The following is a 72,089-nucleotide window of genomic DNA, read 5'->3' on the forward strand; positions in this document are numbered from 1 at the left end:
CAGGCTTCCCTGTACATCACCAACACCAAGAGCTTATTCAAACTCATGTCCATTGAGTTGGTGATGCCATCCAACCATTTTACCTTCTGTCATCCCCTTTGCCTCCTGCATTCAGTCTTTCCCAGCATCAGGATCTTTTCCAATGAGTCAACTCTTTACATCAGGTGCCCAAAGCGTTGGAGTTTCGGCTTTAGCATCAGTCCTTCAAATGAATATTCAGGACTGATTTCTTTAGGATGGACAGGCTAGATCTCATTGCTGTCCAAGGTACTCTCAAGAGTCTTCTCCAACACCACAGTTCAAAAGCATCAATTCTTTGGCACTTAGCTTTCTTTATAGTCCAACTCTGACATCCATACATGACTACTGGAAAAACCATAGCTTATCAGCAAAGTGATATCTCTGCTTTTTAATATGTTCTCTAGTTTGGTCATAGATTTTCTTCCAAGGAGCAAGTGTCTTTTAATTTCTTTCATTTCACCATCTGCAGTGGTTTTGGAGCCCACAAAAATAAAATATCTCACTGTTTCCATTGTCTCCCCATCTATTTGCCATGAAGTGATGGGACTGGATGCCATGATCTTTGTTTTCTAAATGTTGAGTTTTAAGCCAGCTTTTTCACTCTCTTCTTGCACTTTCATCAAGAGACTCTTCAGTTCTTCTTCACTTTCTGCCATAAGGGTGGGGTCGTCTGCATATCTGAGGTTATTAATAATTCTCCCGGCAATCTTGATTTCAGCTTGTGCTTCATCCAGCCTGGCATTTCCCATGATATACTCTGCATATAAGTTAAATAAGCAGGGTGACAATATACAGCCTTGATGTACTCCTTTTCCTATTTGGAACCAGTTTGTTGTTCCATTTCCAGTTCTTACTGTTGCTTCCTGACCTGCATATAGGTTTCTCAAGAAGCAGGTCAGGTAGTCTGGAATTCCCATCTCCTGAATAATTTTCCACAGTTTGTTGTGATCCACACAGTCAAAGGCTTTGGTGTAGTCAATAAAGCAGAGGTAGATGATTTTCTGGAACTCTCTTGCTTTTTCAGTGACCCAATGGATGTTGGCAATTTGATCTCTGGTTCCTCTGCCTTTTCTAAATCCAGCTTGTACATCTGGAAGTTCATGGTTCACATACTGTTGAAGCCTGGCTTGTAGAATTTTTGCATTACTTTGCTAGTGTGTGAGATGAATGCAATTGTGCAGTAGTTTGAATATTCTTTGGTATTGCCTTTCAGTTTGTTCCAATTCATGTCCATTGAGTTGGTGATGCTATTTAACCATCTCATCCTCAGTAACCCACTTCTCCCATTGCCCTCAATCTTTCCCAGCATCAGGGTCTTTTCCAATAAGTCTACTCTTTGCAATCCCAAAGAAAGGCAATGTCAAAGAATGTTTTTAACGATGTGTTCCTTTGTAATTTTCCTTATGTTATCTCCCCAGGCAGATTTCTCCACCTTTAATCTCATCACATCTTCCCTTTGTTATGCATTTGACCTCTTGATTAACCACCACTATTCCTTCAAATATTCAGCACAAATGTCGCCTTTTATTTATTTGTTAGCAAATCATTCCTTATTCCATAACACCTGGTGCTGGAGGTAGTGTTCATTTGCTAAGTTGTGTCCAGCTCTTTGTGATCCCATGGACTGCAACATACCAGCCTCCTCTGTCCTCCACTATCCCCCAGAATTTGCTCAAATTCATGTCCACCGAGTTGGTGATGCTATCTAACCATCTCCTCCTCGGTCACCTACTTCTGCCCTCAATCTTTCCCAGCATCTCAGGTCTTTTCCAATAAATCAATTCTTTGCATTAGGTGGCAAAAGTATTGGAGCTTCAGTTTCAGCAACAGTTCTCCCAGTGAATATCTAGGGTTGATTTCCTTTATGAGTTACTGGTATCTCCGTCAAATTTGGCACTGATTCTACTGAAATAGCCTGTTCACGTTCCCATTTACAGAGTGAGCTTCTTCCAACCAGACTTTATCTTTGTATTCTCACTTCTGTTATAGCATATAACATGGAGCATGGGCTCAATAAATGAATAATCTATAAGGAATATTTTCAGTAAACACCAATCTATATGGTCCTTCTTTGCTAATAAGTTACTTTTGAACCATTTTTAAAATTAGGATTAGCAATGCTGTACATGTTTGGACAGCTGAGAAGGAGAATGGTAGAGATACTGAACAAAATACAGACTGAATTAAGAGGACATAGGAGGAGAAACATGAAGAGAACTCATATAGCCTTTCAGATCTTGCTATAGGAAACTCTGTCCTATGACCTCTCTATTTACCTCTCCCTCTGATAATTTTTACTATCCCTTTAATTGTAGCACTCTGTCTTCAACCCTTTTAAGTCTGTCCTAAAGTTCTCTTGTGCTTCCTTACTTCATAGCATTCAGTAATGTTATGTCAAGGAGAAAAGTATGTTAGCCAGTTAGTTTCTTCTGTTATGTAAGAAGTTAGGCATGAACGACAATGAGGGGTGGCCTAGCCAATAAGCATGCAAGCTGATCTCTACACCCCATCCCAGAAAAGCACAGGAGAGCTCAAAGATATGCTATAAAAATAACCCCAGAGACTTTTCCAACTCCTGCACAGGCACCCCAGGCACATAGTGTATACAAACTAACCTCAGGAGATTCCTCAAGTAACCTTAGACAGTTAGGAGCCCATTAGGGTTCATAATTATTCTATACATACATGCATCTCGTTATAACAGACTGAATTATTGGAAGACATGTGAAACAGTCTGTTGTTATATAACTTGCAACTGTGAATCAGCCTTGAGTGTATGCCCATTTGCATTTTCTTTCCTGATTGGTGGTGGATACAAGTCCTATTTTGCAAAGGGCAGAACCAAGAGGAGTAGACAGTAAGTATAAAAAGTGAAGCCAAGAGGAATCCTGATGACTCCTTCAGGGTCATCTGCTCTCACATCTTGGGAGTGTACTATCCCCTGTCTGTTTCATAAAAGATCTGTCTTCTTGAGCTGTAACTGAGCTGTAATTGTCTGTTGTTTTAAGCCCTTTATTGGGAAGAGACAAGAACCAAGGGAGAGAAATAAACCAACCTGACATTTTGAAAGCTGTTAAGAATATCAGTAGATATTCTGGGCCCATCTCTTCCTTTTACAGGGTAAGCTTGATATAATCAGGAGTCTTGATATTTTTGTTTGATGGATTTACAGGGAAGGTTCTCTTCTGACTGTTAATTCTGATATCTTTCTAGAAAGATGACATTCAATAAATTACTCTAATGGCCAAATAAGGATAGAAGAATCAGCATAAGTAAAATAACTTTGAATTAGGGGGGGAATAAAAAAAGACAACTCTGCAGCTGGAATGGGAAAACGCCCAATACAAATTCAAATCTCCCACTTTCTTTTATGAAACAAGACAGCATTATACAAGTCCTCATAGTACAGCCACAGCTGGCACCTCCAGCAAAGCCTGGGAGGCTTTTGTTCTTCATATTTCAAAAAGCAGCCCATGAAAACCAAGCATCAGTCTCAAGCAATTGCAACCGGTAAGGGATGGGAAAATGTGAAATTTTATTGCTCATGAAATTGGTGTTTCAAATAAGGTGGCTCACTTCTCTTAGACTGCTTGTTTTGCAGCAGAGCTAGAGGGTTCCGAGAGAGTTGAATGGATGCAGGTGGATAGGGTCCTCTCCAGGTCAAAATGGTTACGTTGTCTCAAATGAGGACCTGACCCTCAGCTGCTCCCATGATATTTGCTGGGTATAATTTTATGTCAGGACCGATTTTAAACAGACTGTGCTATGGATGCTGAATTGTTGGACATTCTGCTCATTGTGGAATGTAAAACAGTGATTTAAAGGGATGTTTCCATGACTGCAAACTTTCTTCTTGAAAAATAGGTACAGTGTGCTGATTTTTTCTTTTTTCAACCTCAGGAAAAAACAGGAAACTGTAGAGAGAGACATGGAGAGAAAAGAAGCCCCATAAAGGTTTGTTTTCTTTAAAGAAACAAGAGATAAAATAGATCAAAGTTTCTAAGCAATCTCTAGACTTCAAAATGAACACAAGAACATTTAAGTCATTTGAAAGATCATCTTTTTGAAGGTCAGTGTGGTTTTGCCTGCATACATCTTTATATTGATAACACTATAAAATAATAAACTCAAATTATAAAGCAGAAGGAGCTTGAGAAATTTTATAATCTCAGGCTCCTAATTTTACATATGAGAAAATGGAGATACCAAGAGGTTGTATGTAACCTTTTCAAGAAATGGCAAGAACTGGGACACACATTTTAAAATGTTAATTACCATGCTTTCTCCATTATGACAGGTCCAGTTACAGGAAATTTACACCATTTTTTTTAAAACCAAGTAAGGCAGTTAGATATATGACTTTCAGGATAATAATGAATCACAGGTCTGGTCATAATTGAAAGAACTGTCACACATAACATACTTTTACCTGTAAAAAAAAATCCTACACATAAAAGTTTGCCTTTCAATGACCTGTGAGTAAAACATTTGACTACTATTTTTACTCTTTGTAATTTTTTTCAACATCACCACAAACAGATTAGGAAAACAAAGGACTGCCTATTATGCATAATCATCCAAGAAGAATATATACAATGGCCAACAGAGTATCAGACATTTTGAATTTTTATCTCCTTTGGAACACAGTCATCGATTATTGCTGAAGATCACTGAGAGTTTGCCTTAGCTCATTCTTCATTTCTCATCCCTGGCTTATTCATCACTGTTTCTGAGGAAATTTCAGTTTGGTTAAGGTACTGATATTATCTATTGGCTCTCAGCATCATTCCCACTGCCTTTTTACATAGTTCAGCAATTACAAGCTTGAAAATACCTTAACCCCAGCTCTCGTGCAGAGATTATATATGCATTTTGGTTTCTTTCAACAAGATGCACTCGTTCAAGATTTGGGAGACGGAAAGGAGGTAGAGCTCATTCTTGTCAAGTTCCAACAGGTGTCAGTGCTCAAGATGGCTAGACTCTTTGAGTCAGTGTCCAGGCACCAGCTACAGGAATGTGAGGTAGCAGCAACCGTGTGTATGGCAGCAAATGTTTGATTTGCAACCTGCTGAATCTTGAAATCAGTAGTTATGAGGACTCCTGACTTCCCTAAACCCTCATTTTGTAAGCAACTAAATTCTTCCATTAAATCTCTTTCTTCCTGAAAAGCATAGAATTGTTTTTCTTTCCTGCAATAACTCCTAATATAGTTACTATTTTAAGAGGAAATGTTTTAGGTCTAAGATCTTTTCTTTCCATGTCTTAAATTTTTCAGACTTTTCCAGGGTCCATGATCCTGCAACAATGTTTCTCTCTCCTTCTTTCCAGACTTCTGATTAATTTGTAGAAAATGTGGCGGCTGGAAGTAGGCATAGCAATGAATTTAGAGCCTGGAGTTGGGAGGCATTTTCTAGTTATTTATTACCAAGTGATGACAGGATAAAAAAAAAAAAATCAAATCCTTAGCATAGCTCATAAGATTGCTTTTTTACATCTGTGACTCTATTTCTGTTTTGTAAATAACTTCATTTGTACCAGTTTTTTAGATTCCACACATAAGCGATATTATATGATACTTGTCTTTCTCTGTCTTACTTCACTCTGTATGATAATCTCTAGGTCCATCCATGTTGCAGCAAATGGTAATATTTCATTTTTATTTTTGGCTGAGTGATATTTCATTTATATATATATATATATATATATATATATATACACACACACACATACATATATACATGCATACATACCTGCCACATCTTCTTTATTCATTCCTTTATAAATGGGCATTTGAGTTGCTTCAAAGTCCTGGCTATGGAAAGTAGTGCTGCAGTGAATATTAAAGTGCATTTATCTTTTCAAATTATGGTTTTATCTGGATATAGACCCAGGAGTGGGATTGCTGGATCATATGATAGCTCTATTTTCAGCTTTATTTTAAAAACAAACTTATTAAAAAAACAAATTTACAGTAACCAGGGAAGAAGGGGAGAAGGGAAGGATAACTTGTGAGACTGAGATGGGCACATACACACTACTCCATAAAAAAATAGATAACTAATAAGGACCTACTGTATAGCACAGGGAACTTACTCAATATTCTTCAATGACCTATATGGGAAAAGAACCAAAAATGAGTGAACAAGTGTATATGTATAACTGATTGATTTTAATGTACAGCAGAAACTAACACAACATTGTGACTCAACTATATTCTGATAAGGAAAAAAAAAAAAAAAACCTCAAGGGTGGAGCAAGAAAAAACATATGGGCCATGAGAAGGGCTATGATTCAGCCTCCTTTTGAGCCTTTTTCTTAGCTCTGTGTTCCATTGTCATATGGCTTTGTTTCAAGGCTGTGAGCCATCATGTGCCCTCTCACTTCAGGAAATTTGTAAAAGATCTGGCTTCTTCTTAATATATAAAAGATCTGTAATCCCAAAGAAAGGCAATATCAAACAATGTTCAAACTACTGCACAATTGCATTCATCTCACACGCTAGTAAAGTAATGCTCAAAATTCTACAACCCAGGCTTCAACAATATGTGAACCATGAACTTCGAGATGTACAAGCTGGATTTAGAAAAGGCAGAGGAACCAGAGGTCAAATTGCCCACATCAGTTGGATCATCAAAAAACCAAGAGAGTTGCAGAAAATAATTTACTTCTGCTTTATTGACTATGCCAAAGCCTTTGACTGTGTGGATCACAACAAACTGTGGAAAATTCTTCAAGAGATGGGAATATCAGACCACCTTACCTGCCTCCTGAGAAATCTGTATGCAGATCAAGAAGCAACAGTTAGAACTGGACATGGAACAACAGACTGGTTCCAAATCTGGACAGGAGTACATTAAGGCTGTATATTGTCATCCTGCTTATTTAGTTTATATGTAGAGTACATCATGCAAAATGGCAGGCTGGATGAAGCACAAGCTGGAATCAAGATTGCTGGGAGAAATATCAATAATCTCAGATATGCAGATGACCCCACTCTTATGGCAGAAAGGGAAGAACTAAAGAGCTTCTTGATGAAAGTGAAAGAGGAGAGTGTAAAAGTTGACTTAAAACTCAACATTCAAAATCATAGATCATGGTCTCCAGTCCCATAACCTCATGGCAAATAGATGGGAAAACAATGGAAACAGTGACAGACTTTATTTTTCTGGGCTCCAAAATCACTGCAGATGATGACTCCAAGCCATGAAATTAAAAGACGCTTGCTACTTGGAAGAAAATATATGACCAACCTAGACAGCATATTAAAAAGCAGAGACATTACTCTGCTGACAAAGATCTGCCTAGTCAAAGATGACCTTTGGTATTTTCAGTATTCATGTATGAATGTGAGAGTTGAACTATAAAGAAAGCTGAACTTCAAACAATTGATGCTTTTGAACTGTGGTGTTGGAGAAGACTCTTGAGCATCCCTTGGACTGCAAAAAGATCAAATCAGTCAATTCTAAATGAAATCAGTCCTGAATATTCATTGAAAGGACTGATGCTGAAGCTGAAATTCCATTACTTTGGCCACCTGATGTGAAGAACTGACTCATTGGAAGAGACCCTGATGCTGTGAAAGATTGAAGGCAGGAGGAGAAGGGGATGATAGAGAATGGGAGAGTTGGATGGCACCACTGACTTGATGGACATGAGTTTGAGCAAGCTCTGGGAACTGGTTTTGTACAGGGAAGCCTGGCATACTGCAGTCCCTGGGGACCCAAAGAGTCAGACATGATTGAGAGACTGAATTAAATGAGTCAATGCTGTGTTTTTTCCAGTAGTTATGAGTGGATGTGAGAGTTGTACCATAAAGAAGGCTGAGCATCAAGAACTGTTGCTTTCAAATTGTGATGCTGGAGAAAACTCCTGAGAGCCCCTTGGACAGCAAGGAATTCAAATCAGTCAATCCTAAAGAAAATCAACCTTGAATATTCATTGGAAGGAATGATGCTGAGGTTGAAATTCCAATACTCTGGCCACCTGATGCAAAAAGCTGACCTACTAGAAAAGATCCTGATGCTGGGAAAGATTGAGGATAGGAGAAGCAGGTGGCAGAGGATGAGATGGTTTGTTGGTATCCCCAACTCAATGGACAGGAGTTTGAGAAAATTCCAGGAGAGAGTGAAAGATAGGGAAGCTTGGCATGCTGCAGTCCATGAGGTCACAAAGATTCATAAGTAACTTAGAGACTGAACGACAACAATAGAAGCCCTAGCTGGCCAAACAAAGATCTTTGTGTACACAGAAAGAAGAAGAGTTAGAGAGAAGAGAAAGCAGCAGACAGATAAGCAGGAGGAAAGGGAAGAGAGAATAAAGATGAGAGAGAAAGAGAACAAGTTCTGGTTAACTCATCATTCCAGTCTCTAGCCATTAGATTCAACCAACCTGAGAACTCAGATATCATGAAACACAGACAAGTTGTTCCCATAATGTTTTGTTAGAATTCCCAACTCACAGAATTAGGAGATAAAATAGGAAGAAAAAGCTTTAAGCTAAGTTTTGGAATAGTTTGTTCATGGCAATAAATACCTGAAACAATTTCTCTCATAATTGTTTATTGAAAAATATGTTTGTTGAAAAGTATTTGTTGAATGAATGGCTAATTAAGCAAATACATATTAAAACAATGTGTCTCTTCTCTAGCCCCATCACATTAGTGATAATCAGCAAGATTGCCAATAACGTGTTAGAGACACAACGGTGAAACAAGATTCTCAGATACCATTGAGAAGGATACAAATTGGTATATTCTCCTTGAAGAACAAGATGCATGTGTGTGTGTTCAGTCACATCCAACTCTCTGAAACCCCATAGACTATAAACTGCCAGGCTCCTCTGTCCATGGGATTTCCTAGGCAAGGATACTGGAGTGGGTTTTTGTTTCCTCCTCCAGGAAATCTTCCTGATCTAGGGATTGAACATGCATCTCCTGTGCCTCCTGCATTATGAGGCAGAATCTTTACCACTAAGCCACCTGGGAAGCCCAAAGAACAGGTAGAAATCTCTATTAAAAGTTAAAACACATGTTCCCCTTAGTCATACTCCTGTACTTCTGGGGATGTATTCCATAGATATACTCATGTGTGCAGAAACACATGTACAGATATGTTCACTCACTGCAAAATAGTTTGTGAATATTAAAATCTGGAAATAATATAAATTTTCATTAATAGGAGGCCAGTCAAATAAATTACATCTTTTCAAGAGAATAACTTTCCCCTATTGACAAATATCAGGCAAAATCAATAGAAACAAACATCATACTATCTCTGAAGTGCTTTATCAAATGAGAAAGTCAAGGTGCAGAATACTGCATACTGCCCACTGTGCAATAATGTGTAAAAGGAAGAGATGCGTGATTCCTGTAGAACCACCCTACTTTTTGGAAGTTGATTAAGAAATTGGTAATAGTGGTTATCATTAGAAGGTGGACTAGTGATCTAGAATGGTGAAAATTTACTTTTCACTGAATTTATTTCTGTACTGTTAATTATTTTCCACCATACTTGTTTTACTTTGGATTCAAAACCACATAAATCTAGAACGCAATCACAGTTTTCAACTGACATGAAGAGTTAAAAGATGTTATCAGTAGCTAAGATATGGAAGCAATCTAAATGTCCATCTACAGAGGAATGGAAAAAAAAAGGTGTGGTACATATATACAATGGAATATTATTCAGCTATTAAAAAGAATGAATTCATGTCATTTGCAGCAACATGGGTGGACCTAGAGAGTATCATACTGAGTGAAGTAAGTCAGGCAGAGAAGGAGAATTATCCTGTGGTATCCGTTATACGTGGAATCTAAAATAAAATTTTACAAATGAATTTACTTACAAAACAGAAAGGTACAGATTTAGAAAATGAACTTATAGTTGCTGAGGGGAAGGGATAGTCAGGGAGTTTGGGATGATCATGTACACACTCTATTTTTAGAATGGATAACCAACAAAGACCTATTGCATAGCACATGGAACTCTGCTCAATGTTATGTGGCAGCCTGGATGGGAGTGGGGGTTGGGGAAGAATGGATACATGTGTATATCTATAGCTATATATATACATATATATAGACTCAGTCCCCTGGCTATTCACTTGAAACTATAGCAACATTGTTAAACGGCTATACCCCAAATACAAAATAAAAAGGTTCAAAAAAAAGTTATCACAAAAATATAATCCTAGTTTAAACTCAGAAGAGTTGTGTCTAACATAGAATAGGCAAACTAAGAAATGTTTCCACTGAGACGAAATTATATCTGGGATTCTGGAAAACTAGGTAAGCCTAAAGAGTTTAGTGACCTCATGTCAGAACTTCTAGCTCTTAGCCTTTGGGACTTTAGCTTCTTTTATGGAGTATAACTCAGAATAATGTTGATATCATTACACATGTTTATATCAATTTGCAGGCAAAAGTTTGAAAGGAATCAACTGTGGGCAAGAAAATGCATCCCCTGAACATTAAAAATGTCCTCCCTCCTTCAGCCCCTCAACTCGCATTATTAATACAGTGAATGGTCATACACATGTACATTTTGAGAACAATCACTAAGTAAGTATTTTGAATTTTGCTTGTTTTAGTAAAGAAAAGGAAAGAGACAAAGGAATTCATTATAATTCCTTATAAAAATAAGAAATTAATTATAAAGTCCTTTGACCTACCATGCATGTTAGTGTTAACAGGGCGTCTGTGGGCTAGAGCCAGCCCATAGGGAACATTTTCTCTGCCTTTGCCTGTTGTGAGCCAATATCAAGACACCAAAGAAACTCACATTTTTTCTACCTTATCCACTCTTATCATCTGGTAACACTTCATCTTTTCCACAGAAAAGCATATGAACTTCTGCCTGAACATTATAGGCAATGAATGATTTTTATATACCAAATTCCCATTGGAAACTACAAAATATTTAGGGTCTCATACAGGTAATATGGATTTTCCTATTGCTTTCCCAGTCTGATCAAAGTCACAAGATGGGCCTCTTTTTAAGAGTTTCTGTTAATCCACTGCAGATTTACTGTTACATTTTAAAAGCTAATACAGACTTGTTCACAATTTTTTAAAATTAAATTACCAGCAAAGCACTCCTTAACCATTACTTGTCATTCACTGTCTGTAAAAATAATTGGCTTTATAAATAATTCAATTCTGTCTATTATTTTCATGAATGAATGTAAGTTCTCCATGAAGCCTATTTGTATTATTTATTTTAAAAGCTGAGATGATTTTTTTTTAGGCTGAAATGATTGCTTAGATAAGGCATACAGGGAAGAAAAACTTCCCTGGTGGATTAATTTGATGCAAAGATTGAGAACTGAAAGGAATGATAAAAGATGTTTCCTGCTTGATTATTTCTGTTTTCAGGCTGCTTCATTCTCAGTAATTGAAAAACTAAAATATTTTAATCTGCTCTTTCTTTTTTTAATAGAGCATAACCTAAAGGTTTTTCCTTCCTTTTCCTTTTATTTCTTTCCTCCTTCCCATTCTTTCTCCTTTCAGTCATAATTCCAAGTCATTGTATGCAATCACATGCTATTTTAATAAGCCCTATTTTGAATTCACCCCTACAATTCTTAACTTCTACCTGAAGTCTAATGCATGTGCCAAAATTGACACTGAATGTATCTTGCTCTAAAGTTCTTTCTGGTAGGATGGTAAAATATGCCTTTTATCATTTCCTTGCATACGTTTAAAAATCATTTTCACCTAGAGAGGTAGCATGTTAGTTCTCTATTGCTGTCATAAAAGCAATATTGTTTAGTGGCTTAAACAATACAAATTTATTAACTTATATTTTCTGTAGACCAGAAGTCTGACATGGACTTCACCAAGATGTCATTAGCCCTGTGTTCTTTTCAGAAGGCTATAGAGAAGAATCTGTTTTCTTGTCTTTTCTAGTTTCTAGAAACTGCTTGAATTCTTTAGCTTGTGGCCTCTGTCCATCAGCAAAGGTGCAGTGGGTCTTTCTCATATTGCATTACTCTGACCTATTCTTCTGTCTCTCCCATCCGCTTTTAAGGACTTTGTGATTACTCCAGTCTGCCCAGATAATCCAGGATAGTTCCATTTGAAAAATTCATTCTCCTTTGTTATGGACTGTAACATATTTATAAGTTCTGGGAATTAGGACGTGGTGATTTGGTAGTTAGGGGATATATCATTGGCAGTTAGGGTAAAGGCATTACCTCATAGAAAATGTGTGGTCTTTAATGTTTTAAAACTTAAATGTCTTTAATGTTGACTGGATTTATACTTGCATCTCAGAGTAGCCTCTTACCAAGTGAATGAACCTGTCCATATAAGCTAGTCTCTATGCTTAGTTCCATTTGAAAAATAAGTTTAAAGATTCCTAACTTTCAAGATCTGTCCTGAGGACTACAAATAATATAAAATGTCTGGATCAGGTCAGAAAGAAAGTCAAGAGGGGACATTACTGATCTTATTTAACATAATATGCTATTTTTTACATCATTACCTCCTTTTCTAGAACATACATTAATCAAATGATAAATACTCATTAAATAGTTGATTATTAGATTATCAGATATAAAGAAAATTGAGTAGGAGCTGGTAAAGCAAAATAGAAACCCATATATGAGAATGGAAAGTACCTTCAACAAGGTTATTTGGGGAAAAATAGTCAAGAATAAAATGCATCATTTGCCTGAAAATCACATTGTGTTAGATTGTATGCCCCAAGAGGGTGAGGGCTGTGCATGTCTTATTCAATGCAAATTTCCTGGCATCTCACCAAGCACCCATCACATAGTAGAGAGGCAATAAATATTTGTTGGATGAAACAAAAAGAAGTAGGCATGAAACCTAGATAGATTTCTGGGCTTACACAGACTAAATATTTGGAAGTTAACTGGTGTCACTCAGCTGTTCAGTTAATTTACCTCTAAAAGATCTAATACCTCACTAAAACCCTAGGTCAGAAATAATTTTAAAAACTTCATTATTGATAACAACTGTCATTCATCAAACACCTACTACATAGAGATATGAGCTTTATTGATGGTCTTTAATTAAACACTACAAGACTATGTGGCAAGTATTTATCTTCACACTTGAGAGCTGGATTTAGAAAAGGCAGAGGAACAAGAAAACAAATTGTCAATATCCATTGGATCATCAAAAAAGCAAGAGAGTTCCGCAAAAACATCTACTTCTGCTTTATTGACTATGCTAAAGCCTTTGACTGTGTGGATCACAACAAACTGGAAAATTTTTAAAGAGATGGGAATATCAAACCACCTTACCTGCCACCTGAGAAATCTCTTTGCAGGTCAAGAAGCAACAGTTAGAACTGGATATGGAATAACAGATTGGTTCCAAATCAGGAAAGGAGTACATCAAGGCTGTATATTGTCACCCTGCTTATTTAACTTATATGCAGAGTACATATGACAAATGCTGGGCTGGATGAAGCACAAGGTGGAATCAAGATTGCTGGGAAAATTATCAATAACCTCAGATACGCAGATGACACCACCCTTTTGGCAGAAAGTGAAGAGGAACTAAAAAGCCTCTTGATGAAGGTAAAATAGGAGAGTGAAAAGTTGGCTTGAAGCTCAACATTCAGAAAATGAAGATCATGGCATCTGGTCCCATCACTTCATGGGAAATAGATAGGAAAACAATGGAAACAGTGACAGACTTTATTTTTGTGGGATCCAAATCACTGCAAATGATGACTGCAGCCATGAAATTAAAAGACGCTTTCTCCTTGGAAGAAAAGTTATGACCAACCTAGACAGCTTATTTAAAAGCAGAGACATTACTTTGCCAACAAATGTCCGTCTAGTCAAAGCTATGATTTTTCCAGTAGTCATGTATGGATGTGAAAGTTGGACTATAAAGAAAGCTGAGTGCAGAAAAATTGATGCTTTTGAACTGTGGTGTTGGAGAAGACTCTTGAGAGTCCCTTGGACTGCAAGGAGATCAAACCAGTCAATTCTAAAGGAGTCAAATACTGAATATTCATTAGAAGCGCTGATGATGCTAAAGCTGAAACTCCAATACTTTGGCCACCTGATGCAAAGAACCAACTCATTGTAAAAGACCCTGATGCTGGGAAAGATTGAAGGCAGGAGGAGAAGGGGACAATGGAGGATGAGATGCTTGGATGGCATCACTGACTCAATGGATATGAATTTGAGCAAGCTTCGGGAGTTGGTGATACAGGGAAGCCTGGCAAGCTGCAGTCCATGGGGTTGCAAAGAGTCAGACACAACTGAGTGACTGAACTGAACTGAGAGCTAAACTGGGGTTCAGAAAAGAGATTTAATATGTCCAAAGTGATTCACCACTTTAATGGTGGAAGTAGAACTAAGCATAGACTTCTTTTTTCCCCAAAGAGCATGCTCTTTGTCAATTATGCTAGTTCCCATGAAACAATCTTTTTGAGCATTTGTGTAGTGTATCAGGTCACTTCTAAGTGCTAGAAATATGAAGATAAAATGTTAACTATAGCTTCTACTCTCAAAAATACGTCTCTAATATATTATGAAATGTTAGTCACTCGGTTGTGTCTGACTCTGCCACCCCATGGACTGCAGTTTTCCAGGCTCCTCTGTCCAAGGGATTCTCCAGGCAAGAATACTGGAGTGGGTTACCATTTCCTTATACTGATAGCTATATTAGCAGCATAACAAAGTACTTTGCAGAACATAGACAAGACAACTATTTTTTAGTGTTTGGAGAATTAGAAAATTTTCCCTCTCCAGCTTTTTCTTAATTGAGCTATAACTGACATACAACATTACAGTAGTTTCAGGTGTACAACATAGTGACTTGATATTTTAATATATTGTAAAATGATCACAATAAATTTAGTTACAGTCTATCACCATAAAATGTTATTACAATACTTTGACTATATTCCACATGCTATGAATTATATCCCCATGACTTATTTATGACTGGAAGATTTTACCTGTTAATCACTTTCACTTATTTTTCCCATCCTCCCACCCTACCTGTCTGCCAACCACCAGTTTGTTCCTTGTGTCTTTGAATTTGTTTCCATTTTGCTTCTCTTGTTCGTTTTGTTTTCAGATTCCATGTATGTTAAATCATATGGTGTTTTTCTTTCTCTCTCTTATTTCACTTAGTGTAATATCCTTTACATCCATATACACTGTTGTAAACATCATGATTTCATTATTTTTATAGCTGAGTAATATTCCTGTGTGTGTGTGTGCATTTGTCTGTATATACGTATGAAAAGTGAAATTGAAAATGTTAATTGCTCAATCGTGTCTGACTTTTTACAACTTCATGGACTGTAGCCCACCAGGCTCCTCTATCCATGGAAGCATCCAGGAACAAAACCACAGTGGGTTGCCATTTCCTTCTCCAGGGGATCTTAACCCATGGATCAAACCCGGGTCTCCTGCATTGGCAGCCAGGTTCTTTACCGTCTGAACCACCAGGAAAGCTGTATGTACATATGCATCCATACACAGAGAAACACACACACACGCATATATACACATAGCAAATCTTTATCCATTCATATACTGATGGACACTTAGGTTGCTTCCATCTTGGCCATTGTAAATGATTCTACAATGAACATAGGGGTGCATATATCCTCTCAAATTTATGTTTTCATTTTCTGCAGATATATACTCCAAAGTAGAATTGCTGGACCACTTGGTAGTTATATTTTTAATTTTTTGAGGAACCTCTATGCTATTTTCCATAGTAGTTGCACCAATTTACATTCCAACTAACAGTGTATAAGAATTCCCTTTTCTCTACATCTTTCCCAACATTTGTTATTTCTTACTTTTTTGATAAGAGTCATACTAATGGGCACAAAGTGATATCTCACTGTAGTTTTGACCTGCATTTTCCTTATGATTAGTGATGCTGAGCATCTTTTCATGTCTGATGGCCATCTATATGTCTTCTTTAGAATAAAGTCTACTCAAGACCTCTGTCCATTTTAATTGATTGTGCTTTTTCTATTCTGTTTTATGGGTTATTTGTATATTTTGATATCAATTCCATATCAGATAATCATTTACAAATATTTTATCCGATTCCATAGGTTGCCTTTTTGTTTTGTCAATGGTATTCTTCACCATGTGAAAGTTTTTAGTTTGATGGAGTCCTATTTGTTACTTGTGCTTTTGTTATCCTTGCCTAAGGATACATGTCCAAAACAACAAATTAAGACCAATGTCAAAAAGATTACTCTATTTGTTTTTCTTTTAGAAGAAAAGATTGCCTTTTCTTCTAGAACTTTGATAGTTTCAGATCTTGTATTTAAGTCTTTAATCAATTTAGAGTTTATATTTTTATGTGGCATAAGTTCAGTTAAGTCGTTCAGTCATATCTGACTCTTTGCGAACCCATAGACTGCAGTACACCAGGCCTCTCTGTCCATCACCAACTCTCGGAGTTTATTCAAACTCATGTCCATTGAGTCAGTGATGCCATTCAACAATCTCATCCTCTGTCATCTCCTTCTCTTCCCACCTTCAAATCATTCCCAGCATCAGGGTCTTTCCAAATGAGACAATTCTTCACATCAGATGGCCGAAGTATTGGAGTTTCAGCTTCAACTTCAGTCCCTCCAGTGAATATTCAGGACTGATTTCCTTTAGGATGGACTGGTTGGATCTCCTTGCTGTCCAAGGGACTCTCAAGAGTCTTCTCCAACATCACATTTCAAAAGCATCAATTCTTCGGTGCTCAGCTTTCTTTATGGTCCAGCTCTCACATACATACATGACTACTGGAAAAACCATAGCTTTGACTAGACAGACCTTTGTTAGAAAAGTAATGTCTCTGCTTTTAATATGCTGTCTAGGTTAGTCATAACTTTTCTTCCAAGGAGCAAGCATCTTTTAATTTCATGGCTGCAGTCACCATCTGCAGTGATTTTGGAGTCCAAGAAATAAAGTCTCTCACTGAATCCATTGTTTCCCCATCCATTTGCCATGAAGTGATGGGACCAGATGCCATGATTTTAGTTTTCTGAATGTTGAGTTTTAAGCCAACTTTTTCACTCCCTCTTTCACTTTCATCAAGAGGATCCTTAGTTCTTCTATGCTTTCTGCCATAATGGTGGGGTCATCTGCCTATCTGAGGTTATTTATATTTCTCCTGGCAATCTTGATTCTAGCTTGTGCTTCATCCAGCCCAGTGTTTCTCATGCTGTACTCTGCATATAGGTTAAATAAGCAGGGTTACAATATACAGCCTTGATGTACTCCTTCCCCAATTTGAAACCAGTCTGTTGTTCCATGTCGAGCTCTAGCTATTGCTTCCTGACCTGCATACAGATTTCTCAAGAGGCAGGTCAGGCGGTCTGGTATTCCCATCTCTTTAAGAATTTTCCACACTTTGTTATGATCCACAGAGTCAAAGATTTTGGCATAGTCAATAAAGCAGAAGTAAGTGTTTTTCTGGAACTGTCTTGATTTTTCGATCATCCAACAGATGTTGACAATTTGATCTTGGTTCCTCTGCCTTTTCTAAAACAGGCTTGAACATCTGGAAGTTCACGGTTCACATACTGTTGAAGCCTGGCTTGGAGAATTTTGAGCATTATTTGCTAGTGTGTGAGATGAGTGCACTTTTGCAATAGTTTGAGCATTCTTTGGCATTGCCTTTTTTGGGGATTGAAATGAAAACTGACCTTTTCCAGTCCTGTGGCCACAGGTCAGTTTTCCAAATTTCCTGGCATATTGATTGCATATGAGTGCATCAGTTTTACAGCATCATATTTTAGGATTTGAAATAGTTCAATGTGGTATACGAAAGTGGTCCAATTTTGCATGTAGCTTTCCAGTTTTCCTTATTGATTTTCTGTCTTGATGATCCATGCATTGATGTAAGTGAGGCATTAAAGCTCCCTATCATTATTGTATTGCCATCTGTTTCTCTCTTTCTGTTAACATTCGCCTTTTATTTAGTACCTATTTATGTAGGTTGGAGAAGGGAATGGCAACCCACTCCAGTATTCTTGCCTGGAAAATCCCAAGGACAGAGGAGCCTGGTAGTCTGCAGTCCATGGGTTGCAAAGACTCAGGCATGACTGAGTGATTTCACAGTGTATTTTTCAGATCACTTGAAACTTTGGCTTGGTGTTTTCTTTCTCTTTGTTGAAGTTCTCACTGTGTTCATTTCCTGTGATTGGTAAGCATTTTAATGACTATTTCTTTGAATTTTTATCAGGTAGATTGCTTATCTCCATTTCCTTAAGGTAATTTTCAGAGGGTTTGCCTTGTGCTTTGGTTTGGAACATATTTCTCTGTCTCCTCATTTTGCCTATCTCATGTGTTTATCTATACGTCTTAGGTAAAAAGGCTACCTACCTCAGTCTTAAGTGATCTTCTGTAGGAGCTGTTCTGTGTGGCCTAGGAGCACTATCTCTTGTGGCCACAAGGTGAGGCACTTTATGGGTGTTCCTCATGTGAGCTGCATGCAACCGCCAGCTGTGATACCGTTGTGGCTGCTGCATAGGCATAGTGAGATTCAGGGCACTCATTTGGCTCAATTGTGGTTTAAACTGTGTGGGGAGAGAGACGGGAAACTTGCTTCCATGTTCCAGTTGTAGCTTGATCTCTGTATAGTGAGTCAGGGTTCAGAGCACTTGTCCAGCCTGGATACGGCTCATCTCCTGTGTAAGAAGAGGCGCTAGAGGCTCTCGATAGGCCTTATTGCAGCTGGGTCTCTGTGTGGGGTGACCAAGGCTCAGGCCACTCACCAAGTGGCAGCTCAGTGTTATGCAGAGTGGATGGGATACAGGGTACTTGTTCAACCTTACTACAGTGTGGGATGGGCAGAGCATGTCCTCCAGTGCTGGCAGACTAGAGGGAGGGCACCACAAATCGTGCCCATCAGCACTGTCACCATTAAGTTAGGATTAGATTACAAAAATGGCATCTGTCAATGCTTCTGTCCCTGGATAAAGTCCCCACAGGTTCCTGCCTCTCCAGAAGCTGTTTTAAAATTAGTAATTGTGTCTCTATCACTTATGGTCTAGGTGTTTTTCAATCTATTCTTTTTTGTGCTGAATCTAAGGAAGATTGAATTTTCATATGAGCCCTTTTAGAGTGGGATCTCCATTACTTACAGTTCTATGATTCACTTAGTCTTAATCTCCACTGATTTTCAAATCAGGTGTTTTGGGAGCTTGTCTTCTTGGTGCCAGCTCCCAGGGTCAAGGTGCCCTATACGAGGAACAATCCCTCCCATCATCCCTCAAGGGAGAGTTCTGTATTTGGCGATTCCTCCTAATTGTGGAGTCATCACACCTGGTGTGGTGTCCTGGATGAGGTCATGTCTCTGCCTCTCCTGTTTTGCTGTGGGAGTGCTGCTGTCAGGTCCTTTTCAGAGAAAAACTATTTCATATGTAGATGTAAATTTCTTGTGTCTGTGGGAGGAGGAAAGTTCAGGATGTTCCCATACTACCATGTTGAACTCTCCCCCTCTCCAGTTCTTTACAAGTGCCATTCCGTGTCCCCAGAAACTGTTCCTATTGCTAACTGATCCCTGAGATCTCAGTTAAATCGTCATACCAAACCAACACAATATTGTGAAGCAATTATCCTCCGATTAAAAATTAATAAAAGTCATACCTGGCAATCCCTGACATTCAAGATTAGCTTAAACCTTCCTGCTTAATATTCCCCAAAAGCTATACTTTCCCAATAACTGTTATTTAAAAGTATTGAATATGTGGCCACACATACAATGTGGATTATCTCATTTGATCACCAAAACCATAGTAGAGATATGAAAATGGAAGCTAAATGTTAGTAAATTTCTCATGGTAATGGTTAATATGGAATGGATCAAGTATTTAAATCTAGACAATTGTTTAGATTAATATACCAGTTATAGTAAATTTCACACCTTAATTGACTATCTGTTCATTTAGAATAAAGAACAAAGCTGTGATGGCAAGAGTCCAGTTTATCTTACTCACCATTTATCACCAGTGCCTAAACTTGCAAAAGAATGGTTATAAACTGAGCCTTGAAGGATTGGAAGGAATTTACTAGGATTTCAGTTAGAAAGAGATTTTGGAATCAATATGGTGGACTGACTGGCATTAGAGTGACTACCAGCAACAAAACCAATTGGAAGGCTGTACATAATTACCCAGGTGAGAGATGATAGAACGTGAACTAGAACAGAAATCAGCAAACGTTTTCTGAAAAGGGCCAGATAGTAAATATATAGGTTTTGGAACTACTCAATTCTGACATTGTAGCACCAAAGCAACTTCAGATAAATACATTAACAAATGAACATGACTATGTTCCAATAAAACTTAAATAAGCCAAAATAGTTGGCAGGCTGGATACAGCCTGCAGGCAGCTGTTTGTTGACCCCTGAACTAGAATACTGGAAATACAATCAGAAGAGTCTTTGTGTCTTGCAGTGGTAGTAGTGTGTGTGAACTAGAGAAACATTTCAAATGCAAAGCTGACAGGATTTATTGACTAACTGACTATAGAGCTCGAGGAAAGGAAGAGTTGAAGAAAATCTTGATTTCTCTGCCACAGGAAATCAAGGATATCAAGGAAGATAAACTAGTGTAGAGGTAAAGAATGATAATAATAACAATTCAAGATCCAAATAAGAAGTTTCAGATGGAAAAGAACATCTAATAATAGCCAAAGCTCAGAATAAGAATGAAAAGACCAATAGATAGATGGGGAGTTCCTAGATATAGTCTTATAAATCCATTTCAGGGTCACATTATTACAAATCTCCCTATCCTTATACTTGACTACTTAGTTCTGTGGGCTTTTTTTTTTTTTTTTTTTTTTGATGATTCAGAGTTTCTCTCTGTTCTTATCAGGAGGGACACAGGCTGAACTGTTTATGCAATAAGTCCCATAGCCCAGTGCATAGCTTAATTCACTATGAAAATTTTCAAGGAAGTACTTTGTAAGATCTTTTGGAAATTTAGTGCTTAATGGAAAACCTTTGAATCCTCAACTAACTTACGAATGAAGGAGGAAAGAAATTTCTACAGGTGAGATCTGGTTTCCCTGCCTTGAAGTTTGCTACTTGTACAATGGAAATATTATGCACTGAATTGTATGCCAAAAGATGAATTCCTCTGTTTCACTGGAAGAAAGTTTTAGAAAGAATGGGAAAGGTGAATACTGGGTGAATAATCACTGATTTTTAATTTAAAGTTACACCCTTTTCCATTACAGAAATATTCTTTTAGATATTTTTCTATGCTACAAAACCTCATTTAACACTAGGAATTTAGGTTCTAGATGGACTTAAAGATATTATTAATGACTAACACTGTTATGATTTATATTCAAATAAATAGTCTATATCAATATGCACATTTCCCTCTCTGAAATTTTTAAAAGGCATTTGAAGGAATCAAGCAATCTAAGGAGTTTGCACAAATGACTTCCCTTCTTGCAAGATGTAGCAAGATGTAGTGATTTCTCTGAGCACAGAGGAATTAAACTTACTAAAATGAAGGGGGAATCTTTGCCAATAAATGCTGCACCAGGATTCATAAACTGGCTTGGGAAGGAAGGAATAGAACATCAGAATCTAGCTACATGTCATTAGTCTTTCTGCCCTTGCAAAAACATGAGTCATACACTCACACAACTCATGTGAACTCTGAATTGCCACAAAGTCTGAAATCTTGGAAATGTCAATAGGTGAGTAGTAAGAGAAAGCAAGGATTGAGGGACCAAAAGAGGCTGAAGGGCTATGTCCTCCCCCAACCCCAGGCTGCAGTCTAGCTGATAGTGTTTAAGGGATGGAAAAAACACAAGTTTAGGGGGAAGATCTTAACCAAGACCCACAATGGATCAGATCTGGCCCTCAGAGAAAAAAGTTGGCAATGTCTAGATCACATACCAAAAAGTCAGGTGCAGGGAAGAACATACAGAGGGTTGGTAGACAGCCTGGAGACCCAACCAGCAGAGAGAATAAGCACCATCACAAATATGAGCTGGCTAAGGCTAAACACTGATGAATTAATATATGCCCAATCCACTCTCGATACATCAGGACTCAGTCATGTCCGACTCTTGCACACCCCATGGACTGGAGCACACCAGCTTCCCTGCGCATCACCAAATCCCAGAGCTTACTCAAACTCATGTCCATTGAGTCAGTGATGCCATCCAACCCTCTCATCCTCTGTCATCAACTTCTCCTCCTGTCTTCTATCTTTCCCAGCATCAGGGTCTTTTCAAATGAGTTGATTCTTCACATCAGGTGGCCAAAGTATTGCAGTTTCAGCTTCAGCATCAGTCCTTCTAATGAATATTCAGGACTGATTTCCTTTAGGATTGACCGATTGGATCTCCTTGCAGTCCAAGGGACTCTCAAGAGTCTTCTCCAATACCACAGTTCAAAAGCATCAATTCTTCGACTCTCAGCTTACTTTATGGTCCAACTCTCACATCCACATGTGACTACTGGAAAAACAATAGCTTTGACTAGAAGGACAAAGGTAATGTTCTTGGCAAAGTAATGTCTCTGCTTTTTAATATGCTGTCTAGGTTGGTCATAGCTTTTCTTCCAAGGAGCAAGCGTCTTTTAATTTCATGGCTGCAGTCACCATCTGCAGTGATTTTGGAGCCCAAAAATATAAAGTCTGACACTGTTTCCACTGTTTCCCCATTTATTTGCTATGAAATGATTGAACCAGATGCCATGATCTTAGTTTCCTGAATATTGAGCTTTAAGCCAACTTTTTCACTCTCCTCTTTCACTTTCATCAAGAGGCTCTTTATTTCTTCACTTTCTGCCATAAGGGTGGTGTCATCTGCATATCCGAGGTTATTGATATTTCTCCTGGCAATCTTTATTCTAGCTTGTGCTTCATTCAGCCCAGCATTTCTCATGATGTACTCTATATATAAGTTAAATAAGCAGGGTGGCAATATACAGCCTTGACATACTCCTTTCCCAATTTGAAACCAGTCCATTGTTCCATGTCCGTTTCTAACTGTTTCTTCTTGACCTACATACAGATGTCTCAGGTTGCAGATAAGGTGGTCTTCTATTTGCATCTCTTTAAGAATTGTTCACAGTTTGTTGTGATCTAAACAGTCAAAGGCTTTAGTATAGTCAGTGAAGCAGAAGTAGATGTTTTTCCATAATTCCCTTGCTTTTTCTGTCATCCAGCGGATGTTGGCAATTTGATCTCTGGTTCCTCTGCCTTTTCGAAATACAGCTTGATGATCTGGAAGTTCATGTTTCATATACTATTGAAGCCTGGCTTGCAGAATTTTTAGCATTCTTTGTAGAAATTTTTGCATTACTTTGCTAGCATGTGAAAGTGAAAGTGAAAGTTGCTCAGTCATGTCCAACTCTTTGGGATACCATGGAATTCTCCAGGCCAGAATACTGGAGTGAGTAGCCTTTCCCTTTTCCAGAAGATCTTCCCTACCCAGGGATCAAACCCAGGTCTCCCATATTGCAGGCAAATTCTTTACCAACTGAGCCACAAGGGAAGTGTGTGAGATGAGTGCACTTATGTGGTAGTTTGAGCATTCTTTGGCATTGCCTTTCTTTGGGATTGGAATGAAAACTGACCTTTTCCAGTCCTCTGGCCATTGCTGAGTTTTCCAAATTTGCTGGCATATTGAGTCCAGCACTTTCATAGCATCATCTTTTAGAATTTGAAAAAGCTCAACTGGAATTCCATCACTTCCACTAGCTTTGTTCATAGTGATTCTTCCTAAGGCCCACTTGACTTCACATTCCAAGGTGTCTGGTTCTAGGTGAGTGATCACACCATCATGGTTATCTTCATGAAGATCCTTTTTGTGTAGTTCTTCTGTGTGTTCTTGCCACCTCTTAATATCTTCTGCTTCTGTTAGGTCCATACCATTTCTTTCCTTTACTGTGTCCATCTTTGCATGAAATGTTCCCTTGCTATCTCTAATTTTCTTGAAGAGATCTCAAGAAAAGGAGAGGTCTTGAGTCCAGGGAGAGGGATTACAGTATAGTTGTTGATGAATAAGGGGAACAGTGATGGAGTTGTGAAGGAAGCTGAATCCTGGAGTCAGGAAATCCTGTACCAAGTAGAAGAATAAAGATGATATTGGAAAACTCAGTTGGTAAAGAATCTGCCTGCAATGCAGGAGATCCCAATTCAATTCCTGGGTTGGGAAGATCTGCTGGAGAAGGGAAAAGCTACCCACTCCATTATTCTTGGGCTTCCCTTTTGGTTCAGCTGGTAAAGAATCCACCTGCAATCTGGGAGACCTGAGTTTGATCTCTGGGTTGGGAAGATCCCATGGAGAAAGGAAAAGTTACCCACTCCAGTATTTTGGCCTGGAGAATTATGGTGCACATGGTCACAAAGAGTCAGGCATGACTGAGCGACTTTCACTTCACTTCAGGAAATGGCTAAGGGGGTTTGCATGAATAAAGCAAGAGACAAATGGTGGCGTGAGGATATTTGGATCATCTTGGAAATAAAATAAGAACATTGAACAAAAGTTGAGCTGTTTCCTTTCAGCAAAGATTTACTTACAGATCAAGTACTTTACACCATATATATGATGCTCATTAAAAATGTTACATCAGGGATTTCCCTGACGGTCCAGTGGTTAAGACTCTGCACTTCCAAGGCAGGGGTCATGGGTTCAATCTCTGGTCAGGGAACTAATATCCCACATGTCACATGAAGTAGCCACAAAAAGAAAAAGATGTTGCATTAGTCCAGACACTAAGTTTGGAAGGTATGTGTCAGTTCATCTGGCAGGAAAATGGAGTCAGGGCAGCCTGACTATCACATGTACTATATGTGTCCCCAGCTAAAGATGAATGTGTCATAACCTGAAAACAGCAAGTATTCTGACAGAGCCTTGATTTGTGGACATGGGGCTCCAGACAGGTTGGAAAGATAAGCATTAACCACGGCATGCTAAAAGACTTGTGTAATATATTACATAGGGTTCTATTGTATTGCATGTTTGCTCCCAGTCAAGAAATGTCATCCCCCAGCATTGTGAGGTCAGGGAACATTCTGGAAGAATAATTAGGAGGCTGTTACAAAACCCCATTGAGCTAGGAGTACATGAAAGAGGGAGAAACAAGAGCATTTCAATTATAGAACCTATCAAAATGCTTTAAAAAAAATTTAAAGACTTTCTGTTTAATCCTGACAACAACACAGCACAATAGATACACAATTGGATTTGGAACAACTCGGGGGCTAGGGACATCAACCCTCAGTGCTAGGAAATCCCTGCTATAACTTATGGTCAGCCTTCTGTATACATGGTTCCTCCACATCTGTAGTTCCCATCTACAGATTTAACCAACCTCAGGTTGTGTAGGACTCCAGTATTTACTATTGAAAAAATTCCACAGCTAAGTGGACCCATGCAGTTCAAATCCAAGTTGTTCAAAGATCAACTGTATATTAACAACAGCTCATATTTATTGAGCCACTATTATGCCAGGCATCAAGTCTTAGGGGTATATTTGAGCACATTGATTATGAGCTTTTACTGCTTACTAGCTATATGACCTTGGGAAATGAGTCTGCCTAGGCCTCAGTTTTCTCATCTGTAAAAACAGGGAGTTTTGCAGTGTTTTTGTGAAGACTAGTTGAAATATAATGTACTTAGAATTATTCCTTGCAGGGCTTCCCAGGTGGTACAGAATCCACCTGCTAATGCAGAAAACCCAAGAGACACTGATTCGATCCCTAAGTCAGGAAGATCCCCTGGAGTAGGAAATGGCAACCCCCTCCAGTATTCTTGTCTGGAAAATTCCATGGACACAGGAGCCTGGTGGGCTACAGTCCAGGGGGTCACAAAGAGTCAGGCATGACTGCGTACAACATCTATGAGAAAATAGTAAGCAACCAAAAAATATTAGCTATCGTTATATATAAATTTCACAGTGCTTTTATTACTCTGTGTGTGCCATGGCACTGAAGAGGAAACAGAATCTCAATGAGAAATTTAGTAACTTGTCAATCAGAATTAGGCTCTTTTGATTCCTAATCTTACACAGGAGAGAAGAACCACATGGCTTCCAGTCTTCACAACTGCCAATTTCATCATGATACACAAGAAACTGTGATTGAGGTAGATGTCATCATCCAAGACTTATCCATTAGTGGCTTCTATGAAAGGTCTTTCTGAGCCAAATAAGGATCTCTTTTCTTATCTAATTTATTTTGCTGCTTCTCGGAATCCTTTTACAGCATTTCTATCTTCCCTGACATTTAATTTGCAATCCCAGGAAACCAGAAACTTTCACATATGCAGTTGCCTAGGCTTCCAAAGCAGGGGGATACTCCCTTAACTAGGCAACAGATATTTCCAGCAGAAATCTCAAGTCAGTTAATGTGGTAACGCACAGTGGATGTTCAGTTATGTTTGCAATGAGTCAGCCACATTTCTCTGCCCAGAGCTTCTCAGGGTTGATAGTGCCATGTAAACAGAAAAATCAAGGTTGATCCTAATTATGATAAAGACACGGTCCTACATCCTATTAAAACTCTTGTTAGTCTAATGGTATTGTTCATATGATTCTAATCATACTAGTAAAGCTACCTTTACCAGTTGGTTACTTATCATGTCTTACAGGTAAGGCTTAGAGGTCTGTTAATTTGTCAAAGATCACACAGTTAGTATATTGTTTTTTTATGGCTGCTATCACAAAGGATCATGAATTTAGTAGCTTAAAACAATATTAATTTATTTTCTTACAGTTCTGGGGATGATAAATCCAAGTCTCACAGGGCTAAAATGAAGGAGTCAACAAAATTGTTGCTTTTCTTTCTGGAAGCTCTAGGAACCCATTTCTTTGCCTTTTCTACCTTTTTGAGACTGCCTACATATCCAGGCTCATGGCCCTATTCCTTATCCTTCAAAACCAACAAGGTTGTCATTCCAACCTCTGCTTTCATGGTCACATCAATTTCTCTGCTTTCTACTTACATCTTATAATTGGAAGGACCCTTATGATTACATTGGTCTGGCCTGGCTAATCTGGGATAATGTCCTTTTTTTAAGATCAGCCAATTAGCAACCATAAGCCTACCTGCAACTTAAATCTCCTTTGCCATGTAACTTAACACAGTCCAGGTTCTGGGCATTAGCATAGGCATATCTTTGAAGAGTCATTATTCTGCCAATCACAGCTAATACAACTGGGAAAGCCAGGATTGGAATCTAAATATATCTGATTCTGAAGGCTATGCTCTTAACCATCATACTGTATCAAACTACTGCAAACACATCAAGTCCTCATCTTCAAAAGAAAATGACTGAGAATGGGTCTCATGGTTCTCAGAGATTTGTTCCCCCAAGCAACTTAATGATTAATATTTATGTTGTTAATCTGAAACTCTGTGATCTTATTTGAGCACCACAAAGGGCAGAATAAAGTGGGCAGCAAAAGGGTTATTGTTAGCCCCACTTCAGGTAGTAGGACCAGAGAAAATAAGTGACATGAGCAGAGTTTCACTTTAAATAAATGACAGAGCCATTTCAAGCTCTGAGGTTTTGATCTGGACTTTTAAATGCCTCCTCCTAATTAGGTGATATCAAAACGACTCCAGTTTTAAAAAGTCATTTACAGCTGGACTCAGTTTGAACTCCTCCACATTCTGGCTGCATGGCACTTAGGTCCCTCAACCCCTTTGAGTCTTTGTTTCTTCATCTGTAAATGGAAAATAAGAACACCTGTTATGAAAGCTTGTTAAGTAAAAAGGTGATAATGATAGAAGTAGCCTAGCACACAATAGGTGTATAATAGAATTATCCATTTATTACTGCATGAAGAACCAGTTAACTTCACAATTACTCCATGGTATTACATCATACTGTTCAGAGAGTTTTTGGTAAATATGCAACTAGAGCCAGCTTCCTCAGAATAAATAGGCAAAATTCCCTATTCCATGACAAGAATTTTCTCCTTCAGAGAGGAGCATCCTCATTTTATGACTTTCTAGGATTCACCTAGATGAAGGTGGAATTTGACTGGGCTACAGGTAATCAGCAAGACACTTCAAAACTCTATTAGAATCTCTAGAACTTTTATTTTGTTGGTAGTGTTTTATTCATTTTTTTATTAGTATTCTAATAAAGAATTCTCCATGGTCTCTGTATTCTCCATGGTCCAGAACCACAGACTGGAAATAAAATGACTCTCTCTGGAGGATGCTTTCCTTGAGTGTCTTGCTCTAAACTCTAAAGAGGGAATTTTCATCAAGGCTCGCTCAGTCATGTCTGACTCTTTGCGACCCCATGAATCACAGCACGTCAGGCCTCCCATCTACTCCCAGAGTTCACTCAGAGTCGTGTCCATCGAGTCAGTGATGCCATCCAGCCATCTCATCCTCTGTCGTCCCCTTCTCCTCCTGCCCCCAATCCCTCCCAGCATCAAAGTCTTCAATGAGTCAACTCTTCGCATGAGTACTGGAGTTTCAGCTTTAGCTTCATTACTTCCAAAGAAATCCCAGGGTTGATCTCCTTCAGAATGGACTGGTTGGATCTCCTTGCAGTCCAAGGGACTCTCAAGAGTCTTCTCCAACACCACAGTTCAAAAGCATCAATTCTTCGGCACTCAGCCTTCTTCACAGTCCAACTCTCACATCCATACATGACTACTGGAAAAACCATAGCCTTGGCTAGATGGACCTTAGTTGGCAAAGTAATGTCTCTGCTTTTGAATATGCTATCTAGTTTGGTCATAACTTTTCTTCCAAGGAGTAAGCGTCTTTTAATTTCATGGCTGCAATCACCATCTACAGTGATTTTGGAGCCCCCCAAAATAAAGTCTGACACTGTTTCCACTGTTTCTCCATCTATTTCCCATGGAGTGATGGGACTGGATGCCATGATCTTCATTTTCTGAATGTTGAGCTTTAAGCCAACTTTTTCACTACTGAACTGAACTAAACCAGTACAGGGATGCTAATGGAGGAAAAAATGAAAGCAGCAAGACATTCTAAGTGCATGAGACTCACTGGAAACTGCACATCAACTCCCCAGACCAACAGCCAATTCTTTACCTATCAAAATCCTACGTGTCCTTGGTCACTCAGTTTAGGAATCTCTCCACATTTGCCTGCATAACTAATGCTCCTTCCTCTTTACCTACAACACATTGTTCAGCCATTTGGTTTCTATGTCTTAGTAGGAATCTATGTAACTCTCCCAGTATTTTAGTGACTACTATCTATCCAACTCCCCATTTCCAAGGTCTGAGTACAGAAAGCTTTACTAAGTGTCCCATGAGGTAAATCTACATATCTGCATGTTAAAGGTGCTGGTAGTATCAAAGAGTCAAAGGTTATCTGCAAGCTGCATGATTTCCAGTCAATGCTTATTCAAGGAGTATCTACTGAGCACTTACTCAGCACCTGGTCCCATGAGGAATGAAAGAGAAGTGTATGCTCTGTGCTCAGAGAACTTGCACTGTGATAGAAGAGGGCGATAAAAAGACTGCTTTAAGTCACTGAGTAAAGGCACAGGGGGCCATGAGAATACATAGAAGAGGATGTACCCTGGACTAAGCGATCTCTTACAGAAAACTGGTTTGGTCCTGGTTTTAGTTTCTCACTTAAAATGAGGGAGTTGGAATAAGCCCAAGGCTGACTCTCAGGCCATGGGTACGTCTAGCCCACATATGTGAGATCCACCTACTGCACTGGCCTGCATAGAGGTTTCTTTCATTTTCCTAAACAAATATCAGAAGTGTAGGCAACATGGGCCCCGTTTTTCACTGACAATGATCTGCTGAACTGAGATGTGGATGTCATCTGCATCTGCATGCTCTTCAGTCCCTCTAGCCCTGCCACCTGCTATGAACTCTCTTGCATGGGTACCCAGTATCTTTTGCCAATTTTCCCCAGGTAATAGGTCACCCCCCTCACAAACTGTAGGATTAGCTGGTATATAATGTACTTCCCAATTTGAATAATCTGGCTTTCTGTTTACTTAAACCTCTGAATAAATTATTAACCCAACCTTAATACTTGAATCAGGAATATAGAGATTAATTAAGACATAGCCCTTGCCTTCAACAGAGGAATTAAGGAGAAACCAGCTGTAGCAAACGACTGAAACAGAGTGTGACATGTTCCAGTAGGAAGGGAGGCATGAAACAAGAGAGAAAGCACAAATTTTTCTGAGAGACAGGCAAGTTTTACAGCAGAACCTCATCAGGAAAAGAGCAAGGGGAGGAGATTTATCAGTGGACTGCATGTATTCAGGCATACGATAGGTTTAAAGTAGCTGGTTACAGAACAGATTAGAATTAGCTAAATTCTGAGATGAGCGTGTACAAAGACAAAGAGGTGAGTGATAAAGACTTTCTATTCTAGAAGCCAAAATTACTTAAGCAGAGTTGTGTATAGAATCCAGACTGTGAAGAAATGAGATATGAGGCTGAGAAGGCAGAAAACAATCCAGTAATGTGGGATCTTGTGTGTCATGCTGATGAGTTTTAATTTATTCTGAAGATAATAAGTTACCACAGTAAAGGATTAAGTAGAGAGCCCATGAATAGATCTGTGGGGTTTGGTGAAAGATTACCCTGTCAGGAGAGTGGATGGTCAGCTGGAGGGGAACATGCTATAAATACAGAAATGAGTTATCAGGCCATCGTGATAACTCTGGCAAGACAAGATATATTAGTTAGGATCTGTATGTTTCAAATCAGAGAAATCCCTAGTCAAAGTTAGCTAATCAACATGTAAACTTATTGGCTCATGTAATGAAAATAGTAGCATGGGCTTCAAGTATGGCTTAATGCAGGGTCCCCAGATCCATTTTTCTGCTCTTCTCTTGCCTATGCTTCATTCTCTGGCTGGCTTCCCTCACAGTGGTAAATTAATCCAGGGTTAATATCATCAGTACAATATCCCAGAAATAATCTCCTTGCATCTCTTTGGCAAAATGGATCACATGCTCTTGATTCAGTCTTTTGTCTCAGAATGTGAAAAGCTAGGTTCCTGATCCAATTACTAGGGTAAGGTATATATATATATATATAATTACCATTGGATTGGCCAAACATACCCCTGAGTCTGGGGATTGGAATAGCTTCCCCTGAATTTCCCATATAGAGGTGAACTATACATAAATGCACAAGATTTAGATCGCTACTAGAAAGAGAAAAGTAGTGCTTAGGGCGTAGTCATCAAATCCTAGGATGATGATGCCCTGAGAAGTGTCAGGAGTGAAGTAAAGGAGAGGATAGAGAAATGTTAAAGAGACAGAAGGATCAAGATTCAGCCATTTATTGAATGTGGGAGGCAAAGAAAGGGAATTGAGAAAGATGTCCTTCTTTCAGACACAGATAACTAAAGTACCTGGAGGATAAGCATATTTTGAAGTAAAGATAATGAGTTGACTTTTGATCATGTTAGTTGGCCCTGACTCTTAACTATTCAAGTGATGTCTACAGATTAGTTGGATGGTTAAGACTGACTCACAGGGAATGGGACAAGAAATAAAGATTAAGAGCATGACGGGATCATAGACAGAATCCACCAGTGACAGGGTTATGTGAGAAAAGCAACTTCTGGACATGTTATGATAAAATTGTTTTTAAGAGACATGATGCCTACAAGAGGGCAAATCTCACCTCAGAGATAATAGAGATCCTAGTAACCTCTGAGAATACTCTCTCCATCTTCAGACCAAGGAGTTACAGCTGAGTGACTGAAGGAGTTGATAAGCAGCTTTGTCATCTCCTTTTAGTGTTTCTTCAAATGAGCTAAAATGTACTGCAGCTGCCGTTGGTGTCTGCCCTCTGGGAGTTTACAATGTTGGACAAGTGTTCAGTGTATTTAGGATACGAACTGTGTCTGAAAATATGCCCTCATCATAAAAGAGAAGCAGTGGATTTCTAGTGTCCAGAAATATTATAGGGCTGACTGGAATTTGACTCATATTTGATCATATGTAGCTTGTCAGGATATTAAATATTACAGAGGTGGCTCATCGCTGCAGATTAATGAAGTCACCAGAATCATTTAGAAAGCAATTGAGTGACTAATTTTAATTAGAAATTTGATTGCTACTATTGAAATGAAACAAGAGGAACTTATACCCCTCACCCATAAATGTTTTTTCCCATTGGAACAACAATTACTATGTCAATCTTTAGTTCATTAGTGGATCTTTGCTAAGATTAGATGATTTCCAAAGAATAGATTATTATTTTAAACAGAGAATACAAAGTACCAGGACTTCAATCAGGAAAATTCCTGGAGTCAGAAAGACAGGATTAAAAAAATGACATTTTCTGAAACTGAGGTAATCTAGTGAAAGAAGGAGCATATGAAGAGATAGCGTTAATTGTCCTCCTACGAAATAAGATTTTTCCAATAAATATAATTACAAGTATGATACTAACAGGTTGGGATGTTTTCCTCAGGTTGGCAAGGAGTCAGGGAAGAAATCCATTTAAAAACAAAGGTGTATGAAAACCTGAAAATGTTTACCATGAAATTTTCTAATTAGCTAAGATGTTGATTAGCATGTGTTTTTAGCAAGAAGGGACCAGAGAATAGAAAATGTCATTTGTCAGATCTTATTCTCACATGGAGAGGGAGAGACAGAAAGGGAGAGTAAGAGGGAAGAGGAGATAAGAGACACACACACATATGGAAAATAGGCATTTTCCTTACCAAACTGTCAAATGCTAGAATAATATCCATTCTGTGGGCTCTCCCGGGACTGCGACATTTATGTCCAACTATAATCTGTTTATCTCTAACTTGGCTTCCCATGCATCCCAGGACTTGATGAGGGTAGAAAAGGGAAGAGACAGGACTGAAAGCCTAACAAAATCAAAATACAATTTTCTATATTAATACTTTGCACATAATTCATACAACACTTTGCACAATACCTGCCTCCTAAGAAACCTGTGTGCAGGTCAAGAAACAACAGTTAGAACCCCACACGGAGCAATGGACTGTTTCAAAATTGGGAAAGGGGTGCATTAAGACTGCATATTGTGCCCCTGCTTATTTAATTTCTATGCAGAGTACATCATGAACAATGCTAGACTGCAAGAAGCACAAGCTGGAATCAAGAGAAATATCAATAACCTCAGATATGCAGATGATACCATCAAAATGACAGAAAACTAAGAGGAATTAAAGAGTCCCTTGATGAAGGAGAAAGAGAAAAGTGAAAAAGTTGGCTTAAACTCAACATTCTGAAAACTAAGATCATGGCATCCAGTCCCATCATTTCATGGCAAATAGATGGGTAAAAAATGGAAACAGTGACAGACTTTATTTTCTTGGGCTTCAAAGTCACTGCAGATGGTGAATGCAGCCATGAAATTAAAAGAAACTTGCTCCTTGGAAGAAAAGCTATGACAAAACTAGACAGCGTAGGGACACACGTACACCCATGGCTGATTCAAGTCAGTTCAGTTCAGTAGCTCAGTCGTGTCCGACTCTTTGCAACCCCATGAATCACAGCACACCAGGCCTCTCTGTTCATCACCAACTCCTGGAGTTTACTCAAACTCATGTCCATCGAGTCAGTGATGCCATCCAGCCATCTCATCCTCTGTCATCTCCTTCTCCTCCTGCCCCCAATTCTTCCCAGCATCAGGGTCTTTTCCAATGAGTCAACTCTTCACATGAGGTGGCCAAAGTATTGGAGTTTCAGCTTTAGCATCAGTCCTTCCAATGAATACCCAGGGCTGATCTCCTTCAGAATGGACTGGTTGGATCTCCTTGCAGTCCAAGGGACTCTTAAGAGTCTTCTCCAACACCACAGTTCAAAAGCATCAATTCTTTGGCACTCAGCTTTTTTCAAAGTACAACTCTCACATCCATACATGACCACTGGAAAAACCATAGCCTTGACTAGACGGACCTTTGTTGGCAAAGGAATGTCTCTGCTTTTGAATATGCTATCTAGTTTGGTGACAACTTTCCTTCCAAGGAGTAAACGTCTTTTAATTTCATGGCTGCAGTCACCATCTGCAGTGATTTTGGAGCCCCCAAAATTTCAGACTTAAATTAAAGAAAGTAGGGAAAACCACTAGACCATTCAGCTATGACCTAAATCAAATCCCTTAGGATTATATAGTGGGAGTGAGAAATAGATTTAAGGGACTAGATCTGATAGATAGAGTGCCTGATGAACTATGGATGGGGGTTCATGACATTGTGCAGGAGACAGGGATCAAGACCATCCCCATGGAAAAGAAATGCAAAAAAGGAAAATGGCTGTCTGGGGAGGCCTTAGAAATAGCTGTGAAAAGAAGAGAAGCGAAAAGCAAAGGAGAAAATAAAAGATACAAACAACTGAATGCAGAGTTCCAAAGAATAGCAAGGAGAAATAAGAAAGCCTTCCTTACCAATCAGTGCAAAGAAATAGAGGAAAATAACAGAATGGGAAAGAATAGAGATCTCTTCAAGAAAATTAGATATACCAAGGGAACATTTCATGCAAAGATGGGCTTGATAAAGGAGAGAAATGGTATGGACCTAACAGAAGCAGAAGATATTAAGAAGAGGTGGCAAGAATACACAGAAGAACTGTGCAAAACAGATCTTCATGACCCAGATAATCATGATGGTGTGATCACTGACCTAGAGCCAGACATCCTGGAATGTGAAGTCAAGTGAGCCTTAGAAAGCATCACTAAGAACAAAGCTAGTGGAGGTGATAGAATTCCAGTTGAGCTATTTCAAATCCTGAAAGATAATTCAAGTCAATATATGGCAAAAACCACCATAATACTGTAAAGTAATTAGCCTCCAATTAAAATAAATTTATTACTTAAAAAATAAAAAGCACACATTACTTTCCTGACAAAGGTCTGTATAGTAAAGCTATGGTTTTTCAAGTAGTCATGTACAGATGTGAGAGCTGGACCAGAAAGAAGGCTGAACACCAAAGAACTAATGCTTTTAAACTGTGGTGTTGGATAAGACTCTTGAGAGTCCCTTGGACAGCAAGGAGAACAAACCACTCAAGCTTGATGACTCAAGCCCATAACTTTTATCATGCTCTTTACTTCTAACTGAATGCCACTGGTGATCTGACAGGAGGTATCAGTTGGCAACCCAAAGGTTGAGGATCCCAGTTCTAGAATCTTTTAGAAAAGATTTTTTTTAAGCATTTTTAAAAAACTTTTTACCCATTCACTCTTTCACTTAAAAGATTTTAAGTAAGGTATCCACAGTGGACACTTCATTACAGTTACCACATACACAGCTTCTCAGTTCACTTTATCCACAGATTTTTCTAAATCAAAGAAGAATGATCAGATCAGGAACACTGCATTGCATAAATTCCATGAACATTGTAATGTATTTAAATAGTGTTCTCTGAGGACTTTCAATACTTTACTTCTGAACAGGCTCTAGCCAAATTTCAAGGAAACGAACTGTTTCTTTTTGGATGCAAAAATGCAAACTTTATGGCTGTTTTGGAGAATTAGTAAATTGGAGGTTTACTTTGAGAGGAGATTGGATTTTCATAGTAGTAACTTTATCATTATTCTTAAACTCACCACCAAAGTCTTGTACTTGAATGCTTTTCTTGTTATGGAAAAGTGTTTTCCAGTTGTTTCTATACCTCCTTTGTAAAGAGTACCAGGGAAGTTCTGGTACCTTTAAAACCCAAGTTAGAGAGAACATAAAGAAGATACAAATCTGATTGTGCTGCATCTATTCCAGCCATGGATAGACATGGAAAAATGTACTATTCATATCACAAGACCAGCCTGGTATTAATACATATGGTATCTTTATAGTCTTTTTCACTGCAGTTGAATTGTGGTTAATGGTAATTCCATTCTATTTGCTCAAGTCAAAAATCTTGGAGTAATTCCTAACTATTTTCTCTCTGTCACATCTAATACCTAGTTCAACCATAAATTATATAATCTCCAACTACCATTTAAACCTCCACATGAGTTTTCTGGACATAGATTTGCTTTCTGACCTCAGATACAACTGAAGCCACTGTGTACAGGACCACCAGAGTTAGATGACTCGTGTCTCTTCCCTCTGCTTTTACTCACTGTGCCAAATATTCTCTTGTAACAACTTAATAATGGAACCAGGAGCACATGGTTTGAAAGATGGTTTGAAGTAAGCATTTAAAGAACAAGTAAAACAGATACTATAGGAACTATTCCAGGCTATGAACCAACATGGAAATGTCTCTTATTCATTCCATAAAACCAGCCTAGTGTCAATACAGGTTGAATAGTAGAAGCCCAGAACCAATGTTTACAGATCTAGTGTGGGTCATGATGCTTGGGAATGCTACCTGTATCTCCTGATGCCTCCCCTACCCATACTCCCACCCCATCCTCAGATTGTTTCTTTTAAGAATTGATGCCAAAACCTCCAGGAAGGCTTTCGGTTTCCTGATATAGGAACTCCCCTTCCTCTTTCTTTCTTCTTTTCTCTAGATCATGGATATGAGGTATTTCCGTACAAGATTTCTATTTTTGATTATATCACATATTTTTCCATCTCAATAAAATCTAAGGTCAATGTTACCAGGTAGATTATAATACATACATATAAAGATTTGTCTTGTCACCTGAGGAACTCACTAAGGTGAGACAACTACCAATCCCTAGATTACTAAAATAGATTTTCTATATTATTCAGTAGATTCAACCATCTATAGTAATTTCATATACTCATCAAATCAATGTTTGGGGTGAAGAAATAAATTTAGTCACCATGATTCTAAAGCCAAATAGATTTAAATAGCAATTATTTTGCATACTGACTTTCACTTTTTCCTTCTCTCTTACTTTGATTTCTGTTCCCACTAACCCCAATGGAATATAAAATACTCTGGAGTCATCCATGTATAAATTTGAATGGACAGGTCTTCTAGACTTGGAACCCAGTTCATATGGCACTTGAAAACTCAGCAGATCTCTTCTTTTATCTCCTTTGTGTGAGGGTTACTATGATGATGAGAAGATACAGCAAATGTTGTCATTATTAAAGCTGATAATATTTCTTAGCAGCTCTCTCTCAGCAAGTTTGGACTGAGACATTACCTAACTTCCATGGTAGTGGATGACATGAGAGTAGTAAAAATGATGATCAAAATATATGTGCCTTGTTTTATTTTATCCTAGACTCCAAGTTGCCTGGTTTCAAAATGAATGTACCCCTATCCCTATCACTACTACTTTATAACATTCTCTCTGCCTCTTGGAGTTTTTGGTAGTACTTTTCACTATCTGAACATATATGTGTGACACACAAATATACATATACACATATATATTTGTTTAGTTGTTTTACAATAAAAATGTATCTTCCATGAAGGCTAAAGTATCTAAATATTGTGTAATATATTTCTTCTTTCCCTACAGATTATGTCTAGCTTTATATACAAAAACTATTTTGATTTATCTTTGCATTTCTCTCACCTTCCTTTTATCCTTATAATTTATGGAAGGAGATGAGACTTAACTTTGAGTATATATCATAGACTAAATATTGTAGTAGGCAACTTCATATCTAAATTCATTTAATATTCCTAGCTATTCTATAATTTAGGGTAGCTAAATCATTATCTTTATCATCACCAATAAAAAACACTGACATTTCTATTTCACAAATGGAAAACGGTGAATTAAAAAAAATATTCTTACCCAAGATAATGGCAAAGCCAAATTTTATATTGAGATCTCAGTTCTCAGATGATGGTTCTAATGATATCAGTGATGATGGTTCTAATAATGATGTTAGTGATACATTATATTTCTCCAGTATTTTATGTGTCAGACTCTTTGCTAGGATCTTTATTAATATTACCTCTTTAATACTAAAAATATTAGTCACATCTTATATAATGCTAGCTATATGCTAGGCACTGTTCCAAACAGTCTAGGTTATTACCTAATTTAATCCTCACAAAGTCCCTATGAAGCTGTAGCAGAAGTTGTTACCTGATCACCAAAATAATTTCTTTTCCTGCTTGACAGTTATCAAGACTGCCCTTCCCCAGTCTTCCAAGCTATTAGATAAGGGAGTATAACTGAGATGTAATCAATGGATTGTGGGTGGAGGTGATGTAAACCTCATTCAGGCTCAGGCTATAAGAATTACTCGTATGATCTTTCATTTTCTGGTTAGTGGAATGGACGTGACCCCCAGGGCAACTTTGGAAATGGTGTACTGAAGGTGCTTAAGTTGCCACAGCTTGAGCCCCTGAATGATGGTGTGAACTAGAGAACCACCCCAGCCCCACATCTCCATCCTATGTTGCTAGATATGCAGTGAACTGCTCATCTATTAGATAAGGTGCTGAATTTGGATGGTGTGTTTCTTATGGGAATTAGCTTATTTCTGTGTTAAGTGCTGTTTTTATCCATATTTCATAACTGAGGAAAATGAAGCACTGAGAATTTAAGTAACTTAGAAGTATAGTTGATTAACACAGGTTTGAACTGAACATGTACACATATATGTAGATATATTTTCATTTCGCAGATCCTTAAGTTAACTAAGTGTGGGGGAAATTTTGTCCTTGATTACAGATCACAATGTATGGAATAAAAAGACCTAGAGTTTGAGACCTGACTCTATCCAACCTGTTTCAGCTTCTTGCCCTTGGGTGAGTCACTCATCATACCCTTGGTTTCGGAGACAGAGACAGCAGTATGTATTTTTTCTTTTTCTTTTTATTTTTTTGACTGTGTTAGCACCGCTAACCTCAAAGTTTTTCAAGGGTCAACTGTAGTTATCACTTTTAAAAAAGGAAACTGAGTCTCAGTGAAGTTGACTATTTGGTCATACTACATAAGTCAGGTTCAGTTAACAAAATACAACCCACATTAAGGTGTTCAATAAGGGATATTTAACAAGCAGAACTATTCACTAAAAGGCTGAAGATGCTGACAGGGCAAATTGGAGACAGTGAGGCAACACAGAGCAGGAATAGAGGGAAGCCACCACCAGTTTCTAAGACTGGAAAGACAAAGCATAGGTAATGTTATTACTACTAGAGCCCAAGGGCTAGGGTGGTCCAGTGTAGGCTAGAACCAATATTCTTCAATAATTGGGAAATGTGAAGAGAAATAGAAGGACAGCCAAGGCTCTGTGTAAAGCAGAGACATCAGGAGAGAAAGAGCCCAGCTTCTTTCTCATTTGCAGGCTTCTCCTCAGGCCTTCCATTAGTTGAGCCTAGCTAGAATCCAATTAGCAAAAGAGCATGTGAAATGCAATTTGCCTAAGCCAGTGCTCTGTAATACAGAATGGAACAGGGGAAGCATAGGGGATGGATCTAAGAGCAAATAGGCAAGGGACTTGAATATAAACTAAGGGCTAACAGTGCAAACCTGTGATTGAAACTCAGGCCTATACACTTCCCAAGACACATCTAGACCTAGTCTTTCTAATATGCTATGCTCTTTGAAGTGAACATAGCTCTTTCTTTGTACATAGTATATCTTAAATAAATGTTTCCTTTCATTGCTTGTACCATTTAAAAATCATTTAATTCATAGCATAGAGAGAATCTGTCTTTTTAAAACATAAGGCAAGTAAATGATTCACTACTTTTCTACCACCTCTCCAGATAGTTCTAGATAAACATTAAACAATCATATGGATGTCAGAAGATGTCACCACAATAATAACAAGCAGCCGAACATGATGGTGTTTGTAATGGGCTTTGTTGTTGGACAAATTTGGTTTTAACTGTCTGTCAATCACACCTACCAACTAGCTGGGAATAAAATTACTTAACTTAATTGAGCCTTAGTTCCTTTACCTGTGACATGGGAGTACTCATACCAGCAGTTCATAGCTGCATTCATAGTAGAATTTATGAGGAATAAATTAAGTTATATATATATAACCTCATTAAGTTCCTGACGAGCAGTCAATCTAGTAGTAACTATTGTTGTAGCTGTGGCTGTTGGTATCAAGTCATTTAGTGAGTAAAGACTGCTAGAATTGGGATGGAATGGAATGCAGCTTCGAGCAAACCACAATTTCTTCAAAATAATCAGTGCATTCAACTAAAATTCAAAGCATGCAAAAAGTCAGGGTTTTTGGCCAGATAGACTCCCTCAAGTGACATGCTACAAACCTTTAGCATTTTGACAGATTTGAAAAAATATATATTTATTTCAGACATTGAAGATTCAAAAATTCATTTTAGTTCACTCTAGTCATAGTACTTCAGAATAATTTCATCATTTTCAATGAGCCCTCAACAGAAAATGAATTTCAACTGATGACATTCTACTGTAACAGTAAAGAAGTTTATATAAGGACACTGAAGAGGTTATCAAGAACTTAGGTCAATTTAAATTATTTTGTTATTTTTTTCACTTGGGACTAGGAAGCAATATTAGCTTAAAATTCTTACCTAAATATGCTTCCACTGCCATGTCAAGGCCAGGATTCTCTGTGTCAAATGAGTTTTAGGTGATAAATTCCCTAAGATAGAAAGCAGCTATGTGATCATTCATAGGAAGCAGATATGTGATCATTCATAGGAATAAATTGGCAGATACACTTTTTCTTATTTTGATTCTAATATGAATTCAATCTGAATATTGATAAGAAGTGGCTTTTGGAATTCCCAGGAACCAGTGAATTCAAGTCTGATTCCAAGAGTACAGGAGCATCATTATTAACTGCCTATTCTTAGAGACATTTATAGTCTCATCACCACAATAAATTATTTTGCCTTAGGGTATGCTGTTGGACATAAAAATAATTTTCTTTTTCCCATTCTGCATTGTATCTGTTGGTGAGTTGAGTTAAACTCACATGTCATTTTTGACATGAACATATGCTAGCTAAACTATAAATTGACATTTATCCACCCTGAACCTTGACCCACAGTGCACATCACTCTGAAGCCAAGGCCATTCTGGTTTAAGGAAGAGGGAGACATAAGGGAAAGAAGAAGCAAGACTAAGAGAGAATTTCAGAGTACTCAGAACTAAACAAGCGTGGGCAGCCTCCTAGCCAGTAGGACAGCCTCTGCACCTGTGGTCCTTCATCAAGTGGAAAACTTTAAAATACCCCTGGTGGTGGTGGTGGTTTAGTCTCTAAGCCATATCTGACTCTTATGACCCCATGAACTGTAGGTGTCAGGCTCCTCTGTCCATGGGATCCTCCAGGCAATAATACTGGAGTGGGTTGCCATTTCTTTCTCTATAAAATACCCCTGAAGGCCAGCATTTTTCTATTTTTGATTTTTCCTTTTATTAAGATTAATGACTTAGAATTGGGTGTATGGTTAATTAGGGCCACTAATATCCCCTCAAAGGATGACATGAAGAAGTAGTCAACACCTTCATAAAGTGGCTTCCCCACATCTCCTCACTGTCTCTATAACTAGAGTGTCCATTGTATTTCATTCCAAGTTTAGTATACTAACACATCCCCGTTAACTGAAGAGAACAGAAAAAAGATACTGCACTAGACCCTTATGGATGGTTCATTTATCCCCCCAACATATTTATTAAGCAACTGTTATATGTCAGGCACAGTCCTAGTATTGGTGGTGGCGGTGGTTTAGTCACCAAGTCATGTCAGACTCTCTGTGACCCCCTTGGACTGCACCCTGCCAAGTGGCTCCTCTGTCCATGGGATTCTCCAGGCAAGAATATTGGAGTGGGTTGTCATTTCCTTCTCCAGGGGATCTGCCTGACCCAGGGATCGAACAGGCATCTCCTGCATCTCCTGCACTGGCACACAGATTCTTTACCTGAGCCACCTGGAAAGCCCACGTCAGACACAGTCCTAGATCTAGGGATGGCTATCAGCTCAGTTCAGTTCAGTCGCTCAGTCGTGTCCGACTCTTTGCGACCCCATGAATCACAGCACGCAGGCCTCCCTATCCATCACCAACTCCCGGAGTTCACTCAGAATCACATTCATCGAGTCGGTGATGCCATCCGGCCATCTCATCCTCTGTCGTCCCCTTCTCCTCCTGCCCCCAATCCCTCCCAGCATCAGGGATGGCTATAGCAATGTTCAAACAGATGAAATTACTACTCTTGCTGAGTTTGCATTCTAGTGGGGGAATGACATAATAAACAAGTTAAATACCAGCATCACCCTAGCATTTGTGAAAGCTCTGGGATCTGAGAGTCAGTCTTGTGATGGATACAGTTATTTAAAACATCAGTCTCAAGGCACTTGCAGAAAAATGACCTTGTTCATTTGAATATTAGAAAATTGGCAGTAATTCATGAACATTTGCTGGACAATGTACTGGCTCATTTCAAGAAAGAATTCTTAGAGAACAGGTCTTGGAACATGACTATAAAATATTCCCACTCAGTCAACGAGCTGGCCAACTCTGGCTAGTCATTATTAGTTTTCTATTTCAGTGTGACTCCTGGGTTCTTGCATGGCACTCCTCAAAGTGACCTTATCCCTGCCTGGACCTGTCTAACTGTGAGACTTGGAGGATCTGACAGAACCTAGCCTGTGATGAGCAGTTGAGTTCACATGCTTGTTTAATGGCTCATGGTCAGAGCTCTACATTATCAGGACCTAGTAGGACATGAGTAGTTTATTGACTGGTATGCAGTTCATTGCTGCAGATGGCTTGATCTTGCTTCAGAACATTGGAGGGTTATGCTGTGATTTTTGCACTGCATCTTGCCATCAACTCTACATAGTATCTTTTTTCCAATCACACATATTTATAACACTATATTTCCTATCCAGATTATATTCTCAATATATGCTGTATCAGTTAAAGAGCTTTACTGCTCTAGAATCATTAATAGTTAATAGCTTTTCTAATTATGTGGCAAATGGGTCAGAGGCATACATATAAAATATGTGCTTCCAGAATGCAGAGGCATTTACCAAGTGTTATGCTTCCTTCTTGGACATGGGGTATCTCTTCATGGCTGTTCCAGCAAAGCACAGCGGTTGCTCCTTACCTTGGATGAGGGGTATCGCCTCATGGTCGCCCCTCCTGACCTTGAAGGTGGAGTAGCTCCTCACGGCCCTCCTGCACCCGTGCAGCCACCACTCCTTGGATGTGAGGTAGCTCCTCTTGGCTGCCGCCCCAGACCTCGGCGTGGGGTAGCTCCTCTCAGCCATTCCTACACCGTTGCAGCCTGGCTCTCTAGGCCGCCGCCTCTGACCTTGGGAGAGGGGTAGCTCCTCTCAGCCACGCTTCTGTGTGATGCCCCACACAGGGGTATCTGTCATGATACCCCTGCGTGAAGAGATACCCCACATCCAAGGTAAGAGAAACCCAAGTAAAACAGTATATGTTGCGAGAGGGTATCAGAGGGCAGACACACTGAAACCGTAATCACTAGTCAATCTAATCACACGGAACACAGCCTTGTTTAACTCAATGAAACTAAGCCATGCCGTGTGGTGCCACCCAAGACGGGCAGGTCATGGTGGAGAGGTATGACAGAATGTGGTCCACTGGAGAAGGGAATGGCAAACCACTTCAGTATTCTTGCCTTGAGAACCCCATGAACAGTATGAAAAGGCAAAATGATAGGATACTAAAAGAGGAACTCCCCAGGTCAGTAAGTGTACAATATGCTACTGGAGATCAGTGGAGAAATAACTCCAGAAAGAATGAAGGGATGGAGCCAAAGCAAAAACAATATCCAGCTGTGGATGTGACTGGTGATAGAAGCAAAGTCCGATGCTGTAAAGAGCAATATTGCATAGGAACCTGGAATGTTAGGTCCATGAATCAAGGCAAATTGGAAGTGGTCAAACAGGAGATGGCAAGAGTGAATGTCAACATTCTAGGAATCAGTGAACTAAAATGGACTGGAATGGGTGAGTTTAACTCAGATTTAACTTTATCTACTACTGTGGGCAGGAATCCCTTAGAAGAAATGGAAAGCCATCATGGTCAACAAGAGTCCAAAATGCAGTACTTGGCTGCAATCTCAAAAACAACAGAATGATCTCTGTTTGTTTCCAAGGCAAACCATTCAATATCACAGTAATCCAAGTCTATGCCCCAACAGTAACACTGAAGAAGCTGAAGTGGAACAGTTCTATGAAGACCTCCAAGACCTTTTAGATCTAACACCCAAAAAAGATGTCCTTTTCATTATAGGAGACTGGAATGCAAAAGTAGGAAGTCAAGAAACACCTGGAGTAACAGGCAAATATGGCCTTGGAATACGGAATGAAGAAAACTCTAATAAGAGTTTTGCCAAGAGAACGCACTGGTCATAGCAAACACCTGCTTCCAACAACACAAGAGAAGACTCTACACATGGACATCACCAGATGGTCAACACTGAAATCAGATTGACTATATTCGCTGCAGCGAATAGATGGAGAAGCTCTATAGAGTCAGCAAAAACAAGACCAGGAGCTGACTGTGGCTCAGCTTACCTTATTGCCAAATTCAGACTTAAATTGAAGAAAGTAGGGAAAACCACTGGACCATTCAGGTATGACCTAAATCAAATCCCATATGATTACACAGGGAAGTGAGAAATAGATTTAAGGGACTAGAGCTGATAGATAGAGTGCCTGATGAACTATGGACGGATTCACGACATTCTACAGGAAACAGGGATCAAGACCATCCCCATGGAAAGAAATGCAAAAAGCAAAATGGCTGTCTGGGGAGGACTTACAAATAGCTGTGAAAAGAAGAAAAGTGAAAAGCAAAGGAGAAGAGGAAAGATATAAGCATTTGAATGCAGAGTTCCAAAGAATAGCAAGGAGAGATAAGAAAGCCTTCCTCAGCGATCAATGCAAAGAAATAGAGGATAATAATAAAATGGGAAAGACTAGAGATCTCTTCAAGAATATTAGAGATGTCAAGAGAACATTTCATGCAAAGATGGGCTCGATAAAGGACAGAAATGGTATGGACCTAACAGAAGCAGAAGATATTATGAGGTGGCAGAATACACAGAACTGTACAAAGGAGATCTTCATGACCCAGATTATCACGATGGTGTGATCACTCACCTAGAGCCAGACATCCTGAATGTGAAGTCAAATGGGCCTTAGACAGCATCACTAGGAACAAAGCTAGTGGAGGTGACGGAATTCCAGTTGAGCTTTTTCAAATGTGAATGATGATGCTATGGATGTGCTGCACTCAATATGCCAGCAAATTTGGAAAACTCAGCAGTGCCCACAGGTCTGGAAGAGGTCAGTTTTCATTCCAATCCCTAAGAAAGGAAATGCCAAAGAATGCTCAAACTACCACACAATTGCATTAATCTCACATGCTAGTAAAGTAATGCTCAAAATTCTCCAAGCCAGGCTTTAGCAATATGTGAACCATGAACTTCCTGATGTTCAAGCTGGCTTTTAGGAAAGGCAGAGGAACCAGAGATCAAATTGCCAACATCCGTTGGATCATGGAAAAAGCAAAAGAGTTCCAGAAAAACATCTATTTCTGCTTTATTGACTATGCCAAAGCCTTTGACTGTGTGCATCACAATAAACTCTGGAAAATTCTGAGAGAGATGGGAATACCAGACCACCTGACCTGCCTCTTGAGAAACCTGTATGCAGGTCAGGAAGCATCAGTTAGAACTGGACATGGAACAACAGACTGGTTCCAAATAGGAAAAGGAGTATATCAAGGCTGTATATTGTCACCCTGCTAATTTACCTTATATGCAGAGTTCAGTTCAATTCAGTTCAGTTGCTGAGCCATCTCCGACTCTTTGCGACCCCATGAATCACAGCATGCCAGGCCTCCCTGTCCATCACCAACTCCTGGAGTTCACTCAGACTCACATCCATAGAATTAGTGATGCCATCCAGCCATCTCATCCTCTGTCATCCCCTTTTCCTCCTGCCCCCAATCCCTCCCAGCATCAGGGTCTTTTCCAATGAGTCAACTCTTCGCATGAGGTGGCCAAAGTACTGGAGTTTCATCTTTAGCATCATTCCTTCCAAAGTAATCCCAGGGCTGATCTCCTTCAGAATGGACTGGTTGGATCTCCTTGCAGTCCAAGGGACTCTCAAGAATCTTCTCCAACACTACAGTTCAAAAGCATCAATTCTTCGGCACTCACCCTTCTTCACAGTCCAACTCTCACATCCATATATGACTACTGGAAGAACCATAGCCTTGACTAGACAAAAATTAGTTGGCAAAGTAATGTCTCTGCTTTTGAATATACTATCTAGGTTGGTCATGACTTTTCTTCCAAGGAGTAAGCGTCTTTTAATTTCATGGCTGCAATCACCATTTGCAGTGATTTTGGAGCCCCCCCCAAAAAAAGGCTGACACTGTTTCCACTGTCTGTACATTTATTTCCCATGGAGTGATGGGACTGGATGCCATGATCTTCATTTTCTGAAAGTTGAGCTTTAAGCCAACCTTTTCACTCTCCTCTTTCACTTTCATCAAGAGGCTTTTTAGTTCCTCTTCACTTTCTGCCATAAGGGTGGTGTCATCTGCATATCTGAGATTATTGATATTTCTCCTGGCAATCTTGATTCCAGCTTGTGTTTCTTCCAGTCCAGCATTTCTCATGATGTAGTCTGCATATGAGTTAAATAAGCAGGGTGACAATATACAGCCTTGACGTACTCCTTTTCCTATTTGGAGGCAGTGTGTTGTTCCATGTCTAGTTCTAACTGTTGTTTCCTGGCCTGCATACAGATTTCTCAAGAGGCAGGTTAGGTGGACTGGTATTCCCATTTCTTTTAGAATTTTCCACAGTTTATTGAGATCCACACAGTCAAAGGCTTTGGCATAGTCAATAAAGCAGAAATTGATATTTTTCTGGAACTCTCTTGTTTTTTCCATGATCCAGTGGATGTTGGCAATTTGCTCCCTCATTCCTCTGCCTTTTCTAAAACCAGCTTGAACATCAGGAAGTTCACGGTTCACGTATTGCTGAAGCCTGGCTTGGAGAATTTTGAGCATTACTTTACTAGCATGTGAGATGAGTGCAATTGTGCATGCTGGGATGGAGGAAGCCCAAGCTGGAATCAAGATTGCCAGGAGAAATATCAATAACCTCAGATATGCAGATGACACCACTCTTATGGCAGAAAGTGGAGAGGAGCTAAAAAGCCTCTTGATGAAAGTGAAGGGGGAGAGTGGAAAAGCTGGCTTAATACTCAACATTCAGAAAACGAAGATCATGGCATCTGGTCCCATCACTTCATGGCAGATAGATGGGGAAACAGTGGAAACAGTGTCAGGCTTTATTTTTGGGTGCTCCAAAATCACCGCAGATGGTGACTTCAGCCATGAAATTAAAAGATGCTTACTCCTTGGAAGGAAAGTTATGACCAACCTAGATAGCATATTCAAAAGCAGAGACATTCCTTTGCCAACAAAGATCCGTCTAGTCAAGGCTATATTTTTTCCTGTGGTCATGTATGGATGTGAGAGTTGGACTGTGAAGAAAGCTGAGTGCTGAAGAACTGATGCTTTTGAACTGTCTTGCTGGAGATGACTCTTGAGAGTCCCTTGAACTGCAAGGAGATCCAACCAATCGATACTAAAGGAAATCAGTCCTGGGTGTTCATTGGAAGGACTGATGCTAAAGCTGAAACTCCAGTACTTTGGCCACCTCATGTGAAGAGTTGACTCATTGGAAAAGACTCTGATGCTGGGAGGGATTGGGGGCAGAAGGAGAAGGGCATGACAGAGGATGAGATGGCTGGGTAGCATCACCAACTCGATGGACATGAGTTTGAATGAACTCCTGGAGTGATGATAGACAGGGAGGCCTGGCGTGCTGCTATTCATACGGTCATAAAGAGTCATCAGGACTGAGCAACTGAGCTGTAGTGATGCTTCCTTCTTAGTAGAGAAAAGTTCTTAATAAAATGATTTATCCCCTGATGTATAGGGGTTATTCTGGCATGTCTCAGAATACTGAACCTCTAAAAACTTTAATGATTTGTCAAGACACTAAGGCTTTTTTAAATTTACCTTTCAGCCTCTTTTTACATAGAGGAGGGTTTCTAATGTACTTGCCATGTCTTTCTTATCTGGTTATATATATATAATATATAATGCCTCTGATGCAGTGAACTAAAATGCCATTCTGCTCAGACAATCCAGGTCCCTCTGGATAACATTATGACAGGCCTAGAGAGTTGTCACAATCCTGGGGCAAAAATCATAAATGTAAAATGCTGTCCATCTCATGTAAAGGCAAACTGCTTGCATTCCTTTTCCTGATAAAAACAGAGGAGAACTGCATTTGAAACATCAGTGGACACACACCATGGTATGTATATGAGTCAGCAGTAATTTGCTGTTACTAAGATACCATATCTGGCCCAGCAGCCGCAATTTGGATTAGTTCTTCTTTAAATTTATGATAGCTACTATCATGCTCCAGGCCTTGTGTTTTTTTTTTTTTTTTTTTTGAATGATGAGAATGGTGAAATAGTTGCTAAATATAATGGGATCACCAAACTTGCAAACCTTAAATGCATTAAGGTGGGCACTATTTCTACCATTTTCCATTCAGGTGAGGCTATTACTGTTTTCAGTTGTTATTTTCTTTCCTGTGTGAAGGATTTCCAGAGCTTTCCAATTGGATTTCCCCCATTGACTAGTTCAGGAACTAAAATGGGGAGCTCTTCCAACTACCAAGTAGATCGATTCCAGTATACATTTGGAGATAATGAATTAACTACTGTGTGAATCTGTGAAACCAGTCAATTCTCTATGAATAGGTTCTGGACTAGAATTCCATTCTTACCTGGATACCATATATCCCCACTCTTATGCAAGGGGTCTCTGATGGCACTGGGTCACTAGACATCAATATCAGCTTATACTCTATGTTCAGTTGTTCTTGAAATGACTGGATATTGCTCTTCGTCTCAGCATATGGATAGCTAAGTAAATGTAGATGCTATTGAGAAAGAACAGAGAAAATCATTACTATGCATATTATTGTTGCATTTCAGGGTCCTTCTTCCTGGTGATGCAATATATGCTTCAGTCATTGAGTTACAGGTTTGAAAAAGTTACAGGTTTTTGTTCAGAAACCATGCAAAATATTGTGACTTCTAATGAGAAGATTGTCATCACCTTCCTCATCACCCATCCTTGATTTCTTCTGTTTGAATAAATTGAACAACTCCCTTATTGGCTGCCCATTTATATTCCCTTAGGGATGCCAAGTTCTATTAATCATCACTTCAGCTCCTTGCAAGTCAAGCCCCTTTCGATGTTACTCTGATGATCCATTCATGATAATTGCACTCTTTGTTTCTTATGATCAAATGCCTCCACCTTGTCTCTATTATTCTGAGGTCCTATTATCCCCATTGTTATTAGGGAAGCTAGCTCTTTAATGGCTTCTCCTGGTGTCAGTCTTGGCCTACAGAGGACAGCTACAGCTGAGGTTCTCAGTGATGCTGGTGATCCTTTCACATGTAGAATTATTTTTGCTTTGATAAATGCAGTCAACTCTGGACTTTTTCACAAAGTGGCTGGTGACTTTCCAACCCTGTAGTCACTCTAATGTACCCACTTTTTTGAAACTGTGGATATCCTTTTCCACCACTGAACCTTTCTCCCCAACTTAGTGCAAGCCATTGCCTTCTCCAGACTTTCAAGAGCCATCCTAGCAGGAAGTCAGCAACATCACCAAGATCTCTGCCTTGATAAGAAATCTTATATCAGGTGAGAGTATCCTTGCATTGATAAACACTCTTTATTCAACTGAGAGGCTATCCAATTGTTAACCCATTAATCTTGAGCTCTCTATGGGTGATGAGTCCATGCCAGTTGGAGGCAGAAAATTTATGAAGCACATGTAGGAAGTTTTAATGGCATGGCCTGGGAGTCATACTAGTCACTTCTACTCATGTTGTTTTGGCTCAAATTCAGTCATGACCACAGCTCACTGTAAAGGGAACTGGGAAATACAGTTCAACTTTGTGAAGAGAGAAGTAGAGAGTACTGCTCTTTGTGAGCAGTTAGCATTCCTATTCCTTACTACAATCGCATAGCCCAGTAGTCTCAAGATTCCTATGAACTAGCCCAGAGCGCAAGGCTAGGTATATGCAGGTTCTATAGGACTTTAAGCCTTTTGCTTGTAATCCATATGTAGTCCCCTGATGAGTCAATGTGGACCTCAGAAAGGAATCTTTTTTATCAATATTACATAAACCGAATAAAGTCTAATAGCTTTCCTAGCTCCTTTCTATATAAGCATGACTTCAAACCTGATATTCTGTATATCCCAAGGGCAAATGTGAGGAAAAGCTACAAAGAAGAACAAGTTAGTCAGGGAGGGACAGAATACACGGGAGAGACAGAGATGGAGAGAGAGGAATAGAGCAAGGGAAAGGAAGAAAAAGGAAGGGAGGGACAGAAAGAAAGAACTTTTGTCCAGTACTTTGGTGATCGCAGACATGAAATTAAAAGACGCTTACTCCTTGGAAGAAAAGTTATGACCAACCTAGATAGCACATTAAAAAGCAGGACATTACTTTGCCAACAAAGGTCCGTCTAGTCAAGGCTATGGTTTTTCCAGTAGTCATGTGTGGCTGTGAGAATTGGACTATAAAGAAAGCTGAGTGCTAAAGAATTGATGCTTTTGAACTGTGGTGTTGGAGAAGACCCTTGAGAGCCCCTTGGACTGCAAGGAGATCCAACCAGTCCATCTTAAAGGAGATCAGTCCTGAGTGTTCATTGGAGGGACTGATGTTGAAGCTGAAACTCCAATATTTTGACCACCTGATATGAAGAGCTGACTCATTTGAAAAGACCCTGATCCTGGGAAAGATTGAGGGCAGGAGGATAAGGGGACGACAGAGGATGAGATGGTTGGATGGCATCACCGACACAATGGACATGTGTTTGGGTGAACTCCAGGAGTTGGTGATAGACAGAGAGGCGTGGTGTGCTGCAGTTCATGGGGTGGCAGAGTCAGACACGACTGAGCAACTGAACTGAACCGAACTAGAGCTAGGAGGCAACTCATATATAAGCCGTTCTCAAGATTGAGTCCATATTTGCCATTAACTGTATGAGGATGAGACAGAGAGGAAAGAAAGAAAGGGGGAGGGTGGGGAGGAAGCCAGACAATTGCTGCCAGGGTCCAAAATGTTCAACTTCTTTGCTTAGCACAGTGAAAAAAACAACTCTTAGAAACAGGATTCGATAAAATATCCTTTACCTTAAAATTGACTTCTCCTTTGGAAAGAAGAGGGAAAAGGTATAAGGTCCGTGAAAGGGCACAGCTGAACTGCAAAAGCAGACAATAAACAAATGATCAATATCAGTGGATTTGCCTACCACTGTCTTCTCTTAGGTAAAAAAGCTAGAAATGTCATCATTATTCTCTAGCATTTGTGTGGCCTGTAAAAAAACAAATTTGTTTTTATGATTATCCGAAAATTCATTGCTTGCAATATAAGCTCTTGTTAATGGTTTATCAAATATGCCCTCAAAGAAGAAAACTTCAACAGTGAAAAGTTAACTGATTAAAAAATATTTAAAATTTTAAAGTGTGCTCTTGCTGGAAATCACTTTGTCAACGGTGATAAGAATATGGTGAAAATGGCATGGTTATGTTAATGCCCATGAGAGTGTTATGATACAGGGCAATTTGCAAGCTGTATCAAGAGTTTCAAAATTATTCACGTCCTTTGAACTGACCTTCCCACTTTTAGGTCATTCATCTTAAAAGAAAAAATAATAAATATACTTAAGGTCATATAGATTTAAGTATATGTCAAAAGCTCATTTATACATTTTTATTATCCAAAAAAGCATGTTCTAATGGGACAAAAGTAGGAAATATTGATTGTGAGAGGTACATAAATTTACACCAGCTAAAATCTCACTCACCAGAAGTAACCACATTTTCTTGCCTATTCTTCCAAAAGATTATTCTAGGCAAAATATAGCATACTACACATTTTCTTCAATAATGCTTTTTGCACTTAACAGATACCAATTTTCCTCAACTTCTCAACACTATACATAAATTTACATTATGTTATTTAGGAACCACACACTGCTTTCTCCTGTATGGTCAAAACAAAATGTTTTCACAACCCAGTGTTGTTGGACATTTAGGTTGCTTTTGATTGTTTATGAAAAAATAGAAAATAGTCCTTCAGATGAATTCCAAAAATTAAAAGTACTTAATATTCAGGGTCTTTGATATATATTGGCAAAATGCCTAGGGAAGTTGTACCAACTTACAATTCCACTCTGTGTTTAGAAGTACCTATTTTTTTTCCCACAGTCATGATAACACAAGGTGTTCTAACTATTTTAAACTTTGTAAGTATAACAGGGGAAATGATCTGTTGCTGTTTTAATTTATATATTGTTTATTACTAGCATATGTGAATATTTTAAGTGATGGTCATCTTTTCTGTAGTGAATGATCTATACCTAAAATTTAAACCATCTTTCTAACTTTATTTTATCATTGATCTCTAAAATATTTTAGATAACTTTGTGTGCTATTTCTCCTTAAAATTTAACAATTATTTCCCTTCTGGTTTCTGTTTTGTTTTCTTGTTTACATGAAGATTATATAAGTATTTACCCATATACATTTCTTGCATTTTATGATACCATTTTAAATATTTAATCATTAATCCATCAGGACTTTATTTAGAATTAAGGTGGCTCAGAGGGTAAAGCGTCTGCCTACAAAGCAGGAGACTGGGGTTCGATCCCTGGGTCAGGAAGATCTCTTGCAGAAGGAAATGGCAACCCACTCCAGTACTCTTGCCTGGAAAATTCCATGGACGGAGAAGCCTGGTAGGCTACAGTCCATGGGGTCTCAAAGAGTTGGACATGACTGAGCAACTTCAACGTCAATGTCAAGGTAAGAAGTGGCTTTAACTTATGGTTGTCCATTTTGAGGGGATGGTTTTGAGAAGTCTTTTCATTTCCCACTACTGAAACTCCAATACTTTGGCCACCTCATGTGAAGAGTGAACTCATTGGAAAAGGTGATGATGCTGGGAGCGTTTGGGGGCAGGAGGAGAAGGGGACGACAGAGGATGAGATGGCTGGATGGCATCACCGAATCGATGACATGAATTTAAGTAAAATCTGGGAGTTGGTGATGGACAGAGAGGCCTGGCGTGCTGCGATTCATGGGGTTGCAAAGAGTCGGACACAACTGAGTGACTGAACTGAACTGAACTGAACTGAAATGTGAAATAATATCATTATTTTAGTCTTAATTGGAAATAAATGCTCCACAATAAAAGATAATTAAATCATCTACCCAACAGTATATTGAGATATAATTAAATATTAAATTTATAATTTATTTGCAATATCATTAAAAATGCTTTTATCTTACAATAGGTGTACAGGAGCAGGAGAAGCAAGAAACTGAATTCTATAATTGGGAGAATTACAACTGTATTTTTTCAAAAATTCAAAATTTTGTATTTAGAAAAAAATTAAAAATACACACACATTAAAAAGTGATTATTTTCATGGATTAAAAACGTGGCAGGATTGTAATTTCCCTGTTTGGGGGCTTTACAGTTTCTTTTTATGAGTTTGCACAGCTGGTACTACTGATAAAGAACCTACCTGCTAATGCAGGAGATTCAAGCGATGCAGGTTCAGTCCCTGAGTTGGGAAGATATTCTGGAGGAGGGCATAGCAACCCACTCCAATATTCCTGCCTGGAGAATCCGATGGACAGAAGAGCCTGGTGGGGTATGGTCCATAGTGTCGCAAATAGTTGGATATGACTGAAGCAACTTAGCACATACTCTTCTTGTAATGAAAAAAATACTTACATTTTCTTTACAAATATAATCAGAATACATTCTCTATGTTTAGGGGGAAATATCACAAAAATGTGAATTCAAGGATCTGGAATTTTCACCAAAGGATGGAATTCAGACATTTTGGTATCTCTTTCACCACTATGAGTTTCCATGCTAACATACTATTGGAAAGGGTAAACTAGTCAGAATTTTCCAATTCATGTCAGCACCTCTGAACCTTCTCCCCCAAACACAACCATTTATTCTAAGAGGCTCCCATTTCACTGTATTATGGGAAGCTTGGATGCCTGCTCAGGGTCCAAGGGGGTCAATTTGCTGTAGAAAATCGATTAGGTACCATCCCTACAGAGTACTTAAGATCTGAAGGAGCTTTAAATGAGCTTGTATGGAATCGTTCACAAGGTGGCTTTAAAGGAGTACACGCTTTGAGAAATCATCAGTACTGGAAATGGTATTGATCTATGCTGAGCAACAATTCACTGAAATTGCATAAGATACTTGTACAACTGCGAGTGTGGTGAAGAAAAAGAGAGACAACAAAACCAGAAAGTACCTCTTAAACCAGATATAATGTTCTGCTGTACCCAGAAAAAGACTGTGAGGAAAAATACAAATCTGTAGTGCAGAAGTCTGCATTGACTGAGATGTTTTTTCTTCTTCCCCATTAACACATTTTCAATGCTTGCCACTATTTATGGAAGGGCAATAAAATGGCCACATTACCTCATGGTCAAATTCACCCACTTCTTCACTCCATCTGGACGAAAAGTGATCTCTATCTGCCCACAATCAACAAAGATTCTCACTCTCAAGTCTCTGGTTGTAGAAGAAATGTTTCCTTTGCTTTCTACCTGAGTCATTACATTCTAATAAAGTAGCAGGGTAGGAATCTGGCATTTAAAAAAATACAGAAGACAAAAACCTGATACCCATGGCACGATGTATGACACTGAAAAGAGGAAATAACACATGTATTTGGATGCTGAGACCCAAACACTTTTCCCTGACAGGATTCCAGGGCTGACAGACATGTCTGTGCCTTTACCTTGCTGACAGGAAATAGCACCCTCCTAGGAATATGCCCTTATGATTATACAGTGGAAGTGAGAAATAGATTTAAGGGACTAGATTTGATAGATAGAGTGCCTAATGAAATACGGACAGAGGTTCATGACATTGTACAGGAGACAGGGATCAAGACCATCTCCATGGAAAAGAAATGAAAAAATGCAAAATGGCTGTCTGGGGAGGCCTTACAAATAGCTGTGAAAAGAAGAGAAGTGAAAAGCAAAGGAGAAAAGGAAAGATATAAGCATCTGAATGTAGAGTTCCAAAGAATAGTAAGGAGAGATAAGAAAGCCTTCCTTAGCGATCAATGCAAAGAAATAGAGGAAAACAACAGAATAGGAAAGACTAGAGATCTCTTCAAGAAAATTAGAGATACCAAGGGAACATTTCATGCAAAGAGGGGCTCGATAAAGGACAGAAATGATGATACAGAAACAGATGATATTAAGAAGAGGTGGCAAGAATACACAGAACTGTACAAAGATCTTCATGACCCAGATAATCATAATGGTGTGATCACTCACCTAGAGCCAGACATCCTGGAATGTGAAGTCAAGTGAGCCTTAGGAAGCATCGCCATGAACAAAGCTAGAGGAGGTGATGGAATTTCAGTTGAGCTGTTTCAAATCCTGAAAGATGATGCTGTGAAAGTGCTGCACTCAATATGCCAGCAAATTTGGAAAACTCAGTAGGGGCCACAGGACTGGAAAAGGTCAGTTTTCATTCCAATCCCAAAGAAAGGCAATGTCAAAGAATGCTCAAACTACCACACAATTACACTCATCTCACTTGCTAGTAAAGTAGTGCTCAAAATACCCCAAGCCAGGCTTCAGCAATATGTGAACCATGAACTCCCTGATGTTCAGCTGGTTTTAGAAAAGGCAGAGGAACCAGAGATCAAATTGCCAACATCTGCTGGATCATGGAAAAAGCAAGAGAGTTCCAGAAAAACATCTATTTCTGCTTTATTGACTATGCCAAAGCCTTTGACTGTGTGGATCACAATAAACTGTGGAAAATTCTGAAAGAGATGGGAATAGCAGACCACCTAACCTGCCTCTTGAGAAACCTATATGCAGGTCAGGAAGCAACAGTTAGAACTGGACATGGAACAACAGACTGGTTCCAAATAGGAAAAGGAGTACATCAAGGCTATATACTGTCACCCTGCTTATTTAACTTCTATGCAGAGTACATCATGAGAAATGCTGGGTTTGAAGATGCACAGCTGGAATCAAGATTGCTGGGAGAAATATCAATAACCTCAGGTATGGAGATGACACCACCCTTATGGCAGAAAGTGAAGAGGAACTAAAAAGTCTCTTGATGAAAGTGAAAGAGGAGAGTGAAAAGTTGGCTTAAAGCTCAACATTCAGAAAACAAAGATCATGGTATCTGGTCCCATCACTTCATGGGAAATAGATGGGGAAACAGTGGAAACAGTGGCTGGCTTTATTTTGGGGGGCTCCCAAATCACTGCAGATGGTAATTGCAGCCATGAAATTAAAAGACGCCTACTCCTTGGAAGAAAAGTTATGACCAACCTAGATAGCATATTAAAAAGCAGAGACATTACTTGCTAACAACGGTCTGCCTAGTCAAGGCTATGGCTTATCTAGTGGTCATGTATGGATGTAAGAGTTGGACTGTGAAGAAAGCTGAGCACCGAAGAATTGATGCTTTTGAACTGTGGTGTTGGAGAAGACTCTTGAGAGTCCCTTGGACTGCAAGGAGATCCAACCCGTCCATTCTAAAGGAGATCAGTCCTGGGTGTTCTTTGGAAGGAATGATGCTAAGGCTGAAGCTCCAGTACTTTGGCCACCTAATGCAAAGAGTTGAGTCATTGGAAAAGACTCTGATGCTGGGAGGGATTGGGGGCAGGAGGAGAAGGGGATGAAAGAGGATGACATGGCTGAATGGCATCACTGACTTGATGGACGTGAGTCTGAGTGAACTCCTGGAGTTGGTGATGGACAGGGAGGCCTGGCGTGCTGAGATTCATGGGGTCACAAAGAGTGGACACGACTGAGCAACTAAACTGAACTGACTGACTGAGGAATATGCCTAGATTAAAAGGAAAAACAATGATATTAACATTGAAGCATCATCTACAGTGGACTTCCCTGGTGGCTCAGCAGTAAAGAATCTGCCTGCCAATGCAAGAGACGCAGGAGACACAGGATCAATCCTTGGGTCAGGGGCATTTTCTGGAGGAGGAAATGGCTATCCACTCCAGTATTCTTGCTGAGAAAATCCCATGGACAGAGGAACCTGGGAGGCAGCACTTGACAGGGTCAAAAAGAGTCGAGCATGACTGAGCACACACAGTACATCATCTACTGAATGACCCAGTTAGGACACTGAGTTTAGCAGAACTGAGTCATAATGCCTACCTGTGCACTTAGAGCCCCCACTTCAGTCATGTTTTTAAATAATTAGTTATCATTTGAGAGTTCACATAGTAAAGTACTATTACATGAATTTCTAATTCCAGATGGTGTGTAAATACGTGTATCTCTGTCTATGTATGTTTGTGCATGTGCATGTGTGTGCTGTATAGTGAATTTTAATATAAAAACACTCTTTATTGAGAGCCAAAATCAAACAGTTTTGAAATCAATACTCTGAGTGATAATAATTAGAACAACAACAACAACAAAACCTGATTAAAAAAAAAAAACAAACTAGAAGAAGCAGAATCTATGCAGGTAGAAGAAAACTAAAATTAATTATGAATAAAGACCCTTATTATAATCAAAGACATTATAATTGCATTAGCAAAGTTACAAAAAAAAAGTAAAATTGAAAGTCACTCAGTCATGTCTGATTCAGTCCATGGAATTCCTCAGGCCAGAATACTGGAGTGGGTAGACTTTCCCTTCTCTAGGAGGATCTTCCCAACCCAGGGATCAAAACAGGGATCAAACCCAGGTCTCCCACATTTCAGGTGGATTCTTTACCATCTAAGCCACAAGGAAAGCCCAAGAATACTGGAGTGAGTAGCCTATCCCTTCTCCTGCGGATATTCTCAACCCAGGAATTGAACCAGGGTCTTCCGCATTGCAGGCAGATTCTTTACCAACTGAAAGGAACACATAAAAGGAAACAGAGCACTTCAAAGTTAAAAAATATCATCAGGATGCAATAACAATCTAAAACTCCATAAAATAATGGGGAAAATATAGAAGAATCTAGCCAGAAGCAAAGCAAAATAAAATCTAAACTTTATTGACCAATTATTAACTTAACATGTATTACCTCATTTACTCCTCACAAGAATCCAGGAAGCAGATACTATTATTATGTCATTTTACAGATGAGGAAACTTAAATAACTTATAAATGTTCCCACAGGTAATAAGTAGTGGAATCATAACTTGAACTAACTTACTAAATTCTCCACTGTAGGGTAAAATTATCTTACTCTTTCTGCTCTGGTCCTGATTTTCATTCTATCCTGATTTTCCATTCTATTCATACACTTATTAAACATTTTGTAACTGTCTCAAATTCCTTTAAAATACAAGTGAACTATCAATACCTTTAGTGAATAAATACAGTATAAATGAAGCATCTTACTCACCTATGAGACGATGAATAAGCTATATTTCAGTTAAATTATATAAATGTCTGTTTCTCTCACTATATTTAATTCTATTATTGAGGTATAGTTGACATATAACATTATGTAAGTTTAAGGCAAACCATTCAATATCACAGTTATCCAAGTCTATGCCCCAACCAGTAACGCTGAAGAAACTGAAGTTGAACGGTTTTATGAAGACCTACAAGACCTTTTAGAACTAACACCAAAAAGAGATGTCCTTTTCATTATAGGGGACTGGAATGCAAAAGTAGGAAGTCAAGAAACACCTGGAGTCACAGGCAAATTTGGCCTTGGAATGCGGAATGAAGCAGGGCAAAGACTAATAGAGTTTTGCCAAGAAAATGCACTGGTCATAGCAAACACCCTCTTCCAACCAACACAAGACAAGACTCTACACATGGACTTCACTAGATGGTCAACACCAAAATCAGATTGATCATATTCTTTGCAGCCAAAGATGGAGAAGCTCTATACAGTCAACAAAAACAAGACCAGGAGCTGACTGTGGCTCAGATCATGAACTCCTTATTACCAAATTCAGACTCAAATTGAAGAAAATAGGGAAAACTGCTAGACCATTCAGGTATGACCTAAATCAAATCCCTTATGATTATACAGTGGAAGTGAGAAATAGATTTAAGGGACTAGATCTGATAGATAGAGTGCCTGATGAACTATGGAATGTGGTTCGTGACATAGTACAGGAGACAGGGATCAAGACCATCTCCATGGAAAAGAAATGAAAAAATGCAAAATGGCTGTCTGGGGAGGCCTTACAAATAGCTGTGAAAAGAAGAGAGGTAAAAAGCAAAGGAGAAAAGGAAAGATATAAGCATCTGAATGCAGAGTTCCAAAGAATAGCAAGAAGAGATAAGAAAGCCTTCCTCAGCGATCAATGCAAAGAAATAGAGGGAAAGAACAGAATGGGAAAGACTAGAGATCGCTTCAAGAAAATTAGAGATACCAAGGGAACATTTCATGCAAAGGTGGGCTCGATAAAGGACAGAAATGGTATGGACCTAACAGAAGCAGAAGATATTAAGAAGAGGTGGCAAGAATACACAGAAGAACTGTACCAGAAAAAGATCTTCACAACCCAGATAATCACGATGGTGTGATCACTCACCTAGAGCCAGACATCCTGGAATGTGAAGTCAAGTGGGCCTTAGAAAGCATCAGTATGAACAAAGCTAGTGGAGGTGATGGAATTCCAGTTGAGCTGTTTCAAATCCTGAAAGATGATGCTGTGAAAGTGCTGCACTCAATATGCCAGCAAATATGGAAAACTCAGCAGTGCCCACAGGACTAGAAAAGGTCAGTTTTCATTCCAATTCCAAAGAAAGGCAATGCCAAAGAATGCTCAAACTACCACACAATTGCACTCATCTCACATGCTAGTAAAGTAATGCTCAAAATTCTCCAAGCCAGGCTTTAGCAATACGTGAAGTGTGAACTCCCAGATGTTCAAGCTGGTTTTAGAAAAGGCAGAGGAACCAGAGATCAAATTGCCAACACCCACTAGACCATGGAAAAAGCAAGAGAGTTCCAGAAAAACATCTCTTTCTGCTTTATTGACTATGCCAAAGCCTTTAACTGTGTGGATCACAATAAACTGTGGAAAATTCTGAAAGAGATGGGAATAGCAGACCACCTAACCTGTCTCTTGAGAAATCTGTCTGCAGGTCAGGAAGCAACAGTTAGAACTGGACATGGAACAACAGTCGGGTTCCAAATACGAAAAGGATTACGTCAAGGCTGTATATTGTCACCCTGCTTATTTAACGTCTATACAGAGTACATCATGAGAAACGCTGGACTGGAAGAAACACAAGCTGGAATCAAGGTTTCCGGGAGAAATATCAATCACCTCAGATATGCAGATGACACCACCCTTATGGCAGAAAGTGAAGAGGAACTAAAAAGCCTCTTGAAGAAAGTGAAAGAGGAGAGTGAAAAGCGGGCTTAAAGCTCAACATTCAGAAAACAAAGATCATGGTATCTGGTCCCATCATTTCATGGGAAATAGATGGGGAAACAGTGGAAACAGTGTCAGACTTTATTTTTGGGGGCTCCAAAATCACTGCAGACGGTGACTGCAGCCATGAAATTAAAAGACGCTTACTCCTTGGAAGAAAAGTTATGACCAACTTAGATAGCATATTAAAAAGCAGAGACATTACTTTGCCGACTAAGCTCCGTCTAGTCAAGGCTATGGTTTTTCCTGTGGTCATGTATGGATGTGAGAGTTGGACAGTGAAGAAGGCGCCAAAGGATTGATGCTTTTGAACTGTGGTGTTGGAGAAGACTTTTGAGAGTCCCTTGGCCTGCAAGGAGATCCAACCAGTCCATTCCGAGGGAGATCAACCCTGGGATTTCTTTGGAAGGAATGATACTAAAGCTGAAGCTCCAGTACTTTGGCCACCTCATGCAAAGAGTTGACTCACTGGAAAAGACTCTGATGCTGGGAGGGATTGTGGGCAGGAGAAGAAGGGGACGACAGAGGATGAGATGCCTGGATGGCATCACAGACTTGATGGATGTGAATCTGAGTGAACTCCGGGAGATGGTGATGGACAGGGAGGCCTGGCATGCTGCGATTCATGGGGTCGCAAAGAGTCGGTCACGACTGAGCGACTGAACTGAACTGAAGGTATACAGTGTGATGATTTGATACATGTAAAATATTTACCACAGTAACATTAATTTAATAAATGTTTCATTTCCCATAGTTATCATTTTGTTGTTATTGTTATGGTGAGAATATAAACAAAATGGTATTGTTATCCATAGTCATCACACTATAACTTAGACCATCAGAATTGATACTCTGTACCCTTGACCCACATCTTCCTATTTTCCTTACCTCTCAGCTCTTGGAAGCCACCATTCTATTATCTGTTTCTATGACTTTAATGTTTTTAGAGTCCTTATATATAAGGGAGATCATACAATATTTGTCTTTCTCCGTCTAACTTACCACACAGCATAATGCCTCAAAGCTCAGCCATGTTTTCACAAACGGCAAGATTTCTTCATTTTTATGGATGAAGAATATTCCAGTGTGTGTGTGTTTGTCAGTGTGTGTATGTAAATATAAATATTTTTCTTTATCCATTAATTTGTTGATGACACAAGACATGTTTTCACATACTGGCTTCTGTGAATAATGCTGCAATGAACTTGGGAGGGCGTATATCTCTTCAAGAGAATGATTTTACTTCCTTTGCAAAGGTAATTCCTGAGGGAAGTTACGTATTTTGATTACCCAAAGTTTACCACACAAATATTTGGACACAGTAAGGGCTCAGAAAATGTTCATGAAAATAATTCTAAATCAGTTGAATATTCCACTGGGGTAAAGTTAAAACTGAGTTAAAATGTAAGAGACCATTGATTTCATTTTCCTCTTCCTAAAACTAGCACACATCCTCCCCAATCCTCCCTAATTGTTTTTGACATCTCCTGGCCACGACAGAGCTCAACCTTCTCTGTTTTCCTCTCCTATATATCCTTACATGGTCTTCAGAAAGCACCGCAATGGCCTCTTCATCTGAGCACCAGAGATGAATGTGTGTGTGTTATGTCCTGGCTCCCAGACATGAATTTTAGCCCCAGTGGAACTTTGTGCTGAATCTCCACATGGGAGATTTCTGTTTCTTGGTGCCTTCTAGGAATCCACTCTGGCCAACTACCACTTCTATTTAATCAAATTTGACAGGTGGCTCATCAGTCTCCCAAATGAAAAGCTTTGTATATTTTCTCATGAGACAGTCAACCTGCTGGGACTTTGCTTAGAGATGAAAGGGTTGGAGTAACACTCCAAACTTTATTTTGATGAAACACTGTATGTAAACCAAAGTGGGAAGATGGTGATTTGCTTAAAATGCAGGCTTTACAATGCCCCTCCCACAAAAGCCTTGGAGGAAAAAACAAGAAAACAGTTCCACTCTACATTGGGACCTACAGGAAGCTACTTACCCTCATTATGTGACTTAGACTGCCCTGCAATAAATGAGGTAGTTCGACTAGAGCTATGATTAAAAACTGTCTTCTACAGAGCCTTAGAGTTTCATAGTGGCACCTCATTGACCAACTGAAGTATGGGGTTAGGAGAGATTGAGAAAGCAGGGCTCAGAGTCTCCTACCCCTGCATCAATCTGAGAAACAGTTAACCTTGTTAACAACTCTGTTATTTGTATAAGATTTCATTTGTGGGAGGAAAATTCTGATCCAAAAATAAATAAATGAATAAAATGGAAAATGTCATATTCCATTACATCTAAAATCCTTACCACCAGCCCTCTCAGTGATTCTATAGTATATTGATAGTCATAGTATCTCTTTACCAGCTGGACCAACAGGGAAACTTTGTATTTCTTAGTTGTCTTTATTTTTAAAAAAATTAGAAATTATTTAGCCTGTCTTGTTACACACACATCTCCCTTAATCCCACTCTCTTTCTGTTTTTCTCTTTCTCTCCCCCTCTTCCTTCTTGTTTCTTTCTCTTTTGAGTTATTTCCTTGTGTGTAGGGGACTCATCTTAGGAAGAGAATCTGCTCAATTAATGCTCTCAAATGAGTGCTCCCTACACAGATATCAGTATAGCTGTTTTAACTTATGGTTACATCCCCTAAGATTTGCCTGAATGTCCTATCTCTAAGGGTCATCACTTCTAAAAGTTTTCCTAACACCTTCACACAGAATTGATATATTATGTCCAGCATCTTGCACATACTGAGTTCAAATAAAAGGTACAGTAGGAGTTTGTGCATGTATTAATCATACCCACTAGATTATGAAACTGTCAAAAAATATAGCTCTTGGTGTTCTTTTCTCTTAGCATCAAACACAGCACTCTGGCATGGGAGTGGAATCTAAATACTGTTCAATAAAAGCATGAGATATTTTAAGAAAGAAAAAGCCAGCATTTATTGAGTACTTACTGGATATTAAGCATTATTCTAGGTGCTTTAATTCTCATAGCAAACCTATGAGCTAGGATTTCAGCCCATTTAGACCTTCCCTGGTGGCTCAGACAGTAAAGAGTCTACCTGCAATGCAGGAGATCTGAGTTCAAGCCCTGGCTTGAGAAGATGCCCTGGAGAAGGAAATGGCAACCTATTCCAGTATTCTTGCCTGGAAAATCCCATGGATAGAAGAGCCTGGAAGACTATAGTCCATGGGGTTACAAAGAGTTGGACATGACTGAGCAACCTCAAAAATGACAGAATGATCTCTGTTCATTTCCAAGGCAAACCATTCAATATCATGGTAATCCAAGACTATGCCCCAATCAGTAAAGCTGAAGAAGCTGAAGTTGAATGGTTCTATGAAGACCTATAAGACCTTCTAGAACTAACACCCTCAAAAGATGTCCTTTTCATTATAGGGGACTGGAATGCAAAAGTAGGAAGTCAAGAAACATCTGGAGTAAGAGGCAAATTTGGCCTTGGCATACAGAATGAAGCAGGGCAAAGGCTAATAGAGTTTTGCCAAGAAAATAGACTGGTCATAGCAAACACCACCTTCCAGCAACAAAAGAGAAGACACTACACATGGACATCACCAGATGGCCAACACCGAAATCAGATTGATTATATTCTTTGCAGCCAAAGATGGAGAAGCTCTATACAGTCAGCAAAAACAAGACCGGGAGCTGACTGTGGCTCAGATCATGAACTCCTTACTGCCAAATTCAGACTTAAATTGAAGAAAGTAGGGAAAATCACTAGACCATACATGTATGACCTAAATCAAATTCCTTATGACTGTACAGTGGAAGTGAGAAGTAGATTTAAAGGACTAGATTTGATAGAGTGCCTGATGAACTATGGATGGAGGTTCATGACATTGTACAGGAGACAGGGATCAAGACCATCCCCATGGAAAAGAAATGCAAAAAAGCAGGAGGACTGTCCAAGGAGGCCTTACAAATAGCTGTGAAGAGAAGTGAAAAGCAAAGGAGAAAAGGAAAATTATACCCATCTGAATGCAGAGTTCCACAGAATAGCAAGAAGAGATAAGAAAGCCTTCCTCAGCGATCAGTGCAAAGAAATAGAGGAAAACTATAGAGTGGGAAAGACTAGAGATCTCTTCAAGAAAATTAGAGATACCAAGGGAAAATTTAATGCAGATTTGGGCTCAATTAAGGACAGAAATTGTATAGACCTAACAGAAGCAGAGGATATTAAGAAGAGGTGGCAAGAATACAAAGAAGAACTGTACAAAAAAGATCTTCATGACCCAGATAATCACGATGGTGTGATAACTCACATTCACCTAGAGCCAGACATCCTGGAATGTGAAGTCAAGTGGGCCTTAGGAAACATTACTATGAACAAAGCTAGTGGAGGTGATAGAATTCCAGTTTGAGCTTTTTCACATCCTAAAAGATGATGCTGTGAAAGTGCTGCACTCAATATGGGAGCAAATTTGGAAAATTCAGCAGCGGCCATGGGACTGGAGAAGGTCAGTTTTCTTTCTAATCCCAAAGACAGGCAATGCCAAAGAATGCTCAAACTACCACACAATTGTACTCATCTCACACGTTAGTAAAGTAATGCTCAAAATTCTCCAAGGCAGACTTCAGCAATACATGAATTGTGAACTTCCAGATGTTCAAGCTGGTTTTTTAAAAAGCAAAGGAACCACAGATTAAATTGCCAACATCCGCTGGATCATCAAAAAAAAAACAAGAGAGTTTCAGAAAAACATGTTTCTGTTTTATTGACTATGCCAAATCCTTTGACTGTGTGGATCACAGTAAACTGAAAAATTCTGAAGGAGATAGGAATACCATACCACCTGACCTGTCTCTTGAGAAACCTATACGCAGGTCAGGGAGCAACAGTTAGAACTGGACATGGAACAACACACTGGTTCCAAATAGGAAAAGGAGTATGTCAAGGATGTATATCGTCACCCTGCATATTTAACTTATATGCAGAGTACATCATGAGAAATACTGGGTTCGAAGATGCACAGCTGAAATCAAGATTGCCAGGAGATATATCAATAACCTACAATATGCAGATGACACCACCCTTATGACAGAAAATGAAGAAGAACTAAACATCCTCTTGATGAAAGTGAAGGATGAAAGTGAAAAAGTTGACTTAAAGCTCAGCATTCAGAAAACTAAGATCATGGCATCCAGTCCCATCACTTCATGGCATCCAGTCCCATCACTTCATGGCAAATAGATGGGGAAACAGTGGGAACAGTGGCTGACTTTATTTTTCCAGGCTCCAAAATCACTGCAGATGGTGATTGCAGCCATGGAATTAAAAGATGCTTACTCCTTGGAAGGAAAGTTATGACCAACCTAGACAGCATATTAAAAAGCAAAGACATTACTTTGTCCACAAAGTTCCATCTAGTCAAGGCTATGGTTTTTCCAGTAGTCATATATGGGTGTGAGAGTTGTACTATAAAGAAAGCTGAGTGCTGAAGAATTGATGCTTTTGAGCTGTGATGTTGGAGAAGACACTTGAGAGTCCCTTGGAGATCCGACCAGTCCACAATAAAGGAGATCATTCTGGATGTTCATTGGAAGGTCTGATGTTGAAGCTGAAACTCCAATACTTTGGCCACCTAATGTGAAGAGCTGACTTGTTTGAAAAGACCCTTATGCTGGGAAAGATTGAGGGCGGGAGGAGAAGGGGATGACTTAAGATGAGATGGTTGTATGGGATCACAGACTCAGTGGACATGGATTTGGGTAGACTCCAGCAGTTGGTGATGGACAGGCAGGCCTGGAGTGCTGCGGTTCATGGTGTTGCAAAGAGTTGGACAAGACTGAGTGACTGAACTGAACTGAACTGAACTGAGCAACCTCAGTTTCTTTCTATCCCTTTTTAACAATAAAGGTACTGAGATTTTGTGAGGTTATATAAGCATAACAGTCATATGGTTAGCAAGCAGAAGAAACAGAATTCAGACACTAGCAGGCTGAATCCAGAAACCCTGCTTTTAACCACTTCACTACTCTGTCTTCTAAGAAATCAATATTCAGTGGTCCGGGTCACTACATGACTCATTTTTACTGCTGCTCGTGATTGTTGAGTGTGCTCTCTAACTTAAAGTCACATACCATAAAATACCAGTCAACTGGAAAGTTCACAGCATCTAGCTAATTGAATTTTTTTTATTAACATTTTAGTAACCGTTCCCCTGCCTCAGTAAGTACAGAATACAGAATACAAGTGACTCCTTATCTTCAAATTTAGACTCTCCAAAGATCTCAAGGACATGAATTTGAATCTTAGGAATATTGCTTCATACATGGCTGTAGGAATTCTGGAAAAATGTGTCTGCTTGTTAGATAAACAGGAGTCAGAGTGAAATGATTCAGAAGAAATGATCCAGGAAGCTATGGATTCTGTAAACTGAGACACACGATGAGCTGTTCAAAGAGCCCTACTTATCCTGGAAATGAAAAGACTTTGGGTGTCAATTAAGTTAATCATGACATATTAACATTATCGGCTCACTCACCACTACTCTTTTAGGCCTCACTGGTTGATTCACTTCATTGCCTTTTCCCCTCTGCGTCCAATCTCATTCCCTTCCCCATATGGGAACATTCTAACATATTTAATAGATCTTTTTTTCTTTTTGTGGGTACTTGCAAAAATTGTATTGGTATTTGTGCATGTATGTTTTCAATTCACATAAAAAGTATTAAACAGCTTGCTCTTTTGACTCAACACTATACCACTGAGATCCATTCATAGTGTTCCATGTACCTATCTACTCTTTCTAACTGTGGTGTAAGTTTTCATAACATTCATCCATCATGTTTTACCTATCCACTCTCCATATTGTAGTCTTCTGAATTTTCTCCAATTCACTGTTATCACAAGTAATCTGGAGTGAAGACTCTTTTCTCTGTCCCTTATGGAACTGTATAAGAATTTCTTTGAGTCATAAATGCAGGTAGATGTTGATCTTCACTGAGTGTATCTAAAGGAACAACATGTACTCAGTCTGACTCATTAGTGAAGCCAGAATATCTACAAAGGTGCACAGTAACAATAGTGCATTCCATTCTATCTCCAGATTGTTCAGTATCCATTATTTGCTGAATGGATGAATGAATGAGTGAATGAGAATGAATGACTATCAACTCTTGAAATTGACATTCTAGGAAGGGAGGTAGGCAGTGAACAAATAAATACAAATGCACTTAAAAGTAATAAGGAATATTAAAAACATGGCAGCATATGAAGAAAGAGACTGACAAGAGATCCTAAATATGAGGTCAAAGAAAAAGGTTTGTCATTGATTTTTGAGCAGAGATCCAAAAAAAGTGAGAAGGAAGCCATATGGATATCAGTGTAAAAGATTTTCAGCCAGAGGGAAAAACAAATGAAAGGCCTGACATAGCAATATTTTTGGCATATTCATAAGAAAGCTTAGGTGTTAAGAAATAAATTAAATATCTAGATTAGAAAAAATAAGGGGTAGAGCAATTGGATGGAGGTTTGTGACATTGTATAGGAGAGAGAAATCAAGACCACCCCAAGAAAAAGAAATGCAAAACAGCAAAATGACTGTCTGAGGAGGCCTTACAAATAGCTGTGAAAAGAAGAGAAGTGAAAAGCAAAAGAGAAAAGGAAAGATATACCCATTTGCATGCAGAGATCCAAAGAATAGCAAGGAGAGATAAGAAAGCCTTCCTCAGCAATCAATGCAAAGAAATAGAGGAAAATAATAGAGTGGGAAAGACTAGAGATCTCTTCAAGAAAATTAGAGATACCAAGGGAACATTTCATGCAAAGATGGACTCGATAAAGGACAGAAATGGTATGGACCTAACAGAAGCAGAAAATATTAAGAAGAGGTGGCAAGAATACACAGATGAACTGTATATAGAAGATCCTCATGACCCAGATATTCACAATGGTGTGATCACTCACCTAGAGCCAGACATCCTGGAATGTGAAGTCAAGTGGGTCTTAGGAAGCATCACTACGAAAAATCTAGTGGAGGTGATGGAATTCCAGTTGAGCTGTTTCAAATCCTGAAAGATGATGCTGTGAAAGTGCTGCACTCAATATGCCAGCAAATTTGGAAAACTCAGCAGTGGCCACGGGACTGAAAAAGTTCAGTTTTCATTCCAATCCCAAAGAAAGGCAATGCCAAAGAATAATCAAACTACCACACAATTGCACTCATCTCACATGCTGGTAAAGTAATGCTCAAAATTCTCCAAGCCAGGCTTCAGCAATACGTGAACCATGAACTCCCAGATGTTCAAGCTTGTTTTAAAAAAAGCAAAGGAACCAGAGATCAAATTGCCAACATCTGCTGGATCATCGAAACAGCAAGAAGAGTTCCAAAAAATCATCTATTTCTGCCTTATTGACTATGCCAAAGCCTTTGACTGTGTAGATCACAATAAACTGTGGAAAATTCTTTAAGAGATGGGAATACCAGACCGCCTGACCTCCCTTTTGAGAAATCTGTATGCAGGTCAGGAAGCAAGTTAGAACTGGAAATGGAACAACAGACTGGTTCCAAATAGGAAAGGGAGTGTGTCAAGGATGTATATTGTCACCCTGCTTATTTAACTTATATGCAGAGTACATCATGAGAAATACTGGGTTCGAAGATGCACAGCTGAAATCAAGATTGCCAGGAGATATATCAATAACCTCCAATATGCAGATGACACCATCCTTATGGCAGAAAGTGAAGAACTAAAGAGCCTCTTGATGAAAGTGAAAGAGAAGAGTGAAAAAGTTGACTTAAAGCTCAACATTCAGAAAACGAAGATCATTCCTTCCAGTCCCATCACTTCATGTCAAATAGATGGAGAAACACTGGAAACAGTAACAGACTTTATTTTCTTGGGCTCCAAAATCACTGCAGATGGTAACTGCAGCCATGAAATTAAAAGACACTTACTCCTTGGAAGAAAAGTTATGGCCAACCTAGATAGCATATTTAAAAGCAGAGACATTCCTTTGCCAACAAAGGTCTGTCTAGTAAACACTGCAGTTTTTCAAGTAGTCATGTATGGATGTGAGAGTGGGCTATAAAGAAAGCTGAGCACTAAAGAATTGATGCTTTTGAACTGTGGTGTTGGAGAAGACCCTTGAGAGTCACTTGGACTGCAAGTTGATCCAATTTATCCATCCTAAAGGAAATCAGTGCTGAATATTCATTGGAAGGACTGATGTTGATGCTGAAACTCTAATACTTTGGCCACGTCATGTGAAGAACTAACTTATTTGGAGAGACCCTGATTTTGGGAAAGATTGAAGGCAGGAGGAGAAGAGGACCACAGAGGATGAGATGGTTGGATGGTATCACCAACTCAGTGGACATGAATTTGAGTAGGCTCCAGGAGTTTTAAATATACAGGGAGGCCTGGCATGCTGCAGTCCATGGGTCGCAAACAGTTGGACACGACTGAGTGGCTGAACTGAACTGAGAGCAATTGGCAAACTGTATACCATGGTTAAAACTTATTCTGTGTGACATGAAGATGCTGGAAGCTTTGAAAAGAGAAGTCATATCTTCCAATAGGTTTAGAAAGAACCACTAAGGTTTTTGTGTAGATACAGACTATAAGGGAGGATTATAGTAGGAAAAGGTGATGAGGTAGGAGGGTAGAGAAATTTTCCAGCTGAGAGATATTTGCTAAAGGAATAATGGTACAGGTGTTGAGAAGTAAATGAATTCTAGATGTACTTCAAAAGTGAAACCAATAGGATTGTTGTTGGAACTGAAGAAGGATGTGAGAAAAATAACTGAGTCAAATATAACTCCAAAATGTTGAACCTAAGCAACTGAGTGAATTGGCATGTCATTTACTAGGATGGGGAAGGTGCATAAGGAGCAGGTTTGAGGTAGGATTTAGACCAGGAATTTAATTCTGAATGAGGTAAGTAGGTAGTGAGGTTTATGACTTAGAAGAATGAGTGTCAGGGAAAAATCTCAGCTTGTAATTACATTTGAGAGCCATTAGCGTATAGAGACAGAGAAGGTGATGGCACCCCATTTTTTTTGCCTGGAAAATCCCATGGATGGAGGAGCCTGGTAGGCTGCAGTCCATGGGGTCGCGAAGAGTTGGACACGACTGAGCAACTTCACTTTCACTTTTCACTTTCATGCATTGGAGAAGGAAATGGAAACACACTCCAATGTGTTTGCCTGGAGAATCCCAGGGAAGGGGGAGTCTGGTGGGCTGCCGTCTATGGGGTCACACAGATTCGGACAGAACTGAAGTGACTTGGCAGGAGTAGCAGCAGCAGCAGCATATAGAGATAGCTTTAATCTCTGTGACAGGATGAGTTCACCAAAAGTGTAGATGGGGGCTTTCCCAGGTGACGGAGTGGTAAAGAATCCACCTGCCAATGCAGGAGACATAAGAGATGTGGGTTTGATCATTGGATTGGGAAGATCCCCTGAAGAAGGTAATGGCTACACATTCTAGTATTCTTGCCTAGAGAATCCCAAGAACAGAGGCACCTCGTGGGCTACAGTCCATGGGGTTGCAGAGTCAGACACGATGGAGCAACTGAGTGTGTACAGGCATGCAATTGTAGACAGAATTGATTAAAGTTTCCTAGGACATCTAAGACTTGGAAATTACAAAGACGGAGGATTCAGGTAAGGAGATCCAAAAGGACCAACCAGGAAAAACATCATAAAGGGTAGGAGGGCATGATACCCAGAAAGTGAAGCTTTAAAAGTCCAATTAAAAAAAAAAAAAAGTCAAATAAGATGGGATTCTAAAAAACTGATGTTGTGGGCTGAATTGTGAGGCTACAATTTGTATGTCAAAGTCTTAATCCTCTGTACCTCAGAGGATTGGAGATAGGGTGTTTAAGAGGTAATTAAGTTAAAATGAGTTCATTAGATAAATACTTAACTGACTAGAACTGGTGTCTTTAGTAGAGGGGGAAATTAGGACACAGACATTTGCCAAGGGAAAAACCACCTGAAGACACAGGAAAAATATGACCATCTACAAGCCAAGGAGAGAAGCCTCAGGAGAAATCAACCTGGCCAATACTCTAACTTCAAGCTTCTAGCTTTCAGAACTATGAGAAAATAATTTATGTTATTTAAGCCTCTAGTGTGTGGAACTGTGTTGTGATAGCACAAGCCAACTAACAAATTTGGCCACTGTATTTGGGATATGGAGGTCATTGGTGATGTTGAAAGAAACAGTGTCAATAGATAATTGGGCACCAAAGCCTATCTATCCAGTAGGTGGACTAGAAAGAAGTTTTTAACGGGATAGATTGAATTGTAGCATTTAATGCTACTTCCAACAGCCCAATTGTTGAATAAGCTACTTAGAGAGGAGGTAAATTTCTGATTAAAGGAAGAGTTAGCACAATTAATTGTGTCTTTAGTTCATTATTTTATTTTGAAATTTTTATTTCATTGTTAGCACAGATATGGAAAAAAAGCTTTAAAATATCCAGGAGATGTTCTTATTATATTTGTCTTTTTTTTTCCACAAAAAATGAAAACTGTGAGGAAGTATATAAGATATTCTATTTACTCAAATGTTCTGGTTGGTTGGTTTCTCATTAATTCATTAGCTTTATTGAGGTATAACTGGCAAATAAAATTATAAGATATTTAAGCATGGAATGTGATGATTTGATATAGGTATACATTCTGAAAAGATTCCCCTCACCAAATTAATGAACACATTCATCATCTTACATATTTACCCTACCTTCCTTC

The sequence above is a fragment of the Budorcas taxicolor genome, chromosome 3 (genome assembly GCF_023091745.1).
Source record: "Budorcas taxicolor isolate Tak-1 chromosome 3, Takin1.1, whole genome shotgun sequence".
Lineage (NCBI taxonomy): Eukaryota > Metazoa > Chordata > Mammalia > Artiodactyla > Bovidae > Budorcas > Budorcas taxicolor.